Below are 71736 nucleotides of genomic sequence, written 5' to 3' on the forward strand. Positions count from 1 at the left end.
AGACCAACCTTGGAACCCAGCACATACAAATAAACCACATAGAAGACCCTAGACAGCTAGGCTTCCTGACGCTACAAACGATGCTGCCGCCACCGGAGAATCACATCACGATAATCACGATCGACCACCCTCCATGATCACCTGAGATTAGACCTTCAAGAAACCCATAATTGGTGATGACAAAGATCACATCATCCTCCAAAGATTGACACTGGAATAGTCGCCATGAGATCAAGAAGCATGTCGGTAAAAAGAACCCATGAACAACATCGCCGACAAGGGCGAGCAACGGGAGTGACCAACAAGGGTGGTGGTGCAGACACCCGAGGTAAAGCTCTACACACCCGAGCAAAGATCCGCGGCAAAATGCAGTAAGTAGAGGCGGTTTGCGATCAAAAATGAAGAGAGAGATGATGGAGCCAATTGAGGAAGATGATGGAGGGGAAGGAGTCAAGGAGGATGGAATAAACGGGGGATTGAGGTATAGGCCCCAGGATGGTGAAATCAAAGACAAAAGGAGAAAAAGGAGGAGTAGATCGTGCAGATAGCATGGATGGGGAAAGAAAATGCGCAGGCACCAAGAAGAGGAAGGAAAAACTGAAAAAAAATAGAGCACAAACCACAAAGGGAATACACGAGGTTGTTACTGACCCGAGTCAAAGCTAGGGCCGGTGCCAAAACAAAACGGAGAAACGAAAACCAATCACACGACGATGAGAAAGCCTCCCACAGAAGAGTGAAAAGCTCTCACAGGGGAGAGAACGAAAACCCTGGTTGGATTCTAGTAAAAGCTAAGACTGGTCACTAATCAACCCATATTATAACACGTACAAAGCAAAGTGACGGTTGAATACCCAATTCTGATCAACACAACTGCGAGCAATTCTGATGAAGATAATTCTAATTTCATTTAGCAAAAGTAGATTGCATGACTTGTGAACAAAGGAAAACCATAGGCCACAACAAATTCATATCTTGAAGTAAACAGTGTACCTCAACCCCTCAACAGGAAATAATCGAAGTAAAGAATCCTACCAAAGAACATTCGAATAAAATTACAGGGGCGTTGATAAGCAGATTAACATCCCCGTCATATGTATACGGAGCAGCAGCCACTTCGACAGCCTAAACTCTGAACGCTTCATGAAGATCTATTACCACTCTGATATACTTCTAACCCGTTTTGGTTTTTGGGGCAGCCTTCTTTTTGACTTGCCTCCTTGGAATTGAGTTCTTCATGCCAATGAAGAATAGCAGTGCACCAAAAAGCGCTGCGTGCTGTAGAAAGAAAGTTGAATCTCAGCAAACGAGGTTCCTGCTCATTTGGAATAAAATTATATGATGAAAAAACACACAAAGCAACACGCACACGTACACAAACCTGCAAGAATTCGTTTAGGAGTATGCCAAATTTGGCGTTCTCAGGACTGTAGTTGTAGAAATCATAGATAAGGGGAGTGGTAATTGCCAATTGTAGAAGCTACAATAGAAAAACGTTATACGTGTCAATAATTTTCAAAAAGCTTATATGTTGGCCAGAAATTTAGAAAAATAATACTAACCAGGAGAGAAGCTCCAAAGGAACTGTTAAGCACGAATAGAAGTCCTCCAAGCCCTTTCATTGCTACCACACCAGCAGCTAAATGTCTTACCTGAACAAGAAATTCCCGTATCAAAAGCGAAACTACAAATACGCAGCATGACCAAAGAATCCAAGCGAGAAACTGCAGCGAAGGAAATAAAAAGACTTACCTCTATCTCCGGTATTGCAACCCCTAGCTTAGCGGACAAATTTTTCTTGAACACATTAAACTTGGGAGCCAAGTCCTTTGCAGCAGGGCCACCATCAACACCAAATTCATTAAACCTGCATACACAGATGTTACATCAACACAAAGGAACAGAATATTGTCTAAATTTTAACACACCAACGTGCAACAGATTTTGCTAAAGATACACAATACGCCTAGCAAATTTGTGCATAATTCTAGCAATATGGTGCACAGAACATGACCGCAAATAATTACTTTTGTAAAATGATGGTAAACCAACGGGCGAAGCGCCAGAAGATACTTATTCTTAACAATATCAGCGCAGAAAACAGGCCAATTCCTTGACTAATGTCCTTAATACATAAATTTACATATATGTGTGTGGGTATTGAGGAAAACGAAAGCAGGGGATTTGAAGTCACGACATTACAATATTTACAACAACCGTCACTAAATAGCGAAAAATGGAAACTTGATTTTGAAATTAACTTTATCACCTAAAGTGCCATTCCATACTGTAAATAGAGATAAATTATCCGAATCAAACTAACGAAACTTGAAAACTCGAAACAGAATATTGTCTTAGTTTTAAGGGAAGAAAATGAAAAGATTCTTCAAAAGTATGGAAATAAGTTCTTAGACACATTTCAAAGACCAGACAAGAAGCACCCAACTCAACTTCGCAGAGACGCAAACAAGTTGGTTTCGCGTTGGAAAAATTTATTCTTAATCCAGATTCCATAAGACAATACAAAAGATCATTAGATCTTCACAATTCATTCAACCACCCGACACTCTACGTGCCGAAATTAATCAAACCAACAAGGGATTTCGAAACCGAGCACACATTAATAGATCTCAGTCATTTCATAACACTAATAAATCTAAAACTAAGCAGTAACAGCAATCCAGAACACTTGAATTATTGTTTTGGAAAACAATTACCTTTTTTTAATTTTATTGAAATCTCACTTCAAAAATGTCAAGCACACAAACACCAATATATATACATACACACACACACACACACACACAAAAACATATTATGCAGAGGCATCAGAAATCTGGAAAAAAAAAGAAAAAAAAAACCCCCGAAATATGCTTAAAGTTAGATCGAAGAAGTAAAGCTAAACTAAATCAGCTAAGAGTAGAAAAGCAAAAAGGAGTATACATGTATGGTTGGGAGAGAAGCCCTAATCGAGCAGATCTAGAGAGAGAGAGAGAGAGAGAGGAGAGAGAGAGCTTACGCTTGCCAAGCAGAGAGCATGAAGATGGAGGCGAAGAGGACGCGGCCGAGGAAGGAGACGAACCCCATTGTCTTTCTGCACAGGAGGATAAAGAAGAAGGACGACAGAGCGCCGAAAACGACGGGGTTCGCAGGGTCTCCGAGGCGTTTGGTTGGTGTGCGGGTAGTTGTTTCTCGTTTGGGTTCGGTATTTAAAGAAGCGGATTTTTAAGGGCTCAAAGACTTAAGAATTAATAATAATAATTAAGATGGCCGGACAGGAAAGCCCCCGGTTGCTTTGAAATCTCAATCCAAACTGCAGAGAGCCTTGGACTTTGATACTGATTTTATTGGATAAATTACAGAGAACTATCTCAACTATTAGTTCATTAATAGTTTCATACATCGTTTTTAAAAAGTTTCAATGTCATACCTCATCTACGAATTTGTTACAATTTCATACCTTATTTCAGTTGTCTATCAATTCCTCCGTTAAAATGCTGATGTGGCAAGTGACGGGACCCATTTTATATTAAAATATTAATTAAATATTAAAAAAATTAAAAAAAAAAAAAGAAAGAAATCCAAACCCATATCCCATCCCGCCCCCCTTCCCATCTTCGTCGTCCGTCCCCCCATTCCAAACCCAAAACCCTCTCCCCCCGGGGCCTCTCTTCCTCCATATCCTCCTCCCTCCCATGGCGCTCCTCCCCTTCCCCCTCCTCCTCCTCCTTCTCCTCCTCCTCCTCCTCCTCCGCACCTACCCTTGCACCCACTCTCCGCACCCACCCTCTTCCCTCCTCTACACACCCCACTTCTTAAATCCAGACCCATTCAAAACCCCCAGTTCGTCTTCCCCCCACCTGAGCCCAACCTGCAACCCACAAAAAAAAAAAAAAAAACCCAGATCCCTTCTTCCCCGACCCCTTTTTCCTTGCACCCACCCTCGAGGGGAAGATGAAGATGGTTTTTTTTTTTTTTCCTTTTCTTTTCAGGGTTGCAGGTTGGGCTCAGGTGGGGGGAGAGGTTAGTGAAGCAAGAGGAGGAGGAGGATGGGGAGGGGAGGGGGAGGAGCCCCATGGGAGGGAGGATGACATGGAGGAAGAGAGGCCGGGGTGGGGGGGGTGGTGAGGGGAGGGATGGGATATGGATTTTGGTTTCTTTCTTTTTTCTTTATAAATATTTAATTAATATTTTAATAGAAAATGTCTCCCGTCACTTGCCAAGTCAGCATTTTAATGGATGAATTGACAGACAATTGATGGAAGATATGAAATTGTAACAAATTCGTAGATGAGGTATGACATTGAAACTTTTTAAAGACGAGGTATGAAACTGTTAATGACCCAATAGTTGAGGTAGTTATGGGTAATTTACCCAATTTTATTTGACCCTCATCACTTCTTTATATTGTTTTTTGGGAGGATAGTCATGTTGTGTAAAATTTTGATTTTGTCCACACCATTTTCAACTCTTGTGTTAAAATTTAAAACTTTTAATTCAAAAAATTAGATTTTAACTTATAAATGGTTTTTTCTGTTTCAATTCTTCTACATTAAATTTTTAGTCCGAGATTATTAAAGGATGAATTTAGGATAATTTTTTTTCTTCAAGTAACTTTTTAAAACAAATTAGGGTTAATTACACTTTACCACCTCAGGTTTGAGGTCGATTTTAAATCCTTACAACATCTTTAAAACATTTTACTTTCATACCTTAAGTATTAGTTTATTTCAATATAATACATCCGTTACATTTTTCATCCATTGATCCGTTAAAAGCTGACGTTGTTGCTACATTTGTGCCACGTGGCTGCCAAATTTATGCCACGTGGCAAACAAAATAATTTTTTATTACCTTATTATAAAAAATAAAAGGGTAAATTACATAGAACTACCTCAACTATTGGGTCATTAACAGTTTCATACCTTGTCTTTAAAAAGTTTCAATGTCATACCTTATCTTTGAATTTGTTGCAATGTCATACCTTCCATCAGTTGTCTGTCAATTCCCCTATTAAATACTGACGTGGCTTGAGTCGGGACCCACTTTCTATTAAAATAATAATAAAGTATTAAAAAAATTTCAATATTAACTACATATTTAAAAAAAAAAAAATCCACCAAACCAAACCCAGATTCCCTTCCCCCCCAAAACTCCATCTCGTTCCCATCTTCCCATCGGTCCGCCCTCGCCCCCCCCCCCCCAAAAAAAACCTTTTTTCCAAACCCAGAACCCCACTCCTACCTCCCTCGCAACCCCCGCAACCCCTTTTCTCCAGCCTCCCAACCATCTCTACCTTCTTACTCTCTTCACCTCCCCTCCTATTAAACTTTAAAATAAAATAAAAAATAAAAAATAATCAGAGGGTCCCCATTACCTCTGTCAATGAGTTTGTCAATGAGGCGGGACCCAATGAACCCAGCTTCGTTGGTGATGACGATTCGCAGCCTCTGTTGGTCAAGCGTAACAGGGACGCGACCCACCTTGGCATGGGTGGGCTTGGAGACGAGGTCGTGGGCGGTGGAGAAGGTTCTGGAGATGGAGTTGGCGGCGGAGTTGGGATCGGAGAGGTCCATGAAAAGAAGGATCCATCAACTACCTCTTCAAGGAGCAGCGCCTTGAAGAGAACATTCTGACGAGGATGAAGAAGAGGCCCTGCTCCTTGAAGAGGTAGTTGATGGATTTGGGTGGCGGATTTAATGGATCTGGGTCGATGGGGAAGATGGGAAAGGGATGGGGAGTTTCGGGGGTGAATAGGATCTGGGTTTGGTTTGGAATTTTTTGGTTTTTTGGTTTTTTTAATTTTTTAATATTTAGTTAATATTTAATTATTATTTTTAATATGCTAATGTGGCTTTGGTTCCCCCTCAAGCCACGTCAGCATTTAATGGAGGAATCGATAGACAACTGACGGAATGTATGAAATTGTAACAAATTCGTAGATGAGGTATGACATTGAAACTTTTTAAGGACGAGGTATGAAACTGTTAATGACCCAATAGTTGAGGTAGTTCTGTGTAATTTACCCAAAATAAAAAATAAAAAAAAAACATGAAAACCAGAAACCCATTCCCCCCTTCCGACCACCTTCATCCTCTTCCCCATCACCACCACAACCCTTCTCCATCACCATCGCAGCCCCCAGATTACTCCTCCCTCTTCATAACCCCGACACACCTTCTCCCTCTCCTCCACTCTCTTCACCTCCCCTTCCCTGGCCGAGACCCACCGCCAAAGATGACGCCGAATTAGAATTTAGACCTCTTTCCAACTCCTTATCTTCCCTCAGCCCCCTTCCCCACCGCCACTTAACCTCACCCTTCTCAAGCTCCGACTGCTCAACGACACCACTGAGATCTTCAGCACCGAGCTCCCCCCTGATTTCTGGCTCACCTCCCTTCCCAGGCTTAAATTTGTTGCAACCTTCTTCCTCTATTTCTTTTCCCAAATTTACATTATGAAGATTATGTTTTTATTGAATTTGCGTTATGGGTTTTGATTGTTAAAAATTTTGAATAGCATTTGTGTTGTGGGTTTTTGATTGTTGAAGGTTTTGAATTGCATTTGTGTTGTGAGTTGAGGTTGCGGCTGAAAGAATGGAGAAAGGGGGTAGGGTGATGATGTAAGAGACGGGTAGGTTTTGGGTGGGGTGGGGGGGGGTTGCAACTTGCAAGGGAGGTGGGGGGTGGCGTGGGAGGTGGGGGTGAGATGGGATGGGGTGTTTGGGTTGCAGGGAAGGGTAAGGGCTCGGGGAAGAAGATGGGTGGTTTTATTTATTTATTTTTTAAAATTTTAAAATAGGGTAATAAAAATTATTATTTTTGCCACGTGGCATAAATTTGGCAGCCCATGTGGCACAAATATGGCAATCACGTTAGCTTTTAACAGATCAATGGATGGAAAATGTAACAAATGTATTATATTGAAATAAAATAGTACTTAAGGTATGAAAGTGAAATGTTTTAAAGATGTTGTATGGAATTGAAATCGACCCCAAACCTGAGGTGTAAAGTGTAATTTACCCAAAAATTATGTAGACTATCTTAATTTATTTTTATGAACATTTTAACTTAAAGATATATAGATTCCGATAAATATTGTAAAATCACTAAACTGACATCATATGATAACCCGTCCCTACTTTTACGATTTTATTAATTTTTAAAAGCATGAATTGATGAAAATGCCCTAGGGGAGAGAGTATGGACTTTGGTTAACCGTCATTACGTGACACGTATGAGCTATTAATTTACCAAACCCTTGAAGTACTCGACGTTACGAACGCGTATGCGTAAGCGGAATCGAACTTGGACCTACGACGAAGTTTTTTACGGAACTACAAAATTCGAGGGTGTTTTATGAAATTTGAATTTTGGGGTATTTTATTATTTTAATATTGTCTGAGGATATTTTAAATATTTTATAATTTTTCTAGCCAGTGGGACCCACCCACGTGGGACTCCCTACTCTTTTTCCCTCCAATCCCGTGCTTTTTTCTCATCAGTCTTGAGGACACCCATCTCGTTCGTACCCTCAAACTCTCTCAGCCATCTCCTTCTCATCTCTCATCTCTCTTCTCTTTGTAACAAACGGTGGAGCCGAGCAGCAACCACCACCTCGCCACCTTTCCAACGAACTACACCTGAACCACTATCGCCATCTTACTACCTAAACGAATTCCACGAAACCCAGAAGTGGGGAAAACCCCCAGGCATTCTGGTCAATTTCTCCTCTTCAAATCATGACCACCATCGCTATTCTCGTGATCAGAAAACCACCACTCTGCAGTAGTAGACCACCATCTCTTTTTTGGTGTTTTACTTAGGACACCCTGGCTCGAGGACTTCTTCCCATTCAGTGGGAACCACCACTGCTCAACGTTTCTCCGACGACCTTCGGTACAGATCTCACCGTATCTTGGCCTCGCTTCGATAGACCTATTCCTTGCATTTCCTACTTCATTACGGTTTTTGTACCAACAAATTTGGCTAAGAAATGAGCTCGTTTGGAGCTCGGGAAGTTGGACCTTCAACCTGTAAAACACAGGTCCTCGTGAAGAAAGCGAGTACGTTTGTACTTGCAACGCGTGGGCGCGTGGCTGCCTGTGCAACCACCTTGTGGCGGCGCGTGCGGTGGCGTTGGGAGGAACCCGACGTCTTTCCTTAGGTTTCTCAACGTGCCGGACCAAAATTCACCCACCATTTTCTGAAATTCGACCGTTTTAAAATAATTTCTTTATTAGTCGTAGTTTGTATGAAAATATGTTTATACGTTCGTACGTTACGTATTTACATAAATAGTTTCGTTTCTAGGTGAAACGCATTGCAATGACTTTCAATGCAACGAGGTAGTTTCGACTCGATGACACGATATGTGAGTGGGTCTTTTCTTTGATATATACACACATATATATATATATATATATATATATAGGTTAGTTTCCATGTATACATTTATAAATAAATTCTCTACATGATTGCCATGATTAAACTTACGTTTATAAGAAACGCCTTATTGTTGGGAAATGATGAAATAATCCTACAGGATGCACATGTAAGCTTACCATAAGGGAACGCCTTAATTATATTTATGGTCATGAATAATATGAAATTGACTAGAATTGTTGAATGGTTGTGGCATGATTATAATTACAATATTTGCTCATCGTTTGCTGCACCAATGTTAGTGCTCACCCAAGGCCAGGGCTAGTATTTCATGTGTATGTTCATATCCTCACCACTTGCATCAGTTGATTATATTTAAGAAACAAGGTGCGTATTTTGCTTTGAATCCAAATACAGTGAATTTCATTATTTTTTTTTCTAGCTTACATTTAAGAAATAATGTGTTTGTTTCATTTGGATCTCGAAACAGTGACTTAGATTCTAGAAATAATGACTTAGATTTCAGAAACAGTGTTACTTAAAATCCAGAAACAGTTTATTTTTACAGTTCAAAAATAGTGACCTGTCGTTATTATTGACTAGCATGCAAATCTTAAATTTATTTTTTGGAGAAAGAAACGATAAACTCCACTAACGATGGAAAATTGAAAAACAGTACCTCGAATACACTATGAATAATAATGACGATCACATTGCAACAAAATAATACAAAATATAAATTAAATAGCATGAGGATCTATATTTTTGTTTCAGAGAAAAAGAAGAAGGTTTGCAAAACAACGATGAACTCCATTAACGATGAAAATCTGGAAATCAACCTAAAAAAGTTAGGGGTAAAATCGACAAATCATAATTTATTATAGTTGGGCCATTTTTAGTTGGACTACTTTAATATGGGCCTTGTACTAATCATTAAACTAAACTTATAACATGGTTTTTTTTTTTATATTAAAACTAAAACTTTTCAAACCCTTTTCATTAGTTTTCCTTATTTTTCATGAATAGTATTAGACCATAATTATATACTATCTCTAACCGAATGAGGCTATTTTTTAGCCCTCTCAATAATTTATTAATTTAATTTTATTCTTTAATTTTATTGGTTAATTGAATTAAACTACTATATTAAAATAAGGTTTTTTAACATATTTTGAGTGCCATTTGTTACTAAATGAATAAGCTTCCAGATATATTTTGAGTTCCACTTGAAGATGTGGCCATTTGAAAATTATTGAAAAAATTAAAGGAAAGATTATTGGAAGAGATAAGAGAGAGGTGTGTATGAAAAGAGTGTTTGAGGTGAATAGAATGTGAAGAATTAAAATAAAATGAGGTAATATAGTATGGAAGAGTGAAAATGATGTGAGAAATGGTGTAGAAATGTCTTAGGTATTTACAGAAAAGAAATTAGAATTTTTTTTTAATTTCGTCCATATGGATGGATTTTGGCTTGGTGGGTTCCAAGATTTTTTAGCCTACATGTGAAATCCCATCCTTGATTTTATCATATTTTGTATTTTCGGACTTATGAAATTACCAAAATGCCCCTTAAGGCATAATTGTTGACTTTCGTTGACCGTCCTGTCGAAACGCGTATAATTTAATTAAGTTATTCTTGTCGTACTCATCGCCATGAACGCGTAGGAGCGAATGGTTTCGAATTCGGATTTATAACGAAGATTTTACGTTTCAAACATCGAACGTTTTTCGTGTTTCGTCTTTAATGACCTTGTTATGTGAGCCACTAAGGCTCACATGTCTTCTCCGTTTTCCCTCATCATGACCCCTTTTTCTTCTTTTTTTTTTTCTGGAAACCACACACACTCTCTTTCATTTCTCTTCCTTTCTACATTCTCATGTCTTTCTCAAACCACCCCCTCCGAGGGTTTCTTTCACAAACAAACAACACAACAACATCAACATCCCCACCAACACCCTAGTAAACTCAGATTTTAAAGAGAACTCTCCAAACCTTCCTAAACTAGCTGCATAGTGCTTATACTGTTCATCAAGTTTTCCGACGAGTTTCCACATTCTCCGGCGAATGTAGGCCTCGAACTTCGTCCAAAAGTTGTAGATCGTGTCTTGGTGTATGTTTGAAAGTAGTTTTGAGAAGTTTTAGTGAACTTTAGACGTAGGAACCTCATGGGGAAAGCTTCCCTAGTTTTCTGACGAAGCACTGCCACTTTCGAGGTGATTTCCAGCCAAACTATGGTGAGTTAGCCGGCGTGCAATGTATCAATCTCTTCATCTCATTGAGAACTACAATTTTTATTTTTGTTGATTTGGTTGAGTATTGGATGAGTTAGGAGCCTTGGAAAACCTGCCCAGAAATCGGTCGATCCACGACCTGAAACCAAGTCGACCCGACCCGATAACCCTTAATCTAGATCCAAACCCATCCAAAAAACCGGCCCAAACCCAAACTTCAACTGAACTGCCCCCAATCCCAGAACCCAGTCGGCGCATGGATTCATGCTTGGGAGCCTACCTTGGCCGGCGTATGGAGCACACGCACCTCCACTGGAGGTACTGTGCTCCGCCGCTGTCCACGACGATGACCACGGTAGCGCCAGTGACTTTTTCGACCATCTTTCCAATGACCCAAATCGGCGTATGGCATTTCAGGCTGCCATCCCGTGGCAGCGCATGGGGGTACCCAAGGTCCCCCTTTATATTTTTCGACGTCCTGAATCCATTTATGGCATCCGCTTTTTGAAATTCCATTGTTATGGTAGAGTTTTATTAATTGGACTCTTTATGTGCGTAGGTGCGTTTGTTAGTGGTGTGTCCGTTCCCCCTAGTTTGCACGACTCTTTGACGATGGAGTATTTATGAGTGGACCCCTTCTAAAATGCATGATTTTACTATTAGAAATGCATACATGAAAAGTATGATTTAATGGCTACGTTTTATGAAAAATTGGATCTACAATTTATGATATATATCATGCTTTATCGACTTTACGTTCTTCGTAGTATATATGATTGATGACTATATACAATGAACATGATTTAAGACATGATGTTTGAGCTACTGAGCTCCATTGAGATATATATACTTATATTTTGGAAAGATTATGCTCAATATTTTTGTGCTTATCTAATGGTCACTATATGCCTACGGGCAAATGATACTTCTATATATGCCTTCGAGTGGGTGCTGTAAGAGCCTACGGGAGATTGATACTTACATATGCCTTGGGGTGGGTGCTATAAGAGCATACGGGCGATTAATACTTACATATGCCTTCGGGTGGGCGTTGTATGAGCCTATGGACGATTATATGCCTTTAGGTGGGTACTGTAGGAGCCTACGGGCGAATGAAGGCATTCGGGCGAATGAAGGCATTCGGGCGAATGAAGTGTTCTAAATGAAGAGTTCTGTATGCCTTTGTGCGATACTGATACCACTATTTGGCACACTATTTATGATATATGTTTTACAAAGGTTTTATGACATGCTAGGGTTTTGGAAAACCTATTACATATTATACTATTGAGTTTTCATAAATTTTGGGGATTAGTACGTTACTGAATAACTGTTTTAGTATTACTTATATATCAGCTTGGTCCACTCATGTTTTGTTTTGCTCCCTCTCAGGATATAGGAATGAGGCATACGATTCGAGATATAAGGTATTCCCCTATCAGTGATATCATATCACCTTCTCTGCTTTGACATCACTTGTAATAACGCTTATTATTACATCTTCCGCTTGTATTCTAAATTAGATGTATGCTCTGAACATGTCATGCATTATCACTATATTTTTATTGACGGATGAATATTATTATATTATTTTGGGAAGGTTTGTATATGAATATTACATTGTGTAGTTCGCGCGAAATTTATATACATGTTTCACATGTTTGCGGCATATGCATTCATTAAATAGCTTGCGTCACCCTCGGGTTGTCAGCCAGCACGTGACAATCCTGCTGTCCCTTAGACATCGGGATCGGGGCATGTCACCAAACCTCTATTAGAGATGAATTTTGTGTAAAAAGGGCTATCTTTTGATTTATGGCCCTATGGTTGGCCTGGTTGGAGATAGCCTAAGAGCAACTCCACCCCTTAAAAATGTGCCAGCACCCATCCCATTTAATCTGCTTAGTGAACAGTGGTAGACCCAATGAACAGTAATTAACCAAATGCATCTCCACCCCTAAAAAATGCGCTGGCACAAACGATCTCACCTCTACAAAATGTGCTAGCACCTAGCCCATTCAAAATATTAATAATTTTTTTTATAAAATAATAAAAAAAATGTTAGTTTTAAATTCAGATAGGATTTTTAACTAATCTTGTCACACCACGTGTCATTATCAGAAAGTACTATTTTGTGCATAGATGTTCGATAAGAATTTCAACCAATCCCGACTCGCCACGTGTCATTATCTGTTTACAATAATTTAGCCAAGATTTCGAACGGATTTTCAACCAATGTTGTCACACCACGTGTCATTATTCGAGCGTACTATTTTGTGGATAAGTTTCCGATAATATTTTCAACCAATCCCGACACTCCACGTGTCACTATATGTTTACAATAATTTAGCCAGGATTTCGATCAGATTTTCAACTAATCACGTAGTGCCACGTGGCATTGTCCAGAACCTCATCCTTTCTTTTTTTGCCCATATAAACCCTACATCCATCCTCATTCATACACCAAACTAAATCCTTCTTTTTTAGCTTAGAATCCTTCTTCATCGTTTTTAAATCTTGAGTTCTTACAATGTCTTTTTCAAGGAGATTGTATGAAATTGATGAGCACCAGAAAAAATTGTTGGCACAACAGGAGGAATTGTTCAATGTGGAGGAAGGTGGAGATAAGACTTTCGCAGTGGAAGAGGATGAGGATGATGAACATAGAAGGCAGAGGACCTGACATTCTCGTTGTGTCATGGAAGTTGTGGGTCAGATAGCCAAACCCAGACGTGCCGCAAACTTCGATAGAAAAAAGGGAAAGACAAGGTAAGGATCTCTTGGAAGATTATTTTATCACCAACAGTGTATTCCCTGATCATATTTTTAGACGTCGTTTTAGAATGCAATGAAGTTTGTTCTACACAATCATGAGTGTTATTTGCAACCATGATCCATACTTTGTGCAAAAAAAAAAGAAGATGCTTTTCATATTCTAGGTCTTCTTTCTGAACAAAAAATTACGGCTACCTTGCGAATGCTTGCATATGAAGATCTGCAAATCAAGTGGATGAGATAGCGAGGATGTGAAAATCAACTGTTCTGGAGTCCTTGATATGGTTTTGCTCTGCAATTGAAGCCTTGTACACTAATAAGTACCTTCGGAAACCCACGCCAAGGGACATCAGATGCGAGGCTTTCCTGGCATGATTAGAAACATCGACTGCATGCATTGGACCTGGAAAAACTATCCAAATGTGTGACAAAGAGCTTATGGCGACATAAAATGAGCCAAAAATATCATTTTGGAAGCGGTGGCTTCATTTGATACATAGAGTTAGCATGCTTTTTTTGGTGTTCCAAGAGCTCAAAATGACTTCAATGTCCTAACCCAATCTCCAGTGGTGGAAGAATAAAGTTATTAGTTTATTTGGTGTGTGTGTGTTTTTTTAAGTTTAGTTTGACACATCCCAACCCGGAATGTCCACTAAGACTCTGAATTGAGTTGTGTTGGCTGACACTTGGAAGGTGACGAAGACATAAAGTATAATGATTTGGAAAATGTGAATAAATTTAGCCCTAAAAGTGCCTAAGGATCAGAGTGCATTGTGAGTGGGAACGAGCCCATTTCACACGCAACGTCAGAGCATAAGTAAAGTACAGTAGTGTGGGTAAAGATCATACCCTCAGAGGTAGCCACCTATACTGAGATTCGCCATAAATCCTTGTCGATACAGACTTTCAGCACCTAAAACCTGGAGGGCCGCAAAAACAGAAGGGTGAGTGGGCCTGAAAATAAAGTTTTTAATAAAAAACTTTTTTGAAAACATTATAACCCCTCGCCGTAAAACCCATATAACTTCCCAGAAAATAATAACACATACGTATATAGAAATCATGCTCGAGAGTAGTGAAAACTAAGAATATGCCATGTCAAGTATCTCAACAATGAAATAAGTAAGCCAGGTGAAATAAATCAATGTAAAATGATATGCCAGCCAGAGTCACATAATGTGACCTGTACGACTCTAAACCTGCACATAAGTCGGAACCACCTAATATGGTCTGTACGACAGGCTGGGTGTAAATAAGTGCGCTCAAGTGCTATGATCACCTGAAGGCTGTGCGAAGTATCGCAAGTCATCTACGAGTTGGAACCACCTAATGTGGTCTGTACGACAGGCTAGCACCTGCCTTGGATCCAAGGTGAGCTTGTGGTGCGGGAGGTGAACGATCACGTGAAGGCTAGGCCCTGACCTCGGGCGGAGCACTAACACCGGGGTGTAGGATAATGAGCACTAAATTCATCTAAGCATAACCATACACACTACAATTACTATCATCAATATGCACTCACTTGAAGCTTACCTGGGCATCCGTAGCGTCATGCAATAATATGTATATATACACTAATGCATAGGCTAAAATGTAAAGCAACCATGACATGACATTTTAAACGAAATTCCACTTAAAACCATTTCTGAAAAAAATGGGAAACATATATGCGTATATATAGAAAACCAAAAAACCCATTCACCTAGAGTCCACACTACAACTCCCTAGCACAAATATCAAATCGTCATGAACAATTACCGCCTAAAACAATTATCAAATCATGTCTTAGAATTCTTATCAATAGAACATATAAATTACATATCCTAATTGGGAAGATCCGTACGTCAGATTCCCAATTCGTAAGTTTCTAATATCCTCAAATATTACGTATTATAACGTATCAAAGTTTGGTGACAATCCAACGGTCGGATCGTCGATTGCTATAATAATCAAGCGGCGGACTTTCATGGAACTACGTTCAAATGATGGAAATTCGTCAATTGGACTTCACAATAGAATCAGAGTATTCAAATTTAACCTAGTAAGGTCAGAGGACATCTCAGCCCACGCGCTGCTGCAGGTGGCGGTTGGCCGCCCCGACTTGTCGAAAAATTCAACTATTTCTAAAAATTACCAAATTTTACAGGAATGAAGATCTCAACGAGTTGAACAAGTTTCATACATGTGACTAAGGCCAATTTGGCCAGGAAAAGCCCTAATTTCATGAAAACCTTCCGGAAACCTTTGAGATGGATGTTCTTGATTTGTCATCTCCAGTGCTCCGCCTCCTCTACAACTGAATGGGCTTATTCTAAGCCTCATGGGGAGTCTATTGATGGTAGTGGTTGACTGAGGTACCTTCAGATTTGGTGGATCGCCACTCCGAAGCCGTCGCACCCATCGGTGCAAAACCCCTTAATTCCAAACCCAATCCTCTCAAATTTGATGTAGAAATGGTAAAGGAAGGGTCAATATGAGGATTGGAAGTGGTAAATTGGTCCAATCCATCGGAAAAATGATGAATTTCACCGGAGAAACCTACGGGTCACAACTGGGTTCGCGAGTCGCACGAGTCAAGGGTGATTTCGTGCTTCTCGTTTCTCTCAATTCCCCTTATTTCCTCTGCTTCCTATTGGTTCTCCATACATCACTCCTCTTCTAATTTGTCTCACCTCTCCCTCTTTTCTGATTTGTCTCACCTCTCCTTCATTTCTCTCATTTATACTCCATCTGCACCGACCGTCTTTTGTTCCTTTTAATCTGGGCCACACACGTGACATCCCATATTTTGCTCCAAAAATTTGGAATTTTCTATATATTAACCAATTTACTAAAATGCGCCCAACTTTAAACGTTAATAACTCCTTCGTTATAACTTCAAATTGCGTTCCGTTTGCACCCACGCGTCCGTAGTGACGAGTACTATGAGGATACGTTAAGAAAATGAACCTTATGTGACATGTCACAGCAGTCAACAAAAGTCAACACTTTGTCTCAAAGGACATCTTCGTAAATTCACTTTTTAAAATTATAAAAATCATAATAATTGGGGACGGGTCGTTACAATTTACCCCCTTAAGAAAATTTTGTCCTGAAATTTAAAATGACTTGCTAAAAATAAAATACTCGAAATTAGGGAGAAAATATGTATGTAAATACATACACCGAGTTAGAGCGCTACATAAAAGAAAATGCCATTCCGTCGCGATCAGATTGCAATTATTCCTCTTTCATGCCTCCAAGCTCATACCTTCTTCCTTCCTAAATAACATAGTAGTATAATACTCGTATAACCCGTAAGGTTGAAAATATCAATTATTATGTAACAACATAAGAAAATACTTGTATTGAGTTTAAAACCAAGAGTGCAAATAGCTCATCCAAAATTTTTAATGGCAGAAATAACCATATAAATAGAATAACTTAGTAAGAAAATATTTGTTCGAGAAAAATCAAAACCCAAAATGAAAATAGACCTTACCAAACATTCTTCATGCCACGAACTTCGAGAATGAGTCCGAACCATAGCTAACTAATAAGTGTTGCCGTAGATGAACAGTCTTGCCCACTTGCTTAGTGGGCCCAACAATTAAGCCATCGATATTACAGTCTGCAGCCTGTAATGCTGATCACCCATTGTTATCTCAATAAGCTAGTGAGAAGTTCCTGAGGGTGCCAAAATATCGTTTTGGTTCTCATGCGCTAATATGCCTAGATTGCTCGATTCATGCCTCGATCGCGATACCGTACTATCCCAGAACGCACCAAACCATCTGCTAGAAGTGTTTTGACGTCCACATTCCCACAACAATATGACCCTAGAGTGAAGTAGTGGAAATATACGTAGAGACGAACATATATTACAAAAAGCTTCATTCGTGGCTAATCATTATAGTTGCTCTCCAAATTGAAGGGTATAAAATCTAAAAGCTTAAATTAGAGAAAGCATATTTCTGACGACATCCCTCTAGTGACAGTTGCAGTCTCGAGCCACACTTAAAAATTAACGCCACAATTATCAAGCTCACAACCTATGTTCATACCTTCACCAATATCATACTGAATTACTACTCAATCCTCAAAGTCGCTTGGCATTCTTTTTGGTAAATCTGATAAACTTGTAAGAAGATTATACTCCAATAGTTCTTGCTAGCATCGATATGAAACTGGTGCACACATTTGCCAAGTCGACCTATCATGAATTTCTCAATGGTTGAGCGAGAAACCATGTTGAGAAGACTAAAAGAATGCTCAAGAATTTGAGGGTCAAAACAAGTCCAGGAAATATAGAGTACAAGATATCCGGATTGAATTGTAACATCCCACATCGTCCAAGAGAGTTGATCCCGTAAGCCTTATATGTATATTCCCATCTCTACCTAGAAGAAGGCCTTTTGGGAGCTCATTGGCTTCGGGTTTCATCGGAACTCCGAAGTTAAGCGAGTAGCGCGCGAGAGCAATCCCATGATGGGTAACCCACTGAGAAGTTGCTCATGAGTTCCCAAAAACAAAAACCGTGAGGGCCTGGTCGGGGCCCAAAGCGGACAATATTGTGCTACAGTGGAGTCGAGCCGGGGATGTGGTGGGGGCCCGGGCCAGGATGTGACAATTTGGTGTCAGAGCCAATCCCTGGCTTGAAGTGTGCCGACGAGGATGTCGGGCCCCTAAGGGGGGTGGATTGTAACATCCCACATCGCCCAAGGGAGTGGATCCTGTAAGCCTTATATGTATATTCCTATCTCTACCTAGAACGAGGCCTTTTGGGAGCTCACTGGCTTCGGGTTCTATCGGAACTCCGAAGTTAAGCGAATAGCACGCGAGAGCAATCCCAGGATGGGTGACCTATTAGGAAGTTCTCGTGTGAGTTCCCAGAAATAAAACCATGAGGGCCTGGTCAAGGCCCAAAGTGGACAATATCGTGCTACGGTGGAGTCGAGCCTGAGATGTGGTGGGGGCCCGGGACAGGATGTGACATGAATATACAATTTCGATGTCCGAACACGTGTAAATATTTAACTTACTCACGCGCTAGCAACGAAAGGGGTGGCAGATAACTTAACTTGAATAATAGTTTAAGGAGGGTTGATAGACGAAAACTTAAATTTTTCCTTAACTCAAAATTCACAATAGTTTGTTACATCGATAGCTCTAGGAATAATAAATCACCGATCGTGATGATTTACTCTATAGAATGCTGATTGGGTGATTTAAGGACTGATGGTCTGAACTTGAAGTTTCGACATCTAAGTGATCCTCCTGGATAGTCTATCAACATTAGAAATGATATGGGGGAATAGATGAGTGACTCAAAGTCAACTAAGATACCTTTAATACCAGGGGGTAAAACTGAGGGTACGAACAAAGTTGATGCGGACTGAAATATCAAAGAGTCGGACAATTTCAAAAATAACGAATTATGTCGAAAGACTAAACAATTCTGTGGTTATCACAGGCCAAACGTAGAATGGTCGAATTTAAGAATGAGCTAACAAGGTTTTTGGATGATTGAAAAGTAACATCACAAAAGTATTAGAGCTATCAGGGCTAAAAGTGATTTTTCTAAGATGTTATTCTGTTGAGTGCTACCACTTTAGCATCGTCGTCACATAAGACATTTCTAGAGTCTTGACAAAAGTAGACTCGTTATGAATTCTAATAGGTGGTATTCTAATGGACACTGCCAAGGAATCAAAACTATTTTGGATTTCCAATCTTTAAAGGTTTAATACTAATGGCTGGAGGATAAGGATAAAATTGGTTAGTAAAGTCTCCGATGATACACAGTTACCAATACATTATCCCTGCTTAAGGCCATCAACTTGCCTCAAATCTACATCTTTCCTTGGCAGGGAATTTCTTCACTTTAAATCTAAGGGTATTCATTAAAATGCTCTTCTAAAATGTTGATAAGTCGACAAAACTACCCAAAACTTAGGAAAAGCTAACACACGTATTCAACGAGGTGGCAAAATTCGGAAGTTAGGTTAAAAAAACCAAGAATGCATACATCACGTGTGTGATGAACGCAATACTGGCCAACTTATACTTTGATACCAACCCAACCTGACACACCCGACTCGGAATGTCTACTAGGACTCCAAATCGAGCTGTGCTGGCCAACACTTGGAAGGTGATGAAGCCATAAAGTATAGTGATGTGGAAAATGTGAACACATTTAGCCCTAAAAATGCCTAAGGACCAAAGTGCACTGGGAGCGGGAATGAGCTCGTTTCACACGCAACGTCAGAGCATAAGTAAAGTACAGTAGTGTGGGTAAGGATCATACCTTCAGAGGTAGCCACCTATACTGAGATTCGCCATAAATCCTCGTCGATACGGACTTTTAGGAACTAAAACCTGGAGGGGCGCAAAAACAGAAGGGTAAATGGGCTTGAAAATAAAGTTTTTAATAAAAACCTTTTTGAAAACATTATAACACCTCACCGTAAAACCCGTAAAATTTCCCAGAAAATAATAATACATATGTATATAGAAATCATGCTCGAGAGTAGTGAAAACCAAGTATATGCCATGTGAAATCAGTAAGCCATGTGAAATAAATCAATGTAAAATGATATGCTAGCCGAAGTCACATAACGTGACTTGTACGGCTCTAAACCTGCACACGAATCGGAATCACTTAATGTGGTCTATATGACAGGAGGGCACCTGCTTTGGATTCAAGGTGAGCGTGTGGCATAGGAGGTGAACGATCATGTGAAGCCTAGGCCCTGACCTCGGGCGGAGCATTAACACCAGGGTGTAGGATAATGAGCACTAAATGCATCTAAACATAACCATACACACTGCAATTACTATTATCAATATGCACTCACCTGAAGCTGAATTCATAGGCAAAAATGTAAAGCAACCATGACATGGCATTTTAAACGAAATTCCACTTAAAACCATTTCTGGGAAAAATGGGAAACATACATACGTATATATAGAAAACCAAAAAGCCCACTCACTTGGAGTTTGCGCTACAACTCCTTGCATAAATATCAAGGCGTCGCGAACAATTGCCGCCTAGGACAATTATCAAATTATGTCTTAGAATTCTTATCCATAGAACATATAACTTACATGTCCTAATTGGGAAGATCCATACATTAGATTCCCGATCAGTAAGTTTCTAATATCCTCAAATATTACGTATTATAACGTATCAAAATTTGGTGATGATCCAACGGTCAGATCGTTGATTGCTATAATAATCAAGCAGCAGACTTTTATGGAACTACATTCAAATAACGGAAATTTGTCAATTGGACTTCACTAATAGAATCAGAGTATTCAAATTTAACCTAGGAAGGTCATGGGACGTCTCAGCCCACATACCGTTGTATATGGCAGTTGGCCGCCTTCGACTTGCCGGAAAATTCAACTATTTGAAAAAATTACCAAATTTTATAGGTATGAAGATCTCAATGAGTGAAACAAGTTTCATACCTGTGACTAAGGCCAATTTGGCCGGGAAAAGCCTTAATTTCATGAAAACCCGCCGGAAACCCTTAAGATAGGTGTTCTTGATTCGTCATCTCTAGTGCTCCGCCATCCCTACAATTGAATGGGCTTGTTCTAGGCCTCATGGGAAGTTTATTGATGGTGGTGGTTGACTGAGGTACCTTTGGATTTGGTGGATCGCCACCCCGAAGCTGTCGCACCCACCTATGCAAAACCCCTAAATTCCATACCTAATCCTCTCAAATTTGATGTAGAAATGGTAAGGGAACGGTCAATATGAGGATTGGAAGTGGTAGATTGGCCCAATCCATCGGAAAAATGACGAATTTCACCAGAGAAACCTACGGGTCACAATCGGGTTTGTGGGTTGCACGGGTTAAAGGTGATTCCGTGTTTCTCGTTTCTCTCCCTTCCTCTTCTTCCGTCTGCTTCCTATTGGTTCTCCTCACATCACTCCTCTTCTAATTTGTCTCACCTCTCCCTCCTTTCTTTCCTTTATACTCCATCTGCACCGACCATCCTTTGCTCTTTTTAATCTGGGTCACACACGTGGCATCCCAGATTTTGCTCCAAAAATCTGGAATTTTCTAGATATGAAGCAATTTACTAAAATGCCCCAAAATTTAAACGTTAATCACTCCTTCATTATAACTCCAAATTGTGTTTCGTTTATGCCCACGTGTTTGTAGTGACAAGTACTATGAGGATAGGCCAAGAAAATGAACCTTACGTGACATGACACGGCAGTCAACAAAAGTCAACGCTTTGTCCCAAAAGACATCTTTGTAAATTCACTTTTTAAAATTATAAAAATCATAATAATTGGGGACGGGTTGTTACAGTTGGATTTGAAAGAGATTCAAATCCAACAGCCTAGATGTGGACACGTGGCCAATGGTCATAATTTTGACTGTTGGTTTTTTTTTTTGGGACAAAATCGTGGACTGTTGATCTTAGATCGGACGGCCAAAATGAGCCACGTCAACTAGCCGTTGGGTTTGAATTTCAAATTTTTTTTACCATTGGAAATCCAACGGTCTAGAAAACTAGCAGTTGGAAATCGAACGGCCCAAAACCAGCCACATGGTCACTCACAGGTTGAAATTGGTGTGCTGCAGTGGTGGGCCCCACCACCTTTTTTTGTTGGGGACACGCGCTCATTTGCGCGTGTTTCCCACACGCTTGACGCAAAAAAAAAAAAAAAAAAAAATATCCGTGGCCTGTGACATCAGGTTGATGCAAGCCTGACGTCACATAACCCGTCCCTTGGCTTAGCACATTTTGGGCCAGCCTGGAGACTAGCTTGGGTTGGGTTGGGTGCCAGCCTATTAAGCCGGGCTGGAGCAAAAAAATGGGAGGCTGCCCTATTTTATGTGCTTTGAGCTGGCCTACCCCAATGGGGTGGAGCTGCTCTAAGGAGATAAGGGAATGGGCTAAACGACTTCATAATTGACTAACAATAATGTAATTCAAATTTATTTTTGGTAAGAATTGAATCTAAGCTAAATAGAAACATATATAAACATTGCAAAGGCGACAGCACTCTCTTTCCAAAACCGCCACGTTAGTCCCCAAACAACAAACAAATCCAACCAAAATGATGGGTGAGGGAATACGCGTAGGCCTGCGGATCCCCAAAGCCTGCGGATCCCCAAACTTTCACTAATGACCCGCGAGTACAAGACATCATGATACTCCCGAGAGTAGCACAAATTCGAATCCAACCAACGACCGCTTTACCCTTTTAAATTTTTCGAACGCGTGCCTCTGTCGCCCGCTTAACGGCGTCGTTCCCTAGATCTACTCCCCACTAATCGCTCGCTCGCTCTCTCTCTCTCTCTCCCTCTCTCACCCCAGTCCTTAGTTTTTTCCTTCGCAGCGAAAGTTCGAGAGACTTGACTGAGTCGGGGCCCCAAAAGTCTCGCGCGTCTCTGCCGCGGCGTCGCTTCGGTCTCTCCTCGTACAGACATCCGACATGGCTTTCGTTTCGTTCGTTGGACGCCTTCTTTTCGCCTCTGTCTTCCTCCTATCTGCTTGGCATGAGTAAGCCCCAGATCTCTGTCTTCTCTCTCGGCCCTTTAAATAAAAAAAAATGAAGTTTAAATTATGCAAAATGATATACAATTTTAGTTCATCAAACATGCATGCATGAATGTGCTAAATTTTTTTTATGTTATCTGTTATTTGTAATTATTTATTTGTTTTGTGGATCGTTTTTTTATTTTTGGTGATGCATTCGTAGTTAGATCCAAATTAATTGAACAATATGAGTTGTATAATGATATGATTTAAACATATTTAAATTATTTGGTACGTAGATTAGTAATTACGATAGCATGTTACGTTGTCAGACTGTTGAAACGAGTACTCCTTTTGAGTTCACATCATTCATTTCGTATGAGGCTTGATCTTGACGAGACAGTGTATAAGCTTACAGTTGGTTTCTATTTATAGGTTCAATGAATTTGGCGTGGACGGAGGACCCGCAGCCGAATATCTGAGACCAAAATTCGATGTTTTCTCATATCATCTGTCAACTCACACTGGTGCGCAAGTGCCCAAACAAGTTGAAGTAAGAAATTAATTTGGTTTAATACTCGAGTTTTAGTTTCATTTAATGTTTTGATCAAAGTACGTTTTCAGTTGGTGCTTAAGTTACTTTTGTACTTTGTGATCGGCAGATCAAACATTTAGTGGCGGCGACGGTGGCATTGAAGGGTATTGGGGGTCTTCTCTTCATCTTTGGTTCTTCTATTGGAGCCTATTTGCTGGTTTGTAACTGTGATTTGGTTGTCTGAGACGCTGGTCTCGATCTTGTTTTGTACCCGTAGAGCAATATTAGCCGCTAAATCATGTGATTCGTTATATTTTTGTGCAGCTTCTGCATCAGGCCATTGCTACTCCTATCTTGTATGACTTCTACAACTATGATCCCGAGAAGACAGAATTCAATCAACTCTTTTTTAACTTCACTCAGGTTAGTGATCAAGTTTTCTTATTTTCCCTCATACACTTTCAGTATGTGTTTTCATCCCTAGTTAATGTTGATTCCTATAATTTAGAACTCAACAAGGTTATCATTTTAATTTCGTAACATGTTGAAATGGTCCAAATTAGATATTTTGTCCATTTTGTACATACCATGTATGAGTTACTCAACAACGAGGTCCAACCATAAGACTAAAAGTGCGGCTGGGGAAAAACTATAGGGATGAAATTGTATTTTACTGGTAAATGGACGGCTTCTGGATGTTCTATGCCAATGAGGAAATGACTGATCTGGAAAAACTCGATATGGTTAAAATGGTACTTTTGTTAAGTGTTGAACTATAAGAATCAAGGTGAATATGATAAAATAGCATAGTGGAAAATTAATTTTGCTCGTTTTTGGTCCTGCTATTGATATTTCACTAAGGGTAATTTTTTTTAATGACGGTTTGATTATTAACCTTAGAATGAGGTTACCATATTGTGACTTGGACCCTCCCTTAGCTTAGAAGCTGCTTGCACAAGGCTGCCCCTTTTTTATCAACACTTTGGATGCAAAGGTCAATTTGTTTAGGCATGCTGAACAAAGAAAAACTGCTAACTCATTGTTGCTGATTGACTTTGTATGATTTGCAGAACTTGGCATTATTCGGGGCTCTGCTCTTTTTCGTAGGCATGAAGACATCGATACCAAAGAGACAACAACTCAGGAAAAGAGCTCCAAAACCAAAAACTACATGAGGATTAAGGACGGAACCTTAGATTACACGTGGGTTTAGTTTCTGATTTCACCTGACTGTTCTTCGAGGAAACTAGTTATGTATGCTGCTATCTCTGTCTGTATTTCGGTCTCTCTTTTCAGAAATTAGGGAAACAAGATTTTCGGAAAGAAGGAGCTTTTGTTTATTTTGAGGGGTTGGTGTTTTGTTCTTAGTATTACTGAGCCAGTTTGTTGTTGACGGTTGGAAGGAAAGTACATTATTTTTTGGTATTTATTCTAAGGAGCAACTTTTCTATTTTTCGATATGAGATCTTTAATTAGTCACTATGCTCCTTGTCATTACCGTCAACCGGTGTATGTGATGCTTGATTTTTTGAATGGTTAGATTGGCTGGAATAGGGTTATACTAGCGGTTGGATATTAAATTTTTTCAACCATTTATGTTATGACACTTAGTGTATCCATCTATGTTATTGGAACATTGAAAAATTTCTCATTAGATTGAAATGTTTACATTAAGCACGCAAATGCAACCATCTGCTGAAGCTAAGCATTGCATTCCTGTCTCAAGTATTTTTAGTGATAGGTATGTTATGGAATTGGGAGAGCAATCTGCATGGTATGAGTTTATTGGTGGTACATGCTTTTTAGTCTAACAATACAATATTAGAGAGAAACTTATACATGTTAGTATATCATTGGACCGAAACGTTACGATGGGGGTCAATTTGTTCCATGTACGTTGGAATTAGGGTGACCACATCTACAATGACTTAAAGAGTCTGACACAGTAGCAACCAGCCCACAACCCGCCATTACAATTGCTGCCAAGGGGAGGCAGTATAATTCATTGCCTTTGTCCATGCTGTCGTACAACAGATCATGGCTTCTTTCAACTACTGCATTTAACAATGTGGCTTTTATGAGTTAGATTAGAGTAACTTACAACTTGGGCTGGGTTTAGTTTGTCTTTGGACCTGGATACAAGCTTATGGTAAGGGCCTAGGAGTAGATTGGTGGCCCATGGTCAACTATACTAAACCCTTTTGTATCAGTTCTTGTCTTGATCATATATTTATGAAATTCTCCAAATCGTTTTGAGTAAAGAGGTTTCAATATGCTGAGTTTGGTGAATGTTGAGAAGTTGAATGGCAATAACTTCAAAGCATGGAAGCAGCAGATTGAAATGAACCTTGGAATGTTGGAATTCAACATAGTATTCAAGGTTCACTTAGCCTTCAGCATTAAATGATGATAGTATTGCACAAAAAAGAGAGAATTTTGTGAAATAGGATATAGAGCCAATCAAATGTCTCTAATCATAATGCAGAATTCAACGGAGGAAGACAAAAGAGGAGAAATTCCTAGTTGTGACTTGGCTAAGAATTATATGGACAAGAATCAAGATTGAAGAGAAGTTTAAGTAATCAAATAAGGCTGAAACTGGAGCTTGCTTGTCAGCATTAATAAACACTGAGCATGATAGTTCTAGTAGCATTCGTGAGCACTTATTGAAGTTGGTTAACATTGCCAACAAGTTGAATAACTTAGATATTGGCAATTCTGATTAGTTTCTTGTGCATATGAAACTTTACTCAATGTCAAGTGATTATGAGCAATTGAAAGTGAGCTATAATCATGGTTCTAAAAGGCGCTAGGCGCTAGTCGGGCGATGAGTTAGGGCTTAGCGCCTAGGCAGACTAGACGGACTTAGGGAAATTTGTTATATATTATATGAATTAGTTAAATTTACTAGATGGATTTAGGTAAATTTATTATATATTATATGAATTTATTAAATTTACTATATCATATATAAATAATTATTGAATAATTTGTTATTTTTTAGAAAAGAACATACATACGTGAGTGTTTTATGTACATATGTAACATGCTTGCCTAAGAAAAAAAAAACAAAACATTGACTTTTCAAAATATAAAAAGCCCACGTAGCGGGTGGTTTTCATAATTAATACCACTCAATAACCCTTCAAGTGGTACCTGTCCACCTCTCTCACATCACCCAAAGTGGACCCCAGTCATCACCGCCTTTTGATCTTGGAAAGTGAGATGTCGTTTGTATTAATTTATTCGTTTAGATAATATCATTTATTAAAAAAAAGAATATGTCCAATACACATATAGACCCTATCTGTTCATAGAAAAATAAAGAGATCTACTTAAAGCATTCAAGCTGTTAAGTTTTGTTATATCGGTTAATTATATTTTATTATAATATAAGCACGTTATGCTTGGAAGTGTCCCGATTCGACACAAGTTTCTATTGATAGTCAATAGATGTATGGTGAGCATACACTAAGATTTAGGATGACAAAAATACTTTCTTTAAATATTGACATGCCCAACCCTGATATTTCCCGAACACCAAGGTAGGCACGTGCTGACTGACACCCGAAGGTGACGAAGCCATATAGGATGCATGAGAAATAATAAATATAAACAATACTTATAAATTTAAATACAATTAATATGCAAATGAGCAATGTGTTTAAATCATACAACTAATTCCATACACTAGAGAAGAAATAATACAAAATTGAATGGACAAAGGAGTGGGTCTTACACCAAGATGACTTGATGATGTCGAAGCGAGAGTGCCTTGACGTTGGGATTGTACGCCTCGAATCTAAGTCCTGAGGGGGCACAAAACAAACACGAGTGGACCAAATTGATATATATATATATATATATATATATGTATATATAAAATACTAAAATAGTTATCAATATACTAACCCCCAAAGTTTAATGAACACTCATAGCATAATATGTAATAGGTTTCTGAAACCCTAGCATGCCATAAAACCTTTCATGAAACATATCTCGTATACATAGTGTGCTAACTAGTGATATCAGTATTAGTATTTCTTGGCCCGAAGCCAGTAAGTATATCTCTAGGCCTGAAGCCATCAACATATATCTCTGCCACCAATATATCTCCCTCAGCCATATATCTCCCTCGCCCATAGGCAGAACAGTGACCACTAGATACGCATAAAATCATTGAACATAGTTTTTCCAAACATAGGTACATGTATCTCAAAACATCTTCATAGCATATAGTCATCCATCATATATACTACAAAGAAGTGTGTAAAAGCATGCTCATAAATAGTATATAGTCATCCATCATATATACTAGAAAGAACATCAGTTTGATAAAATATGATATTCCAAAATATTCCCAGTAAGCATAATATCTCATAAAACGTTTCATAAAACATAATCATTAAATCATACTTTTCATGTATGCATTTTTACTATTAAAACATGCATTTTAGAAGGGGTCCACTCACAGATACTTTGCCGCCGAAGAGCCACACCAACTAGCAAAGACAGAAACGCCCCAAATAATTGCCCCTAAGCACATAAAGGGTCCAATTAATAAAACTCTATTCAAACGATTGAATTTGGGAAAATGGACATCAAAAATAGATTCAGGATGTCGAATTACTCTGAGAAGGGTCCCGGGTAATTTTTGAAAAAAGTCAACAAAAAGTCAACACAGGAATATTCCTGAGAATATTCCACCTGGTTGGTCTTGGGTCAATAGCTGGGTTGGGCCGAGTCAAGGGCTTAAAGGGTTTTGGGTTTGAGGTTATCGGTCTGAAGGCTTAGTTCGTACGGCCCAAAGGCCTAGTCCACAGGGTCAAGGGTTTGGGTTGATTGAGGTTTGGTCTTGGGTTCACACGGGCGTGGGCTTTAAAAGCCCAGGACAAAGGGATTTGATTTGGGTTACTGAATGGGCCAAGGCCTGGTTCTCAATTGGGTTTGGGTCCTAAGGGTTTTGGGCTGGGTTAAGTAAATTAGTGGGTTGGGCTTTGGTGCACGGATTGGGTCGACCTGGCTGGGCTCGGTGGAAGGGAATGCCGGATTTGAAAGTTTGTCCGGGAAACTTCCCGATCTCTGTTCGAGCTCGATACTTAACCAAAAGTAGTCATATAAAATACCAAAATGAAGCCCAAGAGAAGAGGAAGAGATCTATACCTCTCATGGGGCCAGTCGTGGCCGGAGTCGGTAGGAAAACGTCCTGCAAGCCGTTGGGTCTTCAACGGAAACTAGGGTAGGTTTCCCCCACCTGTTTCCACGTCCAAAAGCCACCAAAATTACTCAAAAACATCCCAAGCTCACTCTAAAACACGATCTACTAGGTTTTGAAGGGTTTTGGGACATTACCTTCACTAGAATCGACGAGGTATTCGCCAGGAAAACCACAGCTCCCCGTTGGAGCTCCTTGGCTCAACGGCAGTAACTGGATTCGACATGGGGTGGGTCTGGTGGGGTGGTGAGGTCGCCGTGTTGTGTGAGTGTGCATGAGTGTGTGTGTGTGTGTGTATGTGTGTGTGTGTAGGAGCTCGGGGAAGGGAGAGCATAGAGAGAGGGAGCACGGGGAAGATGAGAAAAGAGAGAAAAGTGAGGGAGAGGAGGAGAGAGAGAGAGACTTGGGCCCCGGGGACAAAACCAAAACAAATGGCCCCACTGGCACACACATTAAGATCCAAAAACAATTTTTAAAATAAAAAATATGTCAAACTTAATGAAATTACAACAATAACCCTTCGTTCCATAAATTTCGGGACGGGTTGTTACAAATGTACCTTTTCAGAATGCAATTCAGCATAATATGCTGCTTATAAATAAATAAACCCAAAACCCCAGTATATTTCGTATCGAATAAAAATCCCACTTATATTTTGGGTCAAAGGTATTACGTATTGAACTATTTAAATAATGCCAAATTAACATTTGATTAATGATGAGATTATTCTAATATATTGTAAGTCTTTGGAAAATGATTGATCTTGATTTCCCACCAAGTCCAAATAATTTTAGCATTATCTTTTGGTCTATTCTTCCAACTTGAACAACTACAAAGTGATCATATTCTCTGGTTACTCATACACATCAATACACTAGCTATTTGTCTGAATAATATCTAGTCACAAACAAAGATGGTAGCGACCAACACAAATTACGACCGAAAAAGTGAAGTAAAAGCTTTTGATGACACAAAAGAAGGAGTTAAAGGCCTCGTTGATGCGGGCATAACGGAAGTTCCTCGAATTTTTCATCACCCGCTAGAGGAGTCGGAAACCAGCTCCGATTCAGAAGCCAGCCAGTTCAGCATTCCGGTCATAGACCTTCAAGGCCTTGAACTCGGTAGTCTAACTAAGCGCAAGGAGATTGTTGCAAAAGTCGCAGAGGTATCGGAGACTTGGGGCTTTTTTCAGATTGCAAATCATGGAATACCTGTAGATGTTTTGGAGGAGATGAAAAATGGGGCACGTGGGTTTTTTGAGCAAGACACTCAAGTGAAGAAGGAGCTTTATACTCGTGACCACTCCAGACCTTTGGTCTACAATAGCAATTTTGATCTGTATAGTGCACCGGCGACTAGTTGGAGGGATAGTTTTGGGTGTTACATGGCTCCTAATCCTCCTAAGCCGGAAGAATTGCCAGAAGTATGCAGGTATATATGCGACATGCATGATAATTTATATTTCTTTGCTACAATGGTAACTAGTTTGATTTAGAATTTATTCATATCCTAGATGAGATTCGATCATGTATTGACTTTTGGTTGTTAATTTCTACACTTTGATGTAGGAATTGAATCGTTTTGTAAAATCTTAAAATTTTGCTTTTTCATTAACAACTTTCGTCCATGAGATTTGAACTTAGGGCCTCCTCCAACAAAGTGGAGAGTCTGGAGACTGAATGTAAATTAAACAAATGGTCATGTGTAAGAAAAGAAATACAGATAAAATCACGACACACAAGTCACACATGCTAACCTTTTTACTTAAATCTCTGTCAAATAATTTTTTTATGCAGAGACATACTGGTTGAATATTCGAAGCAAGTAATGAAGTTGGGGACGCTGCTGTTGGAGTTGTTGTCGGAGGCTCTTGGCCTAAAGCCAAGTCACTTAAATGACATAGATTGTAGTGAGGGGCTTGTGCTTCTAAGCCATTACTATCCTGCTTGTCCACAGCCGGAATTGACTCTGGGAACCACCAAGCACGGTGACTTCAGTTTCCTCACGATACTTCTGCAAGATCATATTGGTGGTCTCCAAGTTCTTCCTCAGAACAAGTGGATTAATGTTCCTCCTGTGCCCGGAGCTCTTGTGGTTAACATTGGAGATCTTCTGCAGGCAAGTATCAGATTACTATATATTCATCATCTTTGATTTTTAGGAAATACTTAGGCCGAGATATTAATGCTCTTAATTTAGGTTTTAAAAGTGAATTATTGTGAGGTTTCAGCTCATATCAAATGACAGATTCAAGAGCGTACAACATAGGGTATTGACAAACCGTGTAGGTCCAAGAGTATCCATTGCCAGCCTCTTTTACACCGGCATGTTACCATCGACAAAACTCTATGGACCGATCAAGGAGCTATTATCAGAAGACAATCCTCCAAAGTATAGGGAAACTACTGTAAGGGACTACGTTCTTTACGTCCGTAACAAAGGCCTTGATGGCTCATCTGCCTTGTCTCAGTTCAAGCTTTGAGCTGCTGCTATGAAGAGCGGTACTAAATTATAATATTACCTGTATGGTGTGTAACATTACTCTTTTGGCATATATATATTGGTTGTTTTGTTTGTAATAATTTAGGCTGATCGATCAGTAAACAGAAATGTAATTAATTAAGTCGTTGATTACTTAGTTGTATATCAATGACAGCTGTAATGGTTATTGAACCATAGTGCAGTCAAATTAAGTTTTCCACCAACGAACCAACTTGAAGAATTGAATTGAAGTTATTAGAGCAACTCCACCGTAGGTGGGTGCTCGGGGGACAGGCCAGAGAAAAGGGGCCCGAGGTCCTATGGACCGGCTCCAGCGTGAAGGAGCCCGAGTGGAGGTGGAGGTCCGAGCTCCGGGCCCGTGAAGAATTGCCAGCCCAAGAGCCTGAGTGGATATGATGCCAGCGCTGATGTCAGCCTGGTGTCAGGCTTTTTTATATATTTTTTTTGTCAAGTGTGTGCACCCCACTTGCGCGTGGGGGCACGTCGTCGACACAAAATCAGAAAAATCGGTAACTTTTTCAGTTACCGTTGGGAGCCACGTGGCTTCCCACGGTCCGTTCGATCTCAATGGCTCTTTAACTTGGACCGTTCGATCTCAATGGCTCTTTAACTTGGACCGTTCGATCTCAACGGTAAAAAAAATAAAAAAAGTCTTATTTAATATCTACCGTTCGATCTAAGATCAACATTGGATATTAATATGCTTTATAAATAAATAAAAGAAAAAATAGTTTTAAAATTAAGAAAAGTTACCGTTGTGACACGTGGCACAATCTGGAGTGTTGGAATTCAAATTTTTTTTTTTATATCCAACGGCAGAGATTAATTAGTTGAATAAAAATTTTAAAAAAATTTGAAAAAATATCTGAAATTTTTTTTTTTAAAAAAAAAAAAATTGTTTTTACTTTTCTATAAATACCTTCTCATTATCATCTACCTTACACCACAATTTCATATTTTCTCAATTACTTTAAATCACATTCATTTCTTTCTCTCAAAGTTTCAATCCATTTTTTTTCAACAAAATGACTATTGATGTAGGTACGAATTGGTCGCTTCTTGAAGATGTTGCGTTGTATACTAGCTGGGTTGAAGTTACTCATAGTTCGCTTACGAGTAATAAGATGCAGTTGCGAGAAATGTGGAGTCTTATTCATGCCAATTATCTTGAGAAAATTGGTGGGAAAAGAACCAATTATCCGAAATTACAAATAAAATTATTTTGTATTATTTAATAATACTTTGGATAATGATACGTGGCGCAACGAGAACGATTAAAAATCTTATCCGAAATTACAATTAAAATTATTTTGTATTATTTTATAAATAAAAAAAATACTAATATTTTATTGCCAATTGCCAGGGCTATTGAAGTGTAACGGTAGAGATGCAAAAGACGATTACTGTTCATTAAGGGCAGTTACTGTTCATCAGGTGGATTGAATAGTGAATAGCCTGGGGGGAGGGCTCCAACGCTGAAGTTGCTCTTAGGATCAAACTTTGACCATTGGGTCAATTTGTTTAGGCATGCTATCAAAGCTGAAGCACAGAAAAACTGCCAAGTCATTGTTACTGATTTACTTGGTATGATTTGCAGAACTTGGCATTATTCGGAGCTCTGCTCTTTTTCGTAGGCATGAAGACATCTATACCAAAGAGACAACAACTCAGGAAAAGAGCTCCAAAACCAAAAACTACATGAGGATTAAGGACGGAACCTTAGATTACACGTGGGTTTAGTTTCTGACTTCACCTGACTGTTCCTCGAGGAAACTAGGTATGTATGCCGGTATCTCTGTCTGTATCTCGGTTTCTCTTTTCAGAAATTAGATAAACAAGATTAGCGGAAAGAAGGAGCTTTTGTTTATTTTGAGGGGTTGCTGTTTTGTTCTTAGTATTACAGAGCCAGTTTGTTGAAAGAAGGTACATTATTTTTTGGTATTTATTCCAAGGAGCAACTTTTCTATTTTTCGATTTGAGTTCTTTAATTAGTTACTATACTCCTTGTCATTAATGGTGCGTTTGTTGTATCGGACTAACTCGAACTGGACCAACTTCACGGACTAAGTTGGATTGGTTTAGACTAGACTAAGCTGAATTGACTTAGTGAAACATTTGGTGGAGTGTCGGATTAAAAATCAGGATAACGAAAAAAAAAACCCATAATATATAACAAAAAATTCATATTATTTGCTTCAACTTCAATTTCAAGCAATATCAAAATTTTCAACCTAAATTTTCAACATCCCATTCCTAAATCCAAAACCAAAGTGGCATAAACCAACCAAAATTAACTAACATATGCACTGCAATGCTAAATTTCAAAATTTCTAGTTCAACAATCTTTCCTAGTTTAGCAATTCACAAACACAAACAAAAACCACTAAGAATTTCTAGCAAAAAAAAAAAAAAAAAAAATCAAAAAATGGAAAAAAAATTGGAAGAGGACCCAAGTGAGATTTTACCCACTAAGCAAATCCGTCCTCCTCGCTCATCGTTTTCCCAGTCGGCAAATTGGTGATGTCGAATAGCTTCTATTTGCACCTAAAATGTGCCATTCAGGCTAAATATCGCAAATATGGCATTTGAAGGATGATAGGGCAAAACATTGAACTTGGAAAGATATTTGATTGCAAGTGGAATAGTTTGACATTAAAATTATACTTTTCCTTTTTGTTTGGGTGGTGGAGGTGTGCCAAGAGCTTTGTTTAATCAAAGAAATGCATGCTTTTTCATTGCAAGTGGATGAGATACACCATGCAGACATTCTGGCAGAGGATACATGGTGAAATGGGCCAACGTGCTTCTTTTAATTATTAGTTTATTGCAAGTGGTGGAGACATGTGGTGAAAACATGTGGTGGAGATGCAAACTTGCCTATTTTAATATTATTTCACATGCAAGCTGGCAGTAGAGTGCATTCGGGTAGGTTCAAGGTTCTCAACAAGGAGGTTCTTTCAGATCTCTATATAAAGGAGTAGAGACACAAGGGTTAGAGACACTCAAACAAACAATCAAATCAGCTTACTCAAATCAGCTCATCAATCTCCTTGTAGTCATTTAGCTTTAGCTAAGCATCCTTTCCTTTCCTTGTTTATTAGCTCTGCTGCTCACTAGTAGTATCGATCTTATTTGTAGTTTTATTTACAACCCTCAAAGTCATTCCCAAACCACCAGAAATTACCACAAGACTAGAGCAACTTGCCCGATCCCTTGGGAACAAGCTCGAACCTTGTATTTGGCATCCCTTTGTACTTAGAATGCTTTGTACTTTAAATAAATACATTTCTATACAACTCATTTCCAGTCATTTACTTTCCTCAGTCATTCACACTTCCAGCAACCTTGTCATTTAGTTGTTGTTATATTTCTCCATACAAGTAAAGTCCTTATCTTTAAGGCAAAGAAAGAACCTTGATTTGAGCTACTCCCACTCAATGGCACAATCTCTTGGTTTGAAGTCAAACTCACGCGCAACTCAATCATTCAAAACCTGTCTACTAGCGACATCTAGTAGTGGCACGCTCGCATCCTCAAATTTCTTGTTTAAGTAAATTCCCGGCATGCTTGTGATGCCCGAATTTAAGGAGCAAACAACTTCTTCCCCATTATGCCACCCAAAGACAATCTCTTGGCCATTCTCTTACTTCCCATACTGTTCGAAACCCTATTTTAACTTCAAGATTCACAATTGGGCATTCAAGAAATGCAATTCCAACATTAAAAATAATGATATTTGGGGGGAAAACACTTCGAGTGCAGAGAAGAGAACCCATAATTCAAATTGGAAAATTTAAACGAACAAGCAACTTCAGAGATGACGAGGTCGTTGGAGATGAAGCCTGTGCAGTAAAAAATCGAGGTCAAGGATGACGGAGCCCAAATGGAGGACAAGATCAATGAGCTTGGTCTGATTGGTGAATCGAATGACGGAGCTCATGGTTATTCTATTGAGGTTCAAATCTGAGGGCTCTTCATAATTCTGAGTTTGGGGTGATGAAAGAAAGAGGACATCCGCAGAAAGTAGGGAGAGGAAGAGAGCAACGAGGAGGAGAGAACTAGGATGAAGTGGTCTTAGCTAGTTTATGCTTATTGGGGGCTCTCGATAAGTCCAGTTAGTGAGGTCTTTAGGTGAGGCTAGTCTTTCCTAGTCTCATTAAACTTAATCCCACAAGGTTGGTGAATCCAAATATGAGAAATGGAAAACATTTTGTTGGTATTTGGTTTTGCCAAAAAATTATAAATTAATAAAAAAAAGGAAGCAGGGGTTTTGGATCTTTATAACAAGGAAGAAGATGAATCGTTAGGAGAAATCAAACCCATGGAAGGTGGGACGGCTCAGGAGATTTTGGAGACATTGAAAAAGGTGGGAAGGCTCTGGAAAATTTGAACACTCAGAAAAGAGAAAACCCAGATTTGAGAAAACACGATTCGCTTCTCAAGCGGGAAGTAAGCTTAGATCGGGTAGAGGAGAAGCACGAGTAGACCATCACTCGCATCACAGCCTACCAGCAACACCTCCTTTCCAACTACAACAAAAGGATCAAGATCCAGCAGTTCCAACTCGAAGATCAAGTCCTAAGAAAAGCCTTCATCATTGCCCACAAAGAAGGCTCCAAAAAGATGGATCCCATCTGGGAAGGTCTGTACAAGATCAGCAGAGTAGGCAGCAAGGGTAATTACACCCTCGCCACTATGAACGACAAAGAAATCGAATATCAATGGAAGCCTACAATCTGAGGAAGTACCATGTGTGACCTCCTACTACATCAAAAACCCAAAGACTCAAGCAGCTTAACGGGCACCACCTCTTGAGCCGAGATTATCCAGTTGTTATGTAGTCTTTACTTTATAGCTAAGTTTTCGTTCGTTTCACTCGTTTTTCAATGAAGAATTCAAAAGTAATTTACAACTTGGCTCGATTACATGTCTACAATAACTGATCTCTCATACATTTAAAAAAGAAGACCGCACCCTTCTTAGGGACTCGTCGTAGGAATTGCACCCCCTAAGGGACCAAACATTCTCTTCAGTGCTAGAGGGTAAACCAATTCCTCAACAGCCACATAGGTCTACTCTCCAAAGTGGGAGGATAAACTCAACACTTCGAATATCCAGATGTGGATGAGCCAGGCTGCCCTAGTATAACTAGATGCACGATGGCTTGCGCTGGGATTCCTAGAAGTAGCCATAATAGTCTTTTTCAAGGCTTAGCTAACTGAAGGATTTTGGGTCTCTTGGCCTAATAAGCAGGGAACCGGGCCCTAAAGATGAAAGGGGCACATGACGCAGTACGCCCTATGGACGATTGCCTTGGAACCCTAAAGTTGCTACCAAGTGCACTAAGGTAACCTACGGTTTCCAGAAGACTACCTACGGCTTGCCCTTCGAGCAGTAAGTCGTACTAAACTTATACAACTGCACGTTTCTGTGAGAGGTTAAACAAGTTAGCACACATATACGAAGCTTCATCCATTGTCGACATGTTACGCAGTCGATGGGCTTCATTTCTGCCAAAGCACAGAACGACCTATACCAAGTCTTCAAGTGTTGTGATACTTGCTAAACAACCTAGGGAATTGAAAAAACCAAAGTTAACAGCCAAATGTTTACGAAGACTTGTCTGCTTCTGTAAGTAAGGCATCTGGTTACCGACTCTTTAAAAAAAGCTAACAACTTTGCAAAGTTCTACACCAACGTTTACAGCTGCATAGGCCACGCGGGCTTATCTCCTTATAAAAAAAGTAGCACACCTGTCGCTAGTCTATAAAGTCTAAAGGTTAGGGCGTGAACAAAAGAAACGAAGATGGAGAAAAGCGAAGGAAGCAAGTTTATTAAATTTTCTAGCAAAATTGGTAAACTATTTGCAAGGACCGAAAAAGTTCAAGCAAAGCAAAAAGCAATAAGGAAAACAAAGAAAATCTTGAAGACTACTCTTCAGCAGCTTGGGCACTCCACGACTACTCGGTCGCCACACCTTCAGCAACCGCAACATCCTCAGCAGCGGCACCTCATCGATGGAAGCCTCGAAAGTAAAGGCAAACAAGTATTCCGAAGAAATTGAGAAGGTCTCGAAGACTTTACAATAAACTCAAAGTTAGATGGTCTTCCGAAGATATGGTCTACATATCCCAGCTTGTAGAAATCAGCTTGAATCTGAGTAAGTGAAGCATCGAATCCGCCCTTCTCACCCTTCAATTGCTCATTCTCCTCAAGCAGACCAACACGGATTCGCTGCAACTCTTCCACTTCCTTCTTTAGACTGTCATTGATCTTCAAAGCACCTGGCGAGCGGTTTCAAGTTGCAAAGAAGTGGGGGTATAGATATTAGACCCCTTCAAAGTGGCAAGCTTAGATTCTAACGCGAGGAGTAATCTTCGGCTGCCACAGTTTTTGCTACTTCCTTGGCAGCCTTAGTATCCTTTTAATCAAGGAACATAGACTCGGCTGCCAGAATCGCCGTTTTCTGCATTATGGCTAGCAAAGCAATCCTTCTATACTCGGTCGTATGCTTCGCAAAAGAACTTGGGCCAACAACCCCTTTGACACCATCAACAAATTTGGCACACACATTCATGTCCTCGAGCAGATCTAGTCTCAAGAGTGCACAAATCTCAGCAACTTCCTTGGAAATAGACTTGGTGGATTTCTCATAATTGCCCGTACGAGCAACTTCCTCTTCTCAGCAGCAAGGGGAGTGGCTTTTGGCGCCACTTTAGCAGCAGGGCCTACCTTGTCACTCTTCATAGTAGCAAGTCTCTCCAAAGGCGTACCAGACTTAGTTCCTGACGAACATTTTGGCACAAACTTTGGCACAGTGGGCACGGCGGAACTTTTACGCTGAGTAATCCTATCAACAATCGAACTAGCTACCTTTAGAATGGCAGACGTCACTAGCACAGATCTAGCAGCCTCATCTTTCTCAACCTTAGAAGAAGTCAAGTCAATCACAAGCCTAGGGGCAGCCGGCTAACCTTCGCAAGTAGTTGAAGAGGTCTTTGGCTTTTTCTCAGCTGGCATCTCTTGTTTAGATGGCGAAGATATCTTATTTCCACCTTCACTTATAACAGGCTTTACTACAGTGATCGGACGAGCCAACACCTCAGCCTTGATTCGCTTTATCTCATTTTTTTGGGGCAATCCACCGTTCTATCAGTGAAGAGGACTATGCAGCCAACACCACTCACGATACTCGGAAAGAATGCCTAGTGCAATATGCACCTTCTTCATATTCGGAGAAGTCTTAGACGTCGAGTCGAATTCCAAATCTACAAAAACAAAGCAGGACAATCAACAAATTAGAAAACAGCTTAGCAAAAACGCAAAGTAGCCGAGGGGTAAAACATCTTACTTACCTATAGGCCTCACGGCCCAAATAGAAGAAAAAAGGGCCAGCGCCTTGCTCTTCCATTCCTTCCTGTGGGCTGAAGCCCTTTCATCCAGCCCAACTTCCTGGCTTGTGCCAACCACACCATCCTTTGGCCAGAGCTGAGCCGAGCTGCCACCACACCGCATCTTGCCACCCACGGCAACAGTGCCATGAACTTCTCCAAGCCTTTTCTCACACATCCTCGACCCCCGTCGAGCCAAATTTCAAGCTCCGAGGCTCTCAAAAATTCGAAAGACAAAGAAAGCAACACAAAATAGTCCTTTGCACGGGGAAATGTAGAGGATTGCTAGGGGATGGGGAACAAATATCCTCTAGCTTTCTCTCTCTTGTAGGGTAGAATAAATTGCTCTCCAAAGTTGATTTAATAATCTACTTAAGATAGACTTAAATAGACTTTGGGAGAAATTTATTTCCCTTTCCTAGAAGGATTTATTTCCAATTAAAGAGGGAATCTACATCAAAATAGGAAACAATCCAATGTTTCCTAAAGCAAGAAGATCTCTACACCTGATGCCCTTTCCTGAGAACAGCCCAAGAGGTGTGGGGGCATTTGTAGAGCCAAAAATAATTGAGAAAAATATGGAGGCGACATGTGCATTCTTGGGTAAAAAAAGACAAAATTACCCTCGAGGCACAGCGGAACTCCTACGCGCAAGCAGCGGACGATTATGACTCAATCAAGCTCAAAAGTGATCAAAATAGGTATTTATTCGAAACCTATTTCGTCCATCCTCATCAAATCCTCCCCACAAGGTAACCTTTAATTATTCATTCAAAATAGGATTAGTTACATAAATTAACTAATTAGTTTTCTAATTAATTGTAAGATATTATTTTGACATAATACCTTGCAATCACACCCAAAAATCACCATAAGTAGCCGGACCCTTTTTCTCCAAATAAGGGCCAGCCACACCCCCTATAAATAGCTCCCATTTCTCCCAAAAACCTAATTCCAACTCTCTAATCACTTTTCCCTCAAATTCTAACTTTGGCATAAGAGGTTCTTCGGGCAAAGCCCCCCCTCCAATTCATCGTGGGCGCATAAGGCTCTTAACCTTAACCTAATGTGTTAGTTGTTTTGCAGGTGCATTTTCGTCTAAGAAGAAGAAGGCGGAAATTTGCATCCACACTTATAGTCCTTGGAAGAGTTTTTGGGAATATTGTGTTTAAGAAGGGAAAAAAACAGAATAAACTTGGTAATCAAAAATATAATAATCAAGACAATTAACACCATAAATTAACATGAGTCTGCTATCTTATGCCGTCTGTGACGGAGCAACAATGATCTTCTCTTTATCAATAATTAGTAAGAAGGATAATCTTGCCAAGTCACTAGATTTAAAACTTGACGAAAAACTTGAAAAACAAGAACAAGAAATATTTGTCTCTTTTCTTTTCTCTCATACACACTTTGCCCATCTCTCACTCTAACTCCTTGAGTGGTATACAACTTATTGTTTGCCTCCAATGTAAAACTAGTAGAATAACCCCTTTATATAGACATAATAAAGGTCTTCTTCAATAAGGATTACTAATCCTTATTGGAATCCAGTTATGAATCATTCTCCAATTGAGAAACTAACTCCAATTGGGAAAACGACTCCAAATGGGAAACCATCTCCAATTGGGAAAACAACTCCAATTGAAAAACTACTTCAATTGGGAAAATAGTTTAATCCTCTAAGACTATATTCCAATAGCCTTAGGACAACTTATCATGGGCTGGAAAAACCCAACTTTTGGCTTTATAGAACCAAGATTCAGATTATAACCAACTACAACATAAATTGCATTTGAGTAGAATAAAATTAATAAGATAATACACACAACATTTATTACAAGGTTGGGCAAAATCCTACTTATATCCCCTAGAGATATTACTTTTCAAAATAAGAATAATTACAATTACATGATATACCCTTCTTCAACAACCTTACGATTTTTCCCTACAACCAGCTTACATTTCTATTTATTAGAAGTCCCCGAGTTGGCATGCTACAAGGAAATGGACGGCAAAGTTTTCGCATCGCAATGAAAACATCCAACCAATCAACATTGGCACCAATAACTAATTTAAGCTCAAATTGGTTTTCATTTCCCAGCACCATTAAATACCTTGTTGTGCCTAGCCTATGAAAACAATTTACATAACATGAATACATTGTCATTTGGCATTCTGCACCAATAAAACAAGATGTGGACGAAAATTTACACGTCTTTGTTTGTTATTTAATAAACCATAATCTTAAAGTTGTCATTGTGTCGATTTATCCATAACATGTAAGTCATTCTCCTAATCTACATTGTTTCTTGGTTGTGTTAGGTACCTTAAGAAGGGATGTAAAGTAGGTTTCCTCGTTGTTGTATATTACTCAACAAACTACTGTTGTATGCTGACGAGTGTAGCTAGTTTTGGCGGAGGATGTAGATACGCTAGATAGGAGTGAACAGTCTATAATAGGTAGAAGCGATGGTGGAAATGGCTATAAATAGGTTGATTCACATTGAAGGAGAGCAATGAGAAATAAAAAACAAGCGAATAAGGAAGAAAGAGAGAACTTCAAAGAAATTTAGAGTTCGTGCATTAGAAAGGACGTTCTGAAGTTTTAAGGTTTGATTTATCGAAGCTTACATTTGGCATCTTCATACAATATATATGGACAAATTACACCCAATAGTCTACGTAGTTTATTTAGATTTTCTCTTTCACGCATGTATTTGTTTTTTTGCTGCATTTTCATTATTGTAATTTTATTCTGTTTTCACTTTAGGTCAAGTAATAGTTAGCCTTTTCATAAAAATTGTACTTTTATAACATGTTTGTACTATCTTTCTAATAGAAGTAAGATCTACCAATATATGTGGAAATCTATAATCTTTTATTTTGGTATCCTTAATGATTAGTGGTGAAGCTACAAAGAGACAAGGAGGGACGCCCACCCCTGCACTTGCCAAAAATCTAGCCCATAACTGGTGGTTCCGCCCCTCTGGTCCCGTCGGAAAGTAATGGCTGCTCATGGAGCTGTCTGGTGTTCTGGGTTTCTGCAGCTGCTGTGCAGCAGTTTTCTAATTGTTTTTTTTTTTTTGCTGAAAAAACCCTAAATAAAACGACGTCGGTTCATATAGTGATAAACAAATTTAAAATAGTCCTCAAGTAAAAGATGCCGTCCATTCAGTTGGTTGTTATAAAAAAAAATAATAATTAAAGGGCTGGCGACTGATTCCCCGTTACCTTCGCCTTCACAGCATTCAGGCATTATACGATTCACCTGCAGTTGCAGGCTGCAAAACCTTTGTTCTGCCATTGGAGAGGGCGACAATCAACAACAAAGGCTGCAAGAGTCTCTCTTGCGCCACCGCCGTCCACCCATTTGAACATCATGCGCGGTCCCTTATTTTCGTTTGCATAATTTAAATTAATTGATGATGTGAGATCTATGTGAGATGGGTTTTGTATCGTTTAGTGTGAATTTATCTGGGTTTAGTTCTAGTTGTGGTTTCCAGGTTGAATTTGTTCTCTCTAGTTTGAATGGGGCATTTTGTTGTTTTGAGTAAGTTTGGATGGAACTGGAGCTAATTTGGCATTTTTCTTTTTGAAAAAAAAAAAAAAAAAAAAACAAAGAGCTAATTCGGTATTCTAGTTTGAATTATCAGGTGACATTCATTCTGTTTTGTTTTAGGATTTTTATCCATCTGTTGCTTCCTTGTTGCAGGTTCTTCTCCTATGCTTCATCTTGTGCGCCATTAGGATCTAGCATTAGGGATGTCATATTGATTAAAATCCTCTGTTTATATTACATATGTCCAGGGAAGTTATTATCTGAGTCAATTCCTGGAGGTGGATAAATATAAGATTACTCTACAATTTGATCAGTTAACGAAAACTGTACAATGAAATACTGCTTACAAAAATGGCCAGTAGTTTCTATTCTACAGTTTGGCAATGGATTTTAGTGGATTTAGTTTGTCAATGGATTTGTAGGCAATTACGTGTAGTCTGTAATACGACTGGCTTCATATATTATGAACGATGTTAATATTGTCTACTAACTGAAAGGATTTCATTGTCTAAATTTTTTTGAAATCTTTTACCCTTTTAAATTTCGTTCATCCCTGACAATTTCTGACTTTGCCACTGCTTGGAATGGTTTAGATGTTTATAAAGTTGACGAAACTGAGGTGGAAATAAGTAGTGAATTCTAATAACTACGATTTCTCTCAATTTAGAGCTCTATTAATTACATGGTTGGGAAAATTTAAGGGTTTAAAATTTTCAAAACACTTGTTTTGGGTTAACCGGTGAAGCAGAATGAAAATATGAAATAGGATTATGGAAATGAGAGAGTCCGAAATTATTACTATAATTTAAGAAATGAGTAGTTTCAAATTCATGATGTATGAGTGAAAATTCAATAAGATAATGCTAGGGAGAGTAAATGTATTTTTATTCGTGACACATTATTTAGTTTGTAAATTTTACTTACAATTTTAATTTTTCTAGCATTATCCATTCCAATATTGTACTCCCTAGCTAGGACATCAGGCCACATGGTGAAAATTATAATACTCAATCTGCCCTGTCCATATTAACGAAAGCAAAGGACATCAAATATCTAAAAAACACAAATCCTATAAGATCCGAAGGGTGCAGATGCAAGGGATGCACTCTATAGCTTTGACTCCATTAATTCTCAGATATTCTGATATCACTACAATCTCATCAAAATTAATATTGCTTTCATCACTTTCACTTTTACATTTATGATTTATGTCCGGTATTCTCATCAGCTAGATATCACCTGCGTGCATGAAAGCCAAGTGTCACCTACATTGAAAACTCAAGAAAGTCCGTTCATGCACACTGCCACCTCATGATCTACCATCCCTAAAGCCATTATTTTACTTATATATTTCTAGTTCTGAGACCTCACGCACACATCTTAGGCTGTTTCTGCTCCCTCTTGGTAAGTGCATAGAGTCTCATCTTGTTTGATTTGTGCTTCCTATATGATTAGTGTAATTAACTTGCTTACTTGTTTTTGCAAGACAACGATAATGGCTGGAGTCAAGGCCAACAGTAATACGGATCGGATAAGTGAATTAAAAGCATTCGACGAAACAAAAGGTGGTGTGAAGGGACTGCTTGATTCAGGCATTACAAAACTCCCATCTATTTTTCACTCCAAGCAACTGAGCGTCGATGACCGGAAGGTGGCAAGTGACGATGTCCAATTGAGTATTCCGATCATTAACCTAAAAAACATCCATAATGACTCAGTTTTGCGAGCTGAAGTAATTGAGAAAGTTCGATATGCAAGTGAGAAATGGGGTTTCTTTGCGGTGATCAATCATGGAATTTCTGATGATGTTTTGGATAGGATGATCGACGGAATGCGTAGGTTCCATGAGCAGGACACTGAGCTGAAGAAAAAGTTGTATTCCCGTGAGAGTGGGAAGAAGGTTCTTTATTCCTCCAATTATGATTTGTACCATGCTCAAGAAGCTAATTGGAGGGATACGTTTTCCTGTTATATGGCTCCTAATCCACCAACGCCAGAAGAGATGCCTTCAGTGTGCAGGTATGTATTCAAATGTAGGGCAATTTAGACGCATAACACTAACAGTAATCTAATAGAAGTCCGTTATGCAATGGTATGTGGTCAGCGTTGGGTGGTTAAATAAAATTACTCTTAATTGATTCTCTAAGTTTGGGATTTACAAGGTACTGTAATTTTTGTTATAAATTTCTTATAAAATTAACATAAAATATTATTACAGAGAAATAGTGATAGAGTACTCGGAGAAAGTGACGAAATTGGCACATACTTTGTTTGAGTTGTTTTCTGAGGTTCTTGGGCTTAATCCAAACAAACTGAAAGACATGGGTTGCGCTGAGGGGCAACTTCTTCTTGGTCACTACTACCCAGCATGCCCTGAACCAAAATTAACTTTGGGCACTAGCAAGCACACTGATGGCACCTTCATCTCCGTACTTTTACAAGACCAAATTGGTGGCCTCCAAGTTTTATATGATAATCAATGGGTTAATGTTCCTCCAAAGAAAGGAGCTCTAGTTATCAACATCGGAGACCTTCTGCAGGCAAGAATTCATTGATTAATTATCCCTACTTATCATTGTATTATCTATCAAATTTAAAGTCCAAATGACAACCTTTATACTAAATTACTCGTAATAAGTACACCTAGGCGCAGCCAAGTGGGCTAAAGGGAATCGGTCCTCTGCACCAAAGTTTGAATCACCCTTCCCACAATTCAAATTAGATTCAATTAGAATAGTAATAACTTTATGCTGTTTTTTGTGCAGCTCATCACGAATGGCAGATTCGTTAGTGTCTATCACAGAGTTATAGCGCAGAAGGTGGGACCAAGAATTTCAGTGCCAATCTTTTTCAGGCCATATGTTCAGGGAGGAAAATCATATGCTTATGGACCAATCAAGGAGTTGTTATCAGACGGAAATCCACAAATCTACAAAGAAGTTGATTTCAATGATTATCTGAATCACTACCTCACGAAAGGGATAGATTTTGTCTCCCCCTTAGTGAAATTCAAGCTGTGAAGAAATTTATGCCCATTAAGTTCTCATATGTTAATGAATAAGCCTTTTAGTCATGTTGAACTTGAGTAGTCATAACAATAGCTACTCAATCGTCTGTATGCCGAAATAAAGCAGAGAACTCTTTTAATCTGTTATTTAAATTTGTGTTCAGCAAATATTCGAGCAATTGAATAATTAATCATGTGTTGTTCTGGTTTTGACAATGGGCTGCCCTATCAACCGAAATATATTGTGATTGTGAAATGTTGCTTATCTTTCATGTGAAAGAGCGTAGGGTTTCTTTTTTTTTTTTTTTCACTTTAAATCTTGAAAAAGATTGAAAATTAATAAAAATCTATTTTTAAATTATCTATTGTTGTGGCCTATATTTAAATAAGGGGTGCGGCATGGAGAAAAGAAAGTGGAGAATAGATTTGAGGAATTGTGTTAATTTTCCAGTCAAACTCACAAAACCTCACTATGGCAAATGTAGAAGCAGTTGATGAAGTCGTCTTGTCTAGTCGGCAGAAGTAGCAAATGCTAGTCTCAAAATAAACGGAAGAATGCATGGGTAGTAAAACTCACAAAACCTCACTATGGCAAAATCCAAGGTGGGACAAAAGCCCATAAAGGAGAAAAGTGAGAAATTGCACTAAGTTAAAACTATACGTCTTCGGGACGCAAGTAGGACGTACACAATGATATGACCAACCAAGATGGTGCCTCGTCAAAACTTAGTCAGGTAGCAAAAACCCATCGGGAAAAAAGCTCCTAGCTCCTAAGCGTAGGGAAAAAGAGTATATTAAGGTCAAGTGAGTATACTTCTGGATACTCCCCCTGAGTTTGACAGAACTTTGAAATAAAACTATAAGCATCGCAAATGAGAAAGTTACGCATACCAATTCCTCAAACAAGCTTCTGGAAGGTAGACTTTGGTAGTGACGTCGTGTAAAGGTTGGCAAGGTTATCTAGGGTTAGACTACTTGACTTTAATCTTCTGATGCTCGTGCTGATGTAGACACAATATGCTTGGCATTAACTTGTTGGATGTTTCATGATCTGGTCGATATATATGGCGTTGTCTTCATAGATCGTTGTTGGGTTTCAACGATGGATGAAAATCACAAGGAGTTTGAATATGCTCAACAAGAGTTCTCAACCATATCTCTCACGTGATGAGATACAATAAGTCTTGGAATGATTCAAAGGTTTCACAACTAAAGGACAATATCACGGACCTCCAAGATATTGTGGTGTTCCTTAATGGTAAAGACATAACCATTTGGGAACGTACCTTGTGCGGTCAGATAGATAGTTTGATTCAATGAATCCCACAAGTTAAACATCATTATGAAGATCAAGGGGGTGTGATATATTCTAAGATGCATAGGGATAGATAAGCCCAAATCCGTAGTAACGGAAAATCATCTTTAACACCAAATTTGGCGGTGGCGTGTAGGCACAGTGCTGCTTTATGCCAAAAGATTATCAGTACATAAGATGTCCGATTCTAGTGCATTGAGCTAAGTACAATAAACGCCAATTGTACTTAGATATGGTTGCCTTACATTCCAATATGGAACTTTATGTTCCATATCCTCCGTAAAGGTCTCATTTGCATTTAGCATACAGACGATCAAGGTATACTTGGACATAACACCTTCTGGGTCTAGTTTGAGTGGTGCACAGAATACCATCAGAACTAGCTCGAAACTTCAGGTTGAGATAATGTCAATTTTTCCAAGATCATACATCTTAAAGTTCGACTTTAGGAGCGAGTCAGTTTTCTCAACTCGAGCAATTTCGGATTTTGTACACGTAAGGGCATATATCCCTAACTGATCAAATATTCACTTAGACGAGTATACCACATCTACTCGGATAGTTTTGCATCCACAAAATAAAGGCCTCATCATAACAGAGACGGTGTTTTTGTGGTATATAACTATTTGAATCAGTACATGTAAGTCATTTGGAAACTCTATGTAGGTTTTGTATTAGAATCCTAGATATACTACAACTATGTTTGTAATGCTCCATTAATCACAAGGCGTATGAGAGAAGCTTTGCGCGATAAAGATTGAGACTGCGATTGAGCAGCATATTCATTTGTGCCATGTTCCTCCAAATTTGGGTAAGTGAATCCTCGAACTAAGTGATCTGCCACGCTTTTGGTGTAGAATAGATTGATTGGCTAACCTGCCACAGTAATGGCGTTGTTACTTTTAGGGACAAAGGTCCGTTGTACATTTAGGACATTCATCTTTGCAGGTACATTTGTAGCTAGTATATGTGATTTCATCAGTTTTGCAAGATCATAAGAAGTGTCTGGTTATACTCTAACGATCCAGATTGGGATCGAACCAAGACTTTCTTATCTCCCTCGAACGGCAGGAAGACAGTCTCATAAAAGTGACAATCCGTAAAACGAGCAATATAGTGATCGTTTGTCAAAGGTTATAAGTAAAGAATATTAGAAGGAGAATCATAATCGACATAGATTTTCATCCTTCCTTGAGGACCTTTTTTTTTTCTTTTGTACATTAGGACAGCGCAAATGGCACATAGACCACACAACCAAAGACGTGCATATGCGATATATCGGGTTCATATCTGGTAACCAACTAATATGTGCTTTATAAGGTTAGGTTGTGACAGGCCTCAGGTGGACCAATATGGTTGCTTGCAACATTGCATGGCCCCAAACAGAGATCAAGAACTTGGTACGTATAACCAATGATCACGCAATCATTTGAAGGCATTTAATGAATGCTTCTGCTGGGCCATTCTAGGTATGAACATGAGGTACTGGATGTTCAACTTAAAAACTCAACCGACACGCAATATCAATCGAAAGTTTTCGATGTAAATTCTCCAACTTATCCAATTAAATATATTTGATCAAATAATCAAGGTGGGGAGCTCTGAGCTGGTTAATCTGAGCCATCAATGTAGAGAAGGCAGCTTATGCACAACAACCACATGTGTGACCAACGTGTAGAAACATCAACCAATACCGTGAGGTATCTAAATGGTCCGCTGTGTGTTTGAATCAGTCCACAAATGTCCCCTTGAATCCTTTGTAGAAAAGATGAAGGGTAATAAGGAATGATATGCTTCTAGGTATGATGTCTTCACTTTTGGTAAAAGGATGCCCAAAATGGCACATCATGTATCATCTTAGATGTCCCAAATGTACATCCACAGCAAAAATTCTTTGGAATCGCTGGTTTCTGGCCGGCCACATAGTGGACTGAATAGGTGTAATTCACTCATTAGGCGTTCCATCTTGTCTAGAATATGCTTCTGGCTATAATCGTAGAAAGTGTAAAGGAATTTTACTCCATTTTCTACATTGGTTTCAATATGGTAATAATGCTCTCGAATATCCTTAAAGCTCAAAAAGGCATTCTTCCGAAATGAAGTCAGTATAAGACTTCCCTTCATGGTAAAATTAGTACCATTGGACAATATAAGGTAGTGCCATGGAAGGGTTGTCAAGGTATGATTAGGTATGAAATTAACATAAAACCAGACAGCTAACTTCCCCACAAAACATACCTAAGCATGAGTTAATTGTATTAACCACATGTGGTGATTTTTGTTAATTAATTCTTATTTGAGAATAATAGTGTCATCCAAACACCAATCTTAAATCCGAGAACAAAAGAAATTGTTCATAAAGTAAACCAAAATGTACTAGGAGGGTCGGCCAATATGGCCTTCCATGTCAAATTTTTCTTGCCAAATGTATTAGGTGGAGCAAAATTAGTCTCACATATTGACTACGGGAAATGGTACTCCTTAACAACATTGGTAGAGGCACAGACAAGTGCAAAACCAATGATCTATTTCAGCAAAATAGAATTAGATGTTGCAGGGTTGAGGTTTGGGAGTACTATCCTTTATTCTTAAAGTTTTTTAGGTCTTAGGTGCCAAGAATCATGCTTCGGGCATGATACTACCGCTTGGTAGGCCTGAATTCTACCATATGTTGTAAAACAAACTCGAAATTAGATTATGAGAGAGAGAGAGATAGACCAAGACTTGGGTTCAGTAAGCTTCAGCCGAAGCTGGAAAGGTTTGTTCGGTAGGCCTCTGACGAAACAGAGCAATATAGTTCGGTGCACCTCTGTCGAAGAGAGCATGTTGGTCGGTACACCTCTGCCAAAGTAAAGCATGCATGTCGGTGAATCCTTACTGAAGCAAGGCACCACCATTCGATAGACTCCAGCCGAAACTGGGTCTATACCAGTCAGTACCTCCTGGTCGAATTATTGGGGTACCTTTTTCTCACAAGTGTGGTAGTAATCAGATTCAAGAATTTGTTAAAACTTCCACTCTCTATACTACTACTTTAGGAGCAATTTAGATATAGAAAGACGAGAAAGATTTTCTTCTAGTCAAAATTCAATAGGATATAAACTTTAGAACTGTACCTATTCATGGACGTAAAAGTTTCATTCATGTTTTGCTTCGAGCAAGAATTCATCTTTGTGTAATTTGGAACTATCTATAGCGAGTCAAAGAGCCATGGAGTCCTCAGCAGTGAGGTACTTCCATTTGATATGCCTCAGGCATAAGTCTTCGAATGAAGATTATGGCGAAAGCTTATTCAGTTCTTCCAAACCATAACTGGCTACAATGATTTTGCAACTAGTTGTAGTCAAGTGAGGTGTCATGTCTTATATCAACATAAAGTAGTTTCTTGTTTGAAATTTCCAAATCAATGAAATCAAACTTGTTACGATTCGACAATATGCAGAATTGCGGAAACAAGAATGTGATTGGTGCTTTAGGAAATAAAATTTCCATAAACATCAAAGTGAGAACATTCAAGTTCTAGGACATGGATTGGTTTAAACGGATTTAAGCATGGAGAACTTTGGGTCTCAACATGAGTGTTGTGTGTTAAGAAACTTCAGGTTTCTATGGCACTTGTCCGAAACTTTGGGTTCGGAAGTATGAACTTCAGGTTCATAATACCTGCAAACAAACGCAATATATACAAGACAAAAAAATGCAACAGATACAGCCGTCAAGCCTTATGATAGTGATTTAATTAATTATTGGTCTTCATGCCAATGGGGAGAATTGAGATAAAAATATAAACCAAGTAGTGCCAAAAGAAAATTTAGGCAATTAAAATTGGTGGCCCAAAACGGACCAATATCCAAAGGTGGCTAAAATTGTCAAATAAAAAAATAAAAAAATAAAAAAATAAAAAAAGAAGATCTAAGCCCAAAATTGGATGTAGAAGCATGCCCAGATGGCAGAGGCCCAAAAAGGGTGCCAATCTTGTGGCCCAAAATCAATCAAACCCCCAAGGTGGCTAAAATTGTAAAAAAAAAAAAAAAAAAAAAAAAAAAAACATCCAAGCCTAAAATTGGGTTGGAAAAGCCAAGCCCGTGTACACAAATAAGGGCTACAGAAGCAAGCCCAGGTGGCAGAAGCCCAAAAAGGATGCCAATCTTATGCATCGCGTACACGGATGCACCAACACAAAGGCTGAGATCTAATGTGGTGCAATGCAGGGAATCCACAAAAGCTAAGTAGGCTAGGTTCCATTGCAGCATGGGACACGGGAACACCATAGCCCAATTGGGCTAGTGTAATGTGGGCTGAGCGCGAGGGGTATCGGGCCTCGAGTGTAGGCCCTACTGCAGGGCGAGGTGATCTAGGGCCACAAGGGTCATGGGTTTGATCCAATAAAGAATCTTAGCTGTGTTGGGTAGGTTCATCGGGGAAGAAAACCGGAGTTGTAGGTTCTGGTGACGGTGTCTTGGTCAAAAATCCTCGGGGGTGAGTCCATGAGTTAATGGTTCATCGAATAACCATCATAGGTTGGTAGAGGGGCATCCTCGACGGCAACGAATGATGGACACTGCGGAGTCAAAATGAAATTTCTAAAAAAAAAATCCAGTGAAATCTTGGCTATATCCATCATCAACGATGACTGTAGGTCATCGAAGTTGGTCTAGGCTACACCAAATAGGTAGTCATGGCGGTGGTTCATTGGTCTAAGCTCAAAGGGACAAGGATGACGCCGTGGGTGTCGCGTTTTGGGTTCAACGGAGGGCTATAGGGCCTCTTGGCTCACGGCTCACGACTCGCGGCTCGGCATAAGGGAACTCAGCAGCTCGATGGATTTCCACCAAAAGCGTTGCATATTTTCTTTATTATTTTTTTTAATTTACATATATATATAATTTAATTCATGCATATTCAATATAATTCATAGCAATATCAATTCACCTAATTCAATAGAATTTTGATTATAATGCAAACACAGTTTATGTAGAATCTAAAATTAGAAAAATGTAAAGTTTGGTCATGAATGTTCATACTATCAAGGCTGCAAAAATATCGAGATAAAAACCATTGTTTTGGAAGAACCCGATTGCATAATGATATTGATGAATTGGTTTGATGCAAAAAATTATTTCTTCAATTTCAGCTTTCCATCTCCAAAGCTTGTATCACATTCAACACAAAAAATTTAAAATTGAATCAATGAAAGTATATGAATTCAATAAAATCAAAATTTAATCAATTAAAAATAACTGAAACTTAATACTCTCCTGATTGAAGAATAACCACGTCATATTCCTTAGTGTAGCGGAGGAACATGCTGATAATGTGTTGTGGCCTATATTTAACTGAGGGGTGCAGCATGGAGAGAAAAAGAATGGAGAATAGGCTTGAGGAATTATGTGTTAATTCCCCAGTCCTTGTGCCTTTATTTATAGTAATAAGGAGGAGAGAAACTTGTTCTCCAAGTAATACAAAGTCTATTAGGAAAGATCTTCTAGATCCCAAAGGTTCCAAATCTATCTCTACTTAGGATTTACACAATCACAATATGTATTAGAACATATGTCACAACACACATTGATTATAGCCTTTTGATGTGTTATTAATTCAAATTAATTAATGAGTATTTTATTCAATGTCTCTGTGAACAGGAAAAATTCCTGAAGCAAGAAACAAGAATACGTGTACAAAAATAATATTTTTGTGTTTAATGATTTTGGGGTTACGATCTCTCTCAAATTTGGTCCTCTGATTCTATCTTCGTAGGGTGTAGGTTTGTGGATGAGTTGTTGATCCAAAGGGCCGTCGGGGCTTGATCTAAGGATGAACAGTTGATGAACGGATCTTCAAGGGGCGTTGGGCTTGATCTTGAAGAATGGGTGTATGGGTTTGTTGAGGTTGTTGATCCAAAGGGCCGTTGGGGCTTAATCTTAGGATGAATAGTTGATGAATGGATCTTCAAGGGGCGTTGGGCTTGATCTTGAAGAATGGGTGTATGGATTTCTTCAAGGGCTTTTGGGCTTGATCTTGAAGGTTGATGGATGAGCAGATCTTCAAGGGCTTTTGGGCTTAGTCTTGAAGAACGATTGGATGTGTGGATTTGTTGAGGTTGTTGATCCAAAGGGCCGTTGGGGCTTGATCTTAGGATGAACGGATGATGAATGATGAACACTTTCTTCAAGGGGCCTTCGGGGCTTGATCTTGAGTTGGTGGGAGTTCTTCAAGGGCCGTTGGGGCTTGATCTTGAAGGAGGATTTGACGAAGAACGAAGAGTGCTTTCTTGATCCTTCGGGATTTTCTTGAGAGCTTTAAAACTTTAAGGCTTCAAGGTTTTGGTCCCCCCGTGTGGGGAGTATTCTCTTCTATTTTGGGAGTAGAGAAATGTATTTGTAAATTGGTTTCCCTTCTTCCCCTTGATGGAGAAGCCTATTTATAGGTTTTGAGAGTGAATCACCACCATTCATTTTTTTTTGGTGAAGTGAGTGGAGGTTGTAGGTGAAGTAAGTGGAGGTTGTAGGTGAAGTGAGTGGAGGTTGTAGGTGAAGTAAGTGGAGGTTGTAGGTGAAGTAAGTGTGTGAGGTTGGTGAAGTAAATAAATGTTGTAATTTTAATACATTGGTTAACATTTATTTTACTGAAATTTCGATGTCTACAAATGCCCCCACTTCAAGGCGCGTCGTAGACATGTGCTTGTCACGTGTAGAAGATGCGTTTTGAAGTCCCTTAATGTAGATGTCAACCCAAGGGCCGTCAAGGCTTGATCTTGAATTGGGCTGGAAATTTCTTCAAGGGCCATCGAGGCTTGATCTTGAGTTCGACTGGAAGATGTTCTGGTTTCCTCCAATCGTTGATTTTCCACAGGCTTAATCTTGAACTGGGCTGGAGGATTCTTTTGGTCTCCCCCGAAGGTCTGAACTTACTCCTTTTATCTGGAGTTGAATTTGATTCAAGGGTGGTGAACACTTGATTTTGAATCGGACTTGTGATTTCTTCAAGGGCCATCGAGGCTTGATCTTGAGTTCGACTGGAAGATTTTCTGGTTTCCTCCAATCGTTGATTTTCCACAGGCTTAATCTTGAACTGTGCTGGAGGATTCTTTTGGTCTCCCCCGAAGGTCTGAACTTAACTCCTTTTATATGGAGTTGAATTTGATTCAAGGGTGGTGAACACTTGATTTTGAATCGGACTTGTGATTTCTTCAAGGACCATCGAGGCTTGATCTTGAGTTTGACTGGAAGATTTTCTGGTTTCCTCCAATCGTTGATTTTCCACAGGCTTAATCTTGAACTGGGCTGGAGGATTCTTTTGGTCTCCCCCGAAGGTCTGAACTTAACTCCTTTTATCTGGAGTTGAATTTGATTCAAGGGTGGTGAACACTTGATTTTGAATCGGACTTGTGATTTCTTCAAGGGCCATCGAGGCTTGATCTTGAGTGAAAATAGGACCATGAGCGGTTTCAGGATTCAGACACATGGCAGTCAAGCATGAGGTGGAGGTGATGACCTGTTTCTTTGTTTAATCTTTCCAATTCATATTTGGAGAGGGTTAGAGGATGACTCAGCATATGCAGTTGTTGCGTTTGCTGACGATCCACAAGATTGATGTTTCATTGTCACTCGTCTTAGCTGTTCTCCAAGCAGATGTGGTCCCTTCTCTGGAAGTGTATCAACCGTTGAAGATGACTACTCGAGAGCAACATTAGGTAAGCAACCAGGGAATAGATTCCAGGGAGTCGGTTCCAGATCGGAAGACTGACTCCAAGTGCTGGCTGATTGCTCTCTTTCTCTTTGCCCTGCGAGTAAGAACAAGGACAAAGGGAAGGACATGGAGAAAGCATGATATGAGATACTTTTGCTTTTTGAAGAAGTGTTGACAATTTAACGGCGTCGCGCGGCGAGGCTTTGCTCTTTGGTGATGGCGCCAGCGGAGGGTTGTTGAGGCTTCTCAAGCTCTTTGATTAGAATAATGATGTCGAGCTTGGATTTGACTTAAACTCTTTTGTCTGGATAGTGCTGCAGGGGAAGGCGTCGTGCTCCAGCAGTTTGTTCCAGCTCCTTGTACCACATTCTTCTCTGCTTGTTTCTTTTACATAGCCGAGGTGGTGCGCAACCCTTTGCCTTTAAATGGTCTTTCAAGGCATCACTTCTCAGCAATTCATCTATGCTTGGCAGCTTCAGTGTAAAGAGCCGACACTTCGTCGCCTGTCCTGAAGTCTGCGCTGAGGGAATTCATGACTCACCAACAATTGAAGACGAGCGCTTGAGAGCAACGCTAGGTAAGCAACCAGGCAAAGGTTCTGGGCAATCAGTTCCAGATCGGAAGTTTGATTTCGGGTTCCGACTGATTGCTTTCTTTCTCCTTGTCTTGGAGGCAAGAACAATGGCAAAGGAAAAGACAGGGAAAAAGCATGATATGAGATACCTTTGCTTTCGCCCTTAATGATATGAGATACTTTTGCTTTTGAAGAAGCAGCGAATGAATCAGCATATATATTTGTTGTGCTTGTCTCCACATGATTCGATCTACCGTTTCCTCCTGCTTCATCTGTACTCCAGACATCTGGTATCTTTTTTGGGGGTAAATCAATAGTTGAAGATGAGTACTTGAGAGCAAGGCTGGATAAGCAATCAGGGAAGGGATTCCAGGCAGTCGGCTCCAAACGGGAAGCTTGATTCCAAGTGTCGACTGATCTCTCTCTCTCTCTTTGTCTTTCAGGGAAGACAAGAACAAAGGAAAGGATGAGGGAAAGACATGCTATGAGATACTCTTGCTTTCGACCCTAATGATATGGGATACGTTTGCTCTCGAATACTTGGTTGAATAGGTGTTTTCAAGGGAAGAAGAAAACTGAGCATGTTGAGAGGTTTGGTTGCAGCTACATTCTCGGCCGAGAAGAAGAGTCATGCGTTTTTGGATGTATGCCTTGCCATGAATGTTGACATATATAGAAATTTTAATGGCAAGTAGTAGTGCGGATGCGGCTTTGTCACCCACGCTTGTCGGCAACAGTGTGGTAGTTAGGATAATGACCTCCACGCGTTTTCAACTTTGTCAGAGATCTTTGACAAAGTTGCACGTGTTATCTGAAAAGCCGAGATTGTGTCTGAAGAGCGTTGCCGAACTTTACGCAGGAAAATCCGGCTTTTAAGATTTGAAGAGTGGTGTCTCTTCAATTTTTTTGAATCGGTGGTTGTGTCGCCTCTCCTTTTATAGAGGTATCGATCACCTCCAACATGCACACTTTGAAGATTGCCCATTCGTGAAAATCGTCTCCAGTGTATTTTGGCCCTTTGAGATTTTACTCCATCCAACCCATCTCTTTTAACACCTTTGAAAATGGCTAACCCATCTAACATTTGCTTAGATTTGAGTCTCAGCAGTGATACGGGTGAGCCGCGTCAGGGTAATGTATGGTGCCCGTCTTTCTTATCTTCTAGTGGCCCTCTTACAGGTGAAGACTCCGTGATGAAGGATGCAACAACAGCTACAATAGTAGCTAGGAACCTCCTCACTCTTAGAGATAGTAGGCTGCTTTCAGGACGGTCCGATGAGTTGGCCTTTCAAGAGTCCCTAGCTCTAAGTGTTCAGTGTGCGGGCTCCGTGTCCAACATGGGCCAACGCCTACTTGCTCGATCCCGTCAAGTTGAATCATTGATGGCGGAGGTGGAAAATCTTAAACAAGAGATCAAACAGCTTAAGTACGAGAATAGAGGTTTGCACGTGCTTGCAAATAATTATTCGACGAGCATGAAGAGGAAGCTTGATCAACTGCAAGAATCTGAAGGTCGAATTCAAAGTGACCGTCAAAGGCTTGCGGCTTTCTTCCAGAGTCACCTTTTTCCTGCGTCATCTAGCGTTCCACCAAGTATTGAGGCCTCAAATGATCTATCTTCGATGTCTCCCGCTCCTGGAGTTTTGCCAAGTAGTGGGGCTTCACGTGAACAACCTTTGTGAAAGCTCCATCTTTTTTTTTTTTTTTTTTTTTTTTTTTTTGTACACACTTATAATTTCTCGGAGATCAATGGACATGCTTTATTTTATTCAGTGTATTGTGCTAAATATAGATAAAACACATATATCACCAAGATGTGTTATTTCCTTTCTTTTTTTTCTTTTTTTTTTTTTATTTTTTTTTATTTTGATAATGATTTTGCCCTACACAGTTTATGCTTTTGCGGGCCAGGAGCGTTTGGTTGTCACCTTTTAGGCTCGTGCGAACGAGGAGCTTTGGTTGTTGTTGTGGATTTGTCAAGCGATCTGGGAGAGGCGTTCCTCGCAATCTTCATAGGAATGAGCCTTGACCGAGTAATTGAAGAAGTCTTCTGGGAAGAGGTCGCACATTGTGATGGGGATGGACGATCTTTGATGCCATTTGCGTTTTTCGATGATTTGAGGATAGAGATGAGAGGTAGAGAAGTCCCACTGGGCGTGCCAAATTTGTGAACACGAAAAATTCCTGAAGCAAGAAACAAGAATACATGTACAAAAAAAATATTTTTGTGTTTAATGATTTTGGGGTTACGATCTCTCTCAAATTTGGTCCTCTGATTCTATCTTCGTAGGGTGTAGGTGTGTGGATGAGTTGTTGATCCAAAGGGCCGTCGGGGCTTGATCTAAGGATGAACAGTTGATGAACGGATCTTCAAGGGGCGTTGGGCTTGATCTTGAAGAATGGGTGTATGGGTTTGTTGATGTTGTTGATCCAAAGGGCCGTTGGGGCTTGATCTTAGGATGAACAGTTGATGAATGGATCTTCAAGGGGCGTTGGGCTTGATCTTGAAGAATGGGTGTATGGATTTCTTCAAGGGTTTTTGGGCTTGATCTTGAAGGTTGATGGATGAGCAGATCTTCAAGGGCTTTTGGGCTTAGTCTTGAAGAACGATTGGATGTGTGGATTTGTTGAGGTTGTTGATCCAAAGGGTCGTTGGGGCTTGATCTTAAGATGAACGGATGATGAATGATGAACACTTTCTTCAAGGGGCCGTCGGGGCTTGATCTTGAGTTGGTGGGAGTTCTTCAAGGGCCGTTGGGGCTTGATCTTGAAGGAGGATTTGACGAAGAACGAAGAGTGCTTTCTTGATCCTTCGGGATTTTCTTGAGAGCTTTAGAACTTTAAGGCTTCAAGGTTTTGGTCCCCCCGTTTGGGGAGTATTCTCTTCTATTTTGGGAGTAGAGAAATGTATTTGTGAATTGGTTTCCCTTCTTCCTCTTGATGGAGAAGCCTATTTATAGGTTTTGAGAGTGAATCACCACCATTCATTTTTTTGGTGAAGTGAGTGGAGGTTGTAGGTGAAGTAAGTGGAGGTTGTAGGTGAAGTAAGTGTGTGAGGTTGGTGAAGTAAATAAATGTTGTAATTTTAATACATTGGTTAACATTTATTTTACTGAAATTTAAATGTCTACAGTCTCCTGTTAAATATTTTGAATTTATTAATGCACACATTTTAATTTATTTTTTGACCAAAAAAAGTTTTTTAAATTTATTAATTTTATTTAACATTCTTCAAACTTGAAATACTCAATCAACGTACCTAAGGCCATCTCCAACCGAAGGGTCCAAAGGGCCAGAGGGCCGAAAATATCCCGAAAACCGTCTCCAACCGAGGGCTAGGGCAGAGGGCTGTGGAATCTAAGAGGGCCCCATGGAATCAGAGAGGGCTGGAGGGCTGGCTAGAAAAATCATCTTTCCTGCTGCAACTGATAGGAATGCTTAAGAAAAAAATTCGAATGCAACGGCTTGTTTTTTTTTTTTTTTTTTTTTTTTTTTACAGTTTTATTATTATTTTTTATTTACAAAACTTTTCCTATAACTTCTAGTTTTCATATTTTTTTAAATATCATTTTTTCCTATAACTTTTATTTTACAAAATTTGTTTCATATTTTTTTTTTAAATCCATTTTTTCCTATAACTTCATATTTTTTATACTCCTACAATGGCGGATGATGAAGATGATGTTGATTATGGATATTAAATTTAAGTTGTTGTAGTTTTTAAATTTAAGTTAATGTTGTTTTCGAATTTAATTTGTAGTTTTTAAATTTAATTTTTTGTTTTTAAATTTTAGTTGTAGTTTTTAAATATAAGTTGTAGCTTTTAAATTTAAGTTGTTGTTTTTAAATTTAAGTTGTTGTACTTTTTAAATTTAAATAATAAATTATGTTTGGCTCTATGGCCCTCAGTTGGAGACGGTTTTTTGTGACAGGGGTAAAACGAGCCCTCTGGCCCTTTGACCCTCGGTTGGAGACGGATGCAAATATGGCCATATACTGTTCATTAAAATATTAATATTTTGGAGGGCCAGAGGGATAAAACGAGCCCTCTGGCCAGCCCTCGGTTGGAGATGGCCTAAATGTTAAGACCGAAATGTATGTATCAAAATGTATGCACTAAAATGTATTATATTGAATTAATGTAACTAAATGTATATACCGAAATGGATATACAAAAATATATTAAATGAATTAATGTACCTAAATGAAAACGAAAAAGTATATCGATATATATATTCTATAACATAAATTAGTTTATCTAAATTATCCCATACAATATATTATGATGAATGAAATGAAAATTATAATTATAATGAAATATAATTAATACATTAAAATTAGGAAGAAAAAGAGAAATAATTAAAACAGCAAATATAATTAATAAATGAGGTGATTCATATATCAAGGGACTAAAGTTAGATTTTGATCTTACTCATAGTTTTAGTCTAAAAGGCATCACTGCTAAGAATTAGAATGAAGTTTCCTATAAAGCATATGTTGATTTTGGTATTGGGACTGGTGGTTTTTTTGGGCAAAACGATAGCAATTTCATTATAATTATGATATAAATATTAAAGAAAACATTCTGACTAGCATCCAAGAGGTTTTCAATCCAACAACAAAAAAAAAAAAAAAAAAAAAAAACTCAACAAAACATAGAAGGTCAATTTGACGAAACTAGTTGTCACCGTACTAGTTAATTTGAGGGCAAGACAACTATGAGAATAATTAAAGGAGCTCATCCAAGTCTTGAAAGTTCAAACTAAAAAGACTGCGATGGCATTCCAAAGTCAAAAATCTTCATTCCCGATAAAAAATTGAAACACTTCGTGAATTGGCATATGAGAAATTCTACGCAAAGTGTGGTTTAAAACTTACGGGTCTGGTTGTTATTTTTAGTTTAAGGGCCAGATGTTTTGAAGACATTATGACTAAGAACAATAAATTTTCAATTAAAAGATGAGTTGTTTTATTGACACCCCATATCTTCTCAACTTGAACATTTCTCTTTTCATAATATCAAATCCAAAGGAACATAATTAAAAGATTCACAAAACCACAAAATATGAAGGTATGTTGTTATCTTTGGACATAAACCACAAACTCTGAAGATATGTTGTTATCTGTTGTTGGAGTTTGTAGGGTTGAAAACAAATTTTTTACAAACTCTATCTTCTTTCAATCTCTAGAATCTCTCTAGAAAACAAGAATTCTTCCTTCAATTTAGATTCAAATCGATTGAGAAATTAGGGCTGGGTTTTGGGTGTCTGCGATGGAGTTTCTAGTCGGGCCTTCAAGAATAAGAAATGGTTGGTTCTGGTGATGATGGTAGCCCTCATTTGGTGCAGGTGGTGGCGGGAAGAGGTCTTTTCAGCAAAGGTGGGGTGGCTGACGGAAATGGAGGTACTGCGTTTTGGATTCTAGGTTGTGAGTTCTGGTTCTGGGTTTTGGGTTCTGAATTTATTCGTTAACTTTCATGGTTTAGGGAGTGTGCGGAAGTCTGAGAAGGTGCTAGGTGAGAGTGAGAGGGAGAGAATGTAGTGGCAGCTATGGGCAGATCTAGGTTCTTGCAAGAAGCAAGAGAGACGGTGGAGAGGGTGTGCATTTTATAATTAAAAATTATTTTATTTGTTTTTATCCACATGGCACAAATTTGAAAGGGTCCCCTATGGCCATGTAAGCAGATAACGGAATGATTGACAGAAATTGTAACAGTTGTATGAAATTAATTTGAAATAGTAATAAACGTATGAAATTGAAATGTTTTAAAGATGTTGTAAGAAGTTGTAATTAACTCTAAACTTGAGAGGGTAAAATGTAATTTACCATTCTTTTAGACATACGAAACTATTTCGAGGCCCATTTTTGACATATAACCATCATAATAATTAATTAAAGAATTTAATTAATGGGTAAATTACACTTTGTCCCCTCAAATTTTGGTGCAATTGCAACCTCATACATTATCTTTAAAACATTTCAATTTCATATACTAATTTGAATTTTATTGTAATTTCATACATCCGTTAATCAAACCATTAGTTTGACTGTTAAGTAATGATGTGGAGCTTGTAAGACCCACATTTTTGCTAACGTGAATTTCACTAACATGCCACATAAGAAAGAAAATAATTTAAAATAAAACAAAAGTTTTATGTTAATATTTTTAAACATTTATAATGGGCCCCAGCACTACTTCTAGTCACCTTAAACCTCCTCTTTCCCCTCACTTGCAACCCAAGCCCCAAAACCCCCCAAACCACCCCACCCCAAAACAACCAGCAGATAGGATATCAAACAACCCACCCCCCCAACAAAAAAACAAAAAAAAAAAAAACCCATATTTGTTTTCAACACAAAATCAACCAAAAATAATATATATATATATATATATATATATATATATATATATATATATATATATATATATGATATGAGATAGATTACCCAGAAGAAAAAAAAGGCAAGATGGAACCTGTTGCCCCTCCCTTACACACCATTGCTGCCTTCCCACCTAATCTCGGTGACCTCATTCATCTCTTTCTTTTCATCCTCCTCTCACTCTATCCTCAAATTGGCCTCGATCAGAACCATGAGATGTAGCCAGCAACGAAATCGAAGGGGATTTTGGTATTTGACTGGTCGCCTACAACGAAATCAAGGGTGCAGAGAAATCTGGGTTTTAGGGATTTCGACTTTAGGTTCAGTGCTGATGAAAATCGTGAGTTCGAGCTCACCTTTGACGACTTTTGGACGACTCTACATTCCATTAAAGGCTAGATCTCAATGCGGATTCGTCAAATTTAAGGTCAAGCGCCTGCCAGGACTCTTGGTCCTTGAGTGGGTATGACCTATTTTTTCATCCTCGTCGATGTTCTCATCGTCCGAGTGGGAGATGAAGGCGATGACTAACCAAGTGGCGATGGAAGAACATGAAGAGAAAGGAAGTTCTGGGTGTGTTTTTTTTTTTTTTTTAATTAATCAATTATCTTTCCAATTTTTTTTAGATGAAATTCTAATTAGAATAAAGAATTAATTTTTTTTTTATCCACATGTCAGACCTGCTATAGCCTTGTAGGCAATTAACATAATGCCTAATAAAAAAAGAGACGGTTGTATGACGTTGACATGAAATAATAGAAAATGTATGTGATTGAAATGTTTTAAAGATTGTATAGGATTGTCGTTGCACCCAAACTTAAGGGGGGGAAAATATTTATCCTTAATTAATTGTCACATCTTGTCCTAAATTTAATCGTATTTTATTCCATGACACTTTAAAATTACAAAAATGCCCCCTTGCACATTAAGTGGAAATCCTATGTGAACATCTGAGTCTTAGTCACTCTTTGCCAATTTTTTCCGTCTTTTTAGGTAATATGTGTCCTTATGAACAAGTGAGCACGAACAGTTTAACCACATTTTCTCATGAGAGGCAAAATGGTAATTTTGTAATCTCAGGAATCTATTACTTGTTTCTCGAGACAAAATCAAGTGTCAGTATTGTAGGCTGCATAGTGTGATATTGATGGCCTATTCGTTGGACTTGTTAAACAAGTAGGCAAGTAGGCTCGTCTACTTTAGTATTTTCTTAATTAAGCCTCGTACTTAATTAATTATTGTTTAGGCTTGACCCAAACACACAGACATACATTCCCTAAATACTCGACGGTAAAAACACATGGGTGTAAGTGAAACAAAATTCAAAACTACAACAAAGATTTATAGCATTTGGATACATAAAAGTGTTGTAAAATCGATGGTGTGTACAGTGGAATAAAAGAAACAAAACACAAAATTTACGAGGTTCCTCTACAGTCAATCTGACTCCATTATAATTTAGAATAATAAGAGTACAAAATAACTCTCTCTCTATTATCCCCTTTCCTCTTCCTCTCTTTTCTCTCTTCCTCTTCCTCTCTTTTCTTTCTTCCTCTTCTGTGAGCCTATCTAGCTTCTATATCCTCATTCACTTTATAAGCAAAGAAAACACTATTCGCTTTACAAATTTTCCACAAAAGAATAATGAAAATACTGTACATAAATAGTAACAAACTATTCATGTGGGCTATCCACATATTATTCACAACACTCCCATTTGGATGGACATAAGTCTTCGATTGACTCATTAAAAGCTTGACCTGTTTTGAATGCTCCCCCTGATGAGTATCTCCTTATGATTTCAAATCATTTAAGCTGATCGTTGATCATTCCACTTCAGTCTCTTAGCGGGGAGAGTTGTCAAATGAAGTGTTTTACTTGTTGTTAACTTTCTATAGGTTTTTTCTTGAACTGGGTTGTAGGACTTTCTGCTAGACTTGCACCAAAGGTTTGAATTTACTCCTTTTATCTGCAGTGGAATTTGATTCAAGAGTGGTAGACAATTGACCTTAAATCAGACTTGTGATTTCTTCAAGATCCTTAAGACTTGTCCTTGAATGAAATGGAACCACGAGCAACTCCACATGACAAGTGATCTTCGGCTCCGTCGAGGATGAATCAGTTCATGTTTTGTGGTTCTTGTCTCCACATGCTTCAATGTATCATTTTCACTTGCCTTATCTGTTCCCCTTGCAGAAGTGGTATTTTCCCTATGCAGGTTTGGCATCTTCTCTTGTAGTATTTGTCCTCTGATGCAGGGGTGGAATGCAAACCTTGCATTTGAATGGTCCTTCACTTCTTGGTGACTCATCTATGTGTGGCAGCTTCAGTGTAAAAAACCAACAACGGGTTAATTATTCTGCGGTGTTGATGACTTGAGACCCAGCTCCATTAACAGTTGAAGATGAGCACTTGAGATCAATTCTAGGTAAGCAATCAGGAAAGGTTCCAAGCAGTTGGTTCCTTACCAAAAGTTTTAGTGGAAGTTCCGACATATTACTTTCTTTATCCTTGTCTTTGCAGGTAAGAACAAAGACAAAGGAAAGGACAGGGAGATTACATGATATGAGATACTCTTGCTCTCGTCCCTGATGATATGAGATAATCTTGCTCTGGTGTGACTGGTTTTGAAGAGGTATTCTCGGAAAGGAAGAAAACTAGGTATTTCGAAATGTTTTGTTGAAGATGCATTCTCGGAGATGAGGAAGAGTTGGGTATTCTTGCAAGTTTGCCTTATTATGGAGAACGAAAGTGGACATATATAGAGATTTTTCAATAGCAAGTAGTGGTGTTGTGCCTTTACTCTTGTCAACAACTGTGGTGTAATTAGAACAGTAAGATTTACGCGTTTTCAACTTTGTCAGAGATCTTTGACAAAGTTGCATGCGATATTCGAAAAAGCTGAGATTGAGTCTGAAAAATGCCAAAGAACTTTATTCAGGAAAATCTGACTTTTGAAATTCGAAGAGCGATGCCTCTTCGATCTCTGAACAAGTGGCTTTATTGCCTTTTATTTTATAGAGACATCAATTGTGTTTAAGAGTATGCTCAGAAAGTTGTTGCTTGTAGAAATTTTCCCCTTCTTTCACTTCTGAGATTTTATTTAACCTCCTTTTTCCTTCATCATTTCTAAAAATGGCTTGCCCATCTAACATTTGCTCAGATTTGAGTCTTAGGAGTAATACAGACAACCAACGTCAGGATAATATATAGCGCCTGTCCTTCTTATCTTCTAATGGTCCTCTTAAGGTTAGAGACTCTGTGATGAAGAATAACATAACCGCTACTGTGGTGGCTAGGAATCTTCTCACTCTAAAGGATAACAGAATCCTTTCAAAATGGTATGATGAGTCGGCCGTTCAAGACTCCTTGGCTCTCAGTGTTTAGTGTGCTGACTTTGTTTCCAATATGGGCCAACGCCTACTTGCTCGAACTTACCAAGTTGAATCATTGATGGCTGAGGTGCCAAGTCTTAAATAAGAAATCAGAAGGCTCAAGCACGATAATAGAGTATTATACGTGCTTGCAAATAATTACTCAACGAGCATGAAAAGAAAGCTCGACCAGCTACAGGAATCCGAAAGTCAGATTCAAAGTGATTACCAGAGGTTCGTTGCTAGATTCCGAAGGCAATTGATGCCTTCCCCTTCTGGTGTTTTGTCAAGTACTGGGGTGCCACATGATCAATCTCCAGTGCCTCCCCCTTCTAGGGTATTGCCAAGTACTAAGGCTTCACATAAGCAACCTTTGTGAAGGCTTCATCCTGTTTGTTTGTTTTAACTCATGTGTATGTGCATGTCTGTAATTTCTTGGAGATATCAATATATAAGCTTTATTTCATTCAATGTATTACGTAAATACAATAAAGCATATAGTTCACTAAGATGTGGTACTTCTGGACCAAATATCAATTTATCATTACCCTCTCAAAGATAAATGATCGTTCTTAGTGTCTAAATCATTTGAGTATTCAAATCATAGTTATAAACATCATGGATAAGATTCGTGTTGGCATATTGTTCGATCTACAGTTCGAGACAATATTTCTCTTAACACTTTATAATCTTTCTAGACTCTTCAGGAGTCCCAATCTAATGTCATCGACTATTACAAGAGATTTTAGTATGTTGCAACAATATCATAGTGAAAGTACTCACTAAGGCAATTTATACCATTCATTGGTATTGAGTACATATTTTATGCTTTACCCTTTAGGGCTTACTTCAAGCAATTTGAATCTTTCAGGCATTTTCTACACTTCATGACACATTTTCCTTTGGAATTTATGCAGAGCAACTTGCTTCCATGTATATTTGAGGGATTTACTTATGGAGATATGATGTGGGCGACTCATAACTGTTCGTATATAATTCTCCATTCATATGAACTTGTTTATAACCTACCATGTGAGTGTATTTCACGGTATTGCAAATGCCCAATGTAACCTCCTTGGTTCAACATCCTTTGGCTATTTGTATTGTATTTAAGTATATAGGTCCATTTTTCCATGTTCTTGCAAAATTGTCATGGAATTGCCTTTCTCCATTTTGGCCAATAATTTTGTTGACGGAAAAAGAACGAGACTCAATATCAACACAACTCATTGATGAATTTAGTAGCTACTTGTAAAAACCAAAATTACCATTGGTTATCATCAATCCGTGATCCCATATTCTCATGTGCATGCACATGCATAAAAGCTTTTCATTTCTTTTGGATATCCATTGCCTCTTCAAGGGCATTACATTATCTCTTCCAGGATAGTCATAATTTAGAGAATGCGGATCATAACCTCCTCTTGAGCGTTATAAAGCTTGGATTGTAATCTCCACCTCCAGGAGTTGAGTCATTGGAACCTATATGTCTATCATGCTTCAAGCATGAGACATCAACATTCCCATGTCTACGGATTGTCTTTTTTGGGACGTATATCCATGTGGCGACTGTCATGCTTCTGGCATGTAACAGTTATGCTTCGGGAATGCAAAATTTCAGTAGTGCCATATTCTTCTTCTTTCGAAGGACTGAACATAGAGTCTGAGGGTCTGCCATGCTTCAGGTGTGCAACAGATAAATCATTTACTGCATCATTATTTTGTCCAACAGGGACATCAATTCTTGTAGGCACATTTGCAGCAAGTATATGTGATTTCATCACTTTCGTTGCATCATTAAATTATTCTCACTTCGTTTTTATATTGATTGCTTCATGAATCAAAATAAGATAAATTCTATTCGTTCTTCTGGAACGGTCTTTTCTCATTATTCTTCTAGAATGATCTTTTCTCATCATTCTTCTAAAACGATGTTATTTTCTCCCTCTAATGGTGAGAAAACTGTTTTATCAAAATCATAGTCTGTAAACCGCACGGTAAACATATCTCCAGTTAAGGGTTCCAAATGTTGAATGATAGATAGTGAATCAAATTCAACATAAATTCCCAGTTTGGATTGATGTCTTATTTTAGTATGTTGGGGCAGTACAACAGGCACATGTATAACACAACAAAAAACTTGTAAATCTGTAATGTTTGGTTAATGCCCAAACACGAGTTGTACTGAAAAATATTGATAGTTGGCAACAAGTCTCAACCGAATTAATAATATTGCATCATGTAAAATGACATGTCCCCATGTAGAAACTTGGCAATTTCATTTTCATAAGCAGAGCACGGATAATCAATTTCATCCGCTTAATAAATATTTCTGCTAAACCATTTTGAGTATGGATATAAGAAACTTCTGGTTCTTATTTAATAGTCTGTAGACTAAGACTCTTATGGCTTTTATTACAGTTAATTTGAGACACTGCGGCATTTCAAACTTATGATACTCATCAAGGAACTTTATGTCCTAATCTTGAACATCAAAGGACTTCATGCCCGATCTTTTTTGCATGATGGAACTTTAAGTCCAATCATTTTTATATGATGAGGATCAAGAAACTACAAGTTCTGATCTGATCAAGAAACTTCAGGTCTTGTATATACTCATCGTAACAAAAGATAAATACAATAAATAAATTAAAGCAATAGGCGGTAATTCCAGCCATAGTAAATAAATTGCGTTTAAGTAAATAAAGCTTGTGACAAGGGCTTTAATTCAACATCATTCACATAAATCAAAATTTAAAGCAGTAGGCGGTAAAACCACCTATGATAAATAAATTGCTTTAAAGTAAATAGAACTTGTGAAAGTGTTTTGAGCCAACACCATTCACATAAATAAATACATATATATTTTCATCTTTCTTTTCAGATGGTGCAACACCATCTAAAAGCCTTTACCTCTTTTTTTATTATTATTTTTCTTATTCATTCACATGGTGTTGTGCGCCATCCCATAACCTTTGCTTTTATTCCTTTTTCACATGGGGCTACACACCATTCCAAAATGGCTCCATTTCCCCTTTTTTTATTCTTTCACATGTGAACGATTGATCACTCACTTTTTTTTTTTCTTTTTTAGTGCACAACTAGAACCACACCTCTTTCATTGGCTCCCATTTTTATTCTATTTATTTATTTAGGTATGGTAATGGACTTTAAGTCATTTGTTTAGCAAAGGTAATCTCAATTGGGGCTCGCTGCTAGGATATGGGAATTTGCCAACACAACAAAACCAATAAACCTTTGTCGTCGTCGATCTCTTCACCAAAAAATGGTGATAACGCTTCATGCGTTGGATATTAGATGGGGAGTAACAAAACTGGTGATGAAGAAAATGTTGGCATCTACCAGAGGATTGCAACGCCATCAAAAGACGGCGCCCATGGGCACCAGGCCGAGCAACGTAAGACTCAAAACTACAATTATCTTAAGTCCTCGAGATTCGTCTAGAACGACACGATCTGGGTTTCCAAGTTTGATGAGATTCTTCTAAATCTCTAGAAACCAATTATCAGGTACAAGTTTTCTCATCTCGTAACGACTACAGGTCATTGTAAATTTCAATTATCATCGGAATTCGGTGAGGCGCTTCTGGCATGGTGGGAGAGACAGAAAATGGACATACCTTTGCTTGTTTTGCTGTACTTTTGTTTGTCTGAATTTATGGCGTTATGTTTTCCATTGACATGAGAAGTTCTCACGCGAATAACATGTTGTAAAATCGATGGTGTGTACAGTGGAATAAAAGAAATAAAACGCAAAATTTACGAGGTTCCTCTACAGTCAATGTGACTGGAGTACGTCCTCGAAGCAGCAGTGGTGCTTCCATTATAATTTAGAATAATAAGAGTTCAAAATAACTCTCTCTCTCTCCATTATCCCCTCTCATCTTCCTCTCTTTTCTCTCTTCCTCTTTTTCTCTTTTCTCTTTTCCTCTTCTATGAACCTATCTGGCTTCCATATCCTCATTCGTTTTATAAGAAAAGATAACACTATTCACTTTACAAATTTTCCACAAATAAATAATGAAAATACTGTGCATGAATAGTAACAAACCATTCATGTGGGCCATCCACATATTATTCACAACAAAAAGGCAATATCGTGATTCTACTCATCTATGCACTGCCATTATATTAATATCTTGGCTGATGGGTACTTGTCACCTATGGGACCCACCGATGTGGGATCTTCCCTTTCCCTGTACTACTTCTCATTCTCTCGATCACTCTTTTCGTACCTCACGTTCTTTACATCCTCAATCTCTCTCACTTTTTCCTCATATCTCTTTTACTCTCTTTCTCTTTCAATTCTCCTTCATCCTTCACTGCTTCTTCGTTGTAAAACAAAGAGAGATAGTGAGGCCCGAGGCCATCACCACCTAACCTCGCTGACTTCGACGACAATTCGTACCACCCAAACCACCTCTCCAGCGAGCCTCAGTGAAACCACCACACCTCGTCCTTCCCTTCCCCTTGTCTCCTTTCACCTCACTTTCTACTTCGGTCACCGTTCTCCCATGAGGCAACCACCTTGCCACCACCATTTTGCCCTACCCTATTGACTCAACCCAAGTTTTGGGTTACAGAAGCCGAGCACATAAGCACCCACAGAACTCTGTTTCAACCTAAATTTTTTCCTAGCAAGGTTTCTTGATTTTCTAACCAAGGTAAGGATTAAGAACCCTCAATCCTTTCTTTAATGTTGTTCTGGTTTGGTTTCTGAGGTTTCATGTGTGTTTTGGTAGGATTTTGGGTGCAAAACTAATCAAGGAATCTCTCCCCAGTTTTTTTGACAAAGCAAAAAAAGCTCCAGGTCGATATTTAGGACCTTTTCGGCTTCAATTCTCGTCGAGCTTGGTAAATTGATGTTCTTTACTTCCTCTACTTCACTTTGGTAGGTAAATTGTGAACACATTTGAGGAATGAACTCAAATCGAACACTAGAAATAAAGTCCGGACACCAGCCGTTTTCAGGCTATTGAAGAAGACGAGTACACTTAGGCCTGGTTTGGTACTGAGGTGATTCTGAAAAAAGCTGGTATAAAAAAAAGCTGGGTGTTGTTTAATGCATTAACTATTTCATGTGTTTTACAAAAAAAGTTACAAATAAATTGTCGTAATCTTCATCCTAACTATAATAACTCTCACTTTCATCGCTATCATCATTTTCAATGTCCCGTTCCTCATCATTGATAGGTACGTCACCATCGTCGTTTGTGCGTACTGGACCTCTGTATCGTGGAATATTACCGAGGTCAATTGTGATCGACTGAATCGGTATTTCGATTGAAGATACTCCTTCTATCTAAAATGGTTTTTGGATAAGATTACTATCTTGGATTGTTTCCTCACCACTTTCCATCAAAGATTCAAGACATTGGTCAGCAACATTGTCGATGTCGTTGTCAGTACGGTCTTGTTCTGGTATAGCATACATGTTCCTATGATCCATCTTCTGAACAACTTTCCACAACCTCTCCCGGCTTTAAGGTCATCTAGATACACAATTTATTTTGCCATGGTTGCTAAGATGTAAAGGTCGTCATCGTACCAAGTTTTCATAGTGTTCACTGATAGTAATCCATGATCAATTTTCACACTTCCATGCCTATTTGGGTTTGTATCAAATCATCGACACTTATATAGGATCACTTGGCACATGTCTTTGTAAAGCAATTGCACGACACTTGTTAGTTTTCCATAGAATTCAATGTCTATACTTCCGCCTCCCCCAAGGACATGAACACCGCTGTTTTGCGTACACAACTTGTCATCTCGTGCACTCGCTAAGAACTTGACGCCCTTGACATGGCAACCCGAGTACAATTCAATGCAAATTGGTCCAAGCGCCAAGTTATATAACTCTTCACTATAGGCGAGGGAATTTGATGCTTTTAGTTGATTCACCTGATAATATTAGACAAATTGGATCTCCGAATGGTTGAGCAATAGATCTCCTTCTTGGAAAACGACTCGCCACAAATTGGATCTCCGAATGGATGAGCAATTTGGCCAAAAACTAAAAGTTTCTCCTTTCTTACACCCCCGTCATTATTGCGAGGAGGACGATTGAAAGTTGTCTCAACATTCTTTAAATACATTCCACAAAATGTAAGTGCTTCATATGCCACCCAAGCTTGTATAATGCATCATTCGGGCTCCGCTTTGTTTTGTACACTTTTCTTCAAGTCTTTGAGAAGCCTGCAAAAAAAAAAAGACGATACGATACACATATTACTAATCATAATATATTTAATATTGATTAATAAAAATGATGAGGAATATATACATTTCTAGTGGATACATCCATCGAAAATTGACTGGTCCAACAAGCAATGCCTCATCTAGTAAGTGAACCATCACGTGTATCATACTTGTGAAGAAAGTTAGAGGAAATATCATCTTAAACTTGCATAGAACTTGCACAATGTCATGGCACAACTGATTAATGTCCGTTTTTCGCAACGTTCTTAACGTCCATTGTGAAAAAAAACTGGACAACAACATGATAGGTTTCATTACATCGGCTGGTAAGAGATATCGAATACCCACAGGTAGTAGGTGTTGCAAAACCACATGGTAGTCAAGGCTCTTTAGGCCAACTAATTTACCCCTGTCAACGTCCACACAACGCGTGATATTTGAATCATACCCATTGGGACACTTTACAAACGATAAACACTTTAAAAATTCTTTCTTGTCATTCAGTTTCATTGAAAAAAAAACGCAAGATCCCTTCTGCCTTTATCATTGTCTTTATTCATCCATAAACTCCGTCGTATTCCCATTCGTTCCAAATCAAGACGAGCTTTGATCATGTCCTTTGTCTTGCCCTCAATATCTAGAATTGTGCTTACCAATGTGTCGAATACATTTTTCTCAACATGCATAACATCGAGGTTGTGTCTCAATTTTAGTTTAGAGCAATACGGTAGCTCAAAAAACATAGACTTGTGCGTCCAATTCGTATGTTTAGAGGGTTTTGTCCTATTGACATTGGTCCCGAAAAGAGAAAAATCCAAATGGTTAAGTTGTTCCAAAATCTTATCACCAAACCATTCTTTGGGTCTGAGGCAATGCTCTTTCTCCCTGTCGAACTATTTATCCTTCTCTTGCCACTCGTGGTCCCAAGGTAACCATCTCCAATGACCAAGTTAACAAACTTTTCCGGTGTGCCAACTAGATGTTACGTCTTCCTGGTATACAGGGCATGCAATATAACCTCTAGTGCTCCACCCGGGAACCATTGCATATGCGGGGAAATCGTTCACAGCCCACATCACTGTAGCCTGCAAAG

At 38.9% G+C, this 71736-nt stretch overlaps 4 protein-coding genes across 8 annotated transcripts; 3 read left to right on the forward strand and 1 right to left on the reverse strand.

Annotated features, from left to right (window-relative positions):
• Positions 1 to 883: 883 nt before the first annotated feature.
• Positions 884 to 3317, reverse strand: LOC137731606 (uncharacterized). 2 transcript variants are annotated; one of them, XM_068470762.2, is made up of 5 exons: positions 3020 to 3317; positions 1753 to 1867; positions 1563 to 1652; positions 1382 to 1480; positions 884 to 1278 (listed from the first exon to the last, which is right to left on the reverse strand). In XM_068470762.2, exons 1-5 carry the CDS (start codon positions 3085 to 3087, stop codon positions 1174 to 1176), a joined length of 477 nt encoding a protein of 158 aa, XP_068326863.1. In that variant the 5' UTR covers positions 3088 to 3317; the 3' UTR covers positions 884 to 1173. The 2 variants fall into 2 exon arrangements, with proteins under 2 accessions (XP_068326863.1, XP_088544434.1); XM_088688308.1 differs by having other exon boundaries at positions 1376 to 1480; positions 3020 to 3214.
• Positions 3318 to 22667: 19350 nt separating this feature from the next.
• LOC137732992 (uncharacterized) lies at positions 22668 to 32873 on the forward strand. 2 transcript variants are annotated; one of them, XM_068472218.2, is made up of 5 exons: positions 22668 to 22901; positions 23313 to 23430; positions 23540 to 23629; positions 23737 to 23835; positions 24483 to 24870. In XM_068472218.2, the coding sequence occupies exons 1-5, from the start codon at positions 22834 to 22836 to the stop codon at positions 24585 to 24587; spliced, it is 480 nt and encodes a 159-aa protein (XP_068328319.1). In that variant the 5' UTR covers positions 22668 to 22833; the 3' UTR covers positions 24588 to 24870. The 2 variants fall into 2 exon arrangements, with proteins under 2 accessions (XP_068328319.1, XP_088544128.1); XM_088688002.1 differs by lacking the exon at positions 24483 to 24870 and adding an exon at positions 32727 to 32873 and having other exon boundaries at positions 22695 to 22901.
• On the forward strand, positions 29447 to 42595 carry LOC137732993 (1-aminocyclopropane-1-carboxylate oxidase homolog 1-like). Of its 2 annotated transcripts, XM_088688001.1 has the most exons (4): positions 29447 to 30058; positions 30424 to 30745; positions 30858 to 31109; positions 42278 to 42595. In XM_088688001.1, exons 1-3 carry the CDS (start codon positions 29541 to 29543, stop codon positions 31107 to 31109), a joined length of 1092 nt encoding a protein of 363 aa, XP_088544127.1. In that variant the 5' UTR covers positions 29447 to 29540; the 3' UTR covers positions 42278 to 42595. The 2 variants fall into 2 exon arrangements, with proteins under 2 accessions (XP_088544127.1, XP_068328320.2); XM_068472219.2 differs by lacking the exon at positions 42278 to 42595 and having other exon boundaries at positions 29448 to 30058; positions 30858 to 31336.
• Positions 42596 to 43401: 806 nt separating this feature from the next.
• Positions 43402 to 45302, forward strand: LOC137733038 (1-aminocyclopropane-1-carboxylate oxidase homolog 1-like). 2 transcript variants are annotated; one of them, XM_088688000.1, is made up of 4 exons: positions 43462 to 43486; positions 43569 to 44101; positions 44301 to 44622; positions 44848 to 45302. In XM_088688000.1, the coding sequence occupies exons 2-4, from the start codon at positions 43578 to 43580 to the stop codon at positions 45100 to 45102; spliced, it is 1101 nt and encodes a 366-aa protein (XP_088544126.1). In that variant the 5' UTR covers positions 43462 to 43486; positions 43569 to 43577; the 3' UTR covers positions 45103 to 45302. The 2 variants fall into 2 exon arrangements, with proteins under 2 accessions (XP_068328367.2, XP_088544126.1); XM_068472266.2 differs by having other exon boundaries at positions 43402 to 44101.
• Positions 45303 to 71736: the final 26434 nt, after the last annotated feature.

The sequence above is a fragment of the Pyrus communis genome, chromosome 16 (genome assembly GCF_041283825.1).
Source record: "Pyrus communis isolate YQ-2024b chromosome 16, ASM4128382v1, whole genome shotgun sequence".
Taxonomy (NCBI): Eukaryota; Viridiplantae; Streptophyta; class Magnoliopsida; order Rosales; family Rosaceae; genus Pyrus; species Pyrus communis.

Coding starts and splice junctions, on each gene's coding strand:
- LOC137732992 (XM_068472218.2), top strand. CDS start 22,834: ATGGCTTTCGTTTCGTTCGTTGGACGCCTTCTTTTCGCCTCTGTCTTC. Junction 23,431..23,539: donor AAGTGCCCAAACAAGTTGAA/GTAAGAAATTAA, acceptor TGTGATCGGCAG/ATCAAACATTTAGTGGCGGC. Junction 23,630..23,736: donor CTATTGGAGCCTATTTGCTG/GTTTGTAACTGT, acceptor ATTTTTGTGCAG/CTTCTGCATCAGGCCATTGC.
- LOC137733038 (XM_068472266.2), top strand. CDS start 43,530: ATGATTAGTGTAATTAACTTGCTTACTTGTTTTTGCAAGACAACGATA. Junction 44,102..44,300: donor GAGATGCCTTCAGTGTGCAG/GTATGTATTCAA, acceptor ATATTATTACAG/AGAAATAGTGATAGAGTACT. Junction 44,623..44,847: donor ACATCGGAGACCTTCTGCAG/GCAAGAATTCAT, acceptor TTTTTTGTGCAG/CTCATCACGAATGGCAGATT.
- LOC137732993 (XM_088688001.1), top strand. CDS start 29,541: ATGGTAGCGACCAACACAAATTACGACCGAAAAAGTGAAGTAAAAGCT. Junction 30,059..30,423: donor GAATTGCCAGAAGTATGCAG/GTATATATGCGA, acceptor TTTTTTATGCAG/AGACATACTGGTTGAATATT. Junction 30,746..30,857: donor ACATTGGAGATCTTCTGCAG/GCAAGTATCAGA, acceptor GTGAGGTTTCAG/CTCATATCAAATGACAGATT.
- LOC137731606 (XM_088688308.1), bottom strand. CDS start 3,087: ATGGGGTTCGTCTCCTTCCTCGGCCGCGTCCTCTTCGCCTCCATCTTC. Junction 1,868..3,019: donor ATGCTCTCTGCTTGGCAAGC/GTAAGCTCTCTC, acceptor CTGTGTATGCAG/GTTTAATGAATTTGGTGTTG. Junction 1,481..1,562: donor CCTTTGGAGCTTCTCTCCTG/GTTAGTATTATT, acceptor TTTCTATTGTAG/CTTCTACAATTGGCAATTAC.